The following is a 72,089-nucleotide window of genomic DNA, read 5'->3' on the forward strand; positions in this document are numbered from 1 at the left end:
TTTCAGTCAAATACAGCTTATGCTATTACACAATGCAAAAAGACGCTTGTCTCGCTCTGAAACGCTCAAAATTGACATAAGCCAGTTTGCACCTTTAATGAATGAAAGTGCAGGAAAAACCTTGTTTGCCATCAAGAAGATCCAAATTCAACCAGTTCAGGCTAGAAAACTTACTCGAAAAACCTTTTTTCAGTCCAATACAGCTTATGCTATTACACAATGCAAAAAGACGCTTGTCTCGCTCTGAAACGCTCAAAATTGACATAAGCCAGTTTTCACCTTTAATGAATGAAAGTGCAGGAAAAACCTTGTTTGCCATCAAGAAGATCCAAATTCAACCAGTTCAGGCTAGGAAACCTCAGTGAAAAACCTTTTTTCAGTCCAATACAGCTTATGCTATTACACAATGCAAAAAGACGCTTGTCTCGCTCTGAAACGCTCAAAATTGACATAAGCCAGTTTGCACCTTTAATGAATGAAAGTGCAGGAAAAACCTTGTTTGCCATCAAGAAGATCCAAATTCAACCAGTTCAGGCTAGAAAACTTACTCGAAAAACCTTTTTTCAGTCCAATACAGCTTATGCTATTACACAATGCAAAAAGACGCTTGTCTCGCTCTGAAACGCTCAAAATTGACATAAGCCAGTTTTCACCTTTAATGAATGAAAGTGCAGGAAAAACCTTGTTTGCCATCAAGAAGATCCAAATTCAACCAGTTCAGGCTAGGAAACCTCAGTGAAAAACCTTTTTTCAGTCCAATACAGCTTATGCTATTACACAATGCAAAAAGACGCTTGTCTCGCTCTGAAACGCTCAAAATTGACATAAGCCAGTTTGCACCTTTAATGAATGAAAGTGCAGGAAAAACCTTGTTTGCCATCAAGAAGATCCAAATTCAACCAGTTCAGGCTAGGAAACCTCAGTGAAAAACCTTTTTTCAGTCCAATACAGCTTATGCTATTACACAATGCAAAAAGACGCTTCTCTCGCTCTGAAACGCTCAAAATTGACATGAGCCAGTTTGCACCTTTAATGAAAGAAAGTGCAGGAAAAACCTTGTTTGCCATCAAGAAGATCCAAATTCAACCAGTTCAGGCTAGAAAACTTACTCGAAAAACCTTTTTTCAGTCCAATACAGCTTATGCTATTACACAATGCAAAAAGACGCTTGTCTTGCTCTGAAACGCTCAAAATTGACATAAGCCAGTTTGCACCTTTAATGAATGAAAGTGCAGGAAAAACCTTGTTTGCCATCAAGAAGACCCAAATTCAACCACTTCAGGCTAGAAAACCTCAGTGAAAAACCTTTTTTCAGTCCAATACAGCTTATGCTGTTACACAATGCAAAAAGACGCTTGTCTCGCTCTGAAACGCTCAAAATTGACATAAGCCAGTTTGCACCTTTAATGAATGAAAGTGCAGGAAAAACCTTGTTTGCCATCAAGAAGACCCAAATTCAACCACTTCAGGCTAGAAAACCTCAGTGAAAAACCTTTTTTCAGTCCAATACAGCTTATGCTGTTACACAATGCAAAAAGACGCTTGTCTCGCTCTGAAACGCTCAAAATTGACATAAGCCAGTTTGCACCTTTAATGAATGAAAGTGCAGGAAAAACCTTGTTTGCCATCAAGAAGACCCAAATTCAACCACTTCAGGCTAGAAAACCTCAGTGAAAAACCTTTTTTCAGTCCAATACAGCTTATGCTATTACACAATGCAAAAAGACGCTTGTCTCGCTCTGAAACGCTCAAAATTGACATAAGCCAGTTTGCACCTTTAGTGAATGAAAGTGCAGGAAAAACCTCTTTTGCCATCAAGAAGAATCAAATTCAACCAGTTCAGGCTAGAAAACTTACTCGAAAAACCTTTTTTCAGTCCAATACAGCTTATGCTATTACACAATGCAAAAAGACGCTTCTCTCGCTCTGAAACGCTCAAAATTGACATAAGCCAGTTTGCACCTTTAATGAATGAAAGTGCAGGAAAACCCTTGTTTGCCATCAAGAAGACCCAAATTCAACCAGTTCAGGCTAGGAAACCTCAGTGAAAAACCTTTTTTCAGTCCAATACAGCTTATGCTATTACACAATGCAAAAAGACGCTTGTCTCGCTCTGAAACGCTCAAAATTGACATAAGCCAGTTTGCACCTTTAATGAATGAAAGTGCAGGAAAAACCTTGTTTGCCATCAAGAAGATCCAAATTCAACCAGTTCAGGCTAGGAAACCTCAGTGAAAAACCTTTTTTCAGTCCAATACAGCTTATGCTATTACACAATGCAAAAAGACGCTTCTCTCGCTCTGAAACGCTCAAAATTGACATAAGCCAGTTTGCACCTTTAATGAAAGAAAGTGCAGGAAAAACCTTGTTTGCCATCAAGAAGACCCAAATTCAACCACTTCAGGCTAGAAAACCTCAGTGAAAAACCTTTTTTCAGTCCAATACAGCTTATGCTATTACACAATGCAAAAAGACGCTTGTCTCGCTCTGAAACGCTCAAAATTGACATAAGCCAGTTTGCACCTTTAATGAAAGAAAGTGCAGGAAAAACCTTTTTTGCCATCAAGAAGATCCAAATTCAACCAGTTCAGGCTAGAAAACTTACTCGAAAAACCTTTTTTCAGTCCAATACAGCTTATGCTATTACACAATGCAAAAAGACGCTTGTCTTGCTCTGAAACGCTCAAAATTGACATAAGCCAGTTTGCACCTTTAATGAATGAAAGTGCAGGAAAAACCTTGTTTGCCATCAAGAAGACCCAAATTCAACCACTTCAGGCTAGAAAACCTCAGTGAAAAACCTTTTTTCAGTCCAATACAGCTTATGCTATTACACAATGCAAAAAGACGCTTGTCTCGCTCTGAAACGCTCAAAATTGACATAAGCCAGTTTGCACCTTTAATGAATGAAAGTGCAGGAAAAACCTTGTTTGCCATCAAGAAGACCCAAATTCAACCACTTCAGGCTAGAAAACCTCAGTGAAAAACCTTTTTTCAGTCAAATACAGCTTATGCTATTACACAATGCAAAAAGACGCTTGTCTCGCTCTGAAACGCTCAAAATTGACATAAGCCAGTTTGCACCTTTAATGAATGAAAGTGCAGGAAAAACCTTGTTTGCCATCAAGAAGATCCAAATTCAACCAGTTCAGGCTAGAAAACTTACTCGAAAAACCTTTTTTCAGTCCAATACAGCTTATGCTATTACACAATGCAAAAAGACGCTTGTCTCGCTCTGAAACGCTCAAAATTGACATAAGCCAGTTTTCACCTTTAATGAATGAAAGTGCAGGAAAAACCTTGTTTGCCATCAAGAAGATCCAAATTCAACCAGTTCAGGCTAGGAAACCTCAGTGAAAAACCTTTTTTCAGTCCAATACAGCTTATGCTATTACACAATGCAAAAAGACGCTTGTCTCGCTCTGAAACGCTCAAAATTGACATAAGCCAGTTTGCACCTTTAGTGAATGAAAGTGCAGGAAAAACCTTGTTTGCCATCAAGAAGACCCAAATTCAACCAGTTCAGGCTAGAAAACTTACTCGAAAAACCTTTTTTCAGTCCAATACAGCTTATGCTATTACACAATGCAAAAAGACGCTTGTCTCGCTCTGAAACGCTCAAAATTGACATAAGCCAGTTTGCACCTTTAATGAATGAAAGTGCAGGAAAAACCTTGTTTGCCATCAAGAAGACCCAAATTCAACCACTTCAGGCTAGAAAACCTCAGTGAAAAACCTTTTTTCAGTCAAATACAGCTTATGCTATTACACAATGCAAAAAGACGCTTGTCTCGCTCTGAAACGCTCAAAATTGACATAAGCCAGTTTGCACCTTTAATGAATGAAAGTGCAGGAAAAACCTTGTTTGCCATCAAGAAGATCCAAATTCAACCAGTTCAGGCTAGAAAACTTACTCGAAAAACCTTTTTTCAGTCCAATACAGCTTATGCTATTACACAATGCAAAAAGACGCTTGTCTCGCTCTGAAACGCTCAAAATTGACATAAGCCAGTTTGCACCTTTAATGAATGAAAGTGCAGGAAAAACCTTGTTTGCCATCAAGAAGATCCAAATTCAACCAGTTCAGGCTAGGAAACCTCAGTGAAAAACCTTTTTTCAGTCCAATACAGCTTATGCTATTACACAATGCAAAAAGACGCTTCTCTCGCTCTGAAACGCTCAAAATTGACATGAGCCAGTTTGCACCTTTAATGAAAGAAAGTGCAGGAAAAACCTTGTTTGCCATCAAGAAGATCCAAATTCAACCAGTTCAGGCTAGAAAACTTACTCGAAAAACCTTTTTTCAGTCCAATACAGCTTATGCTATTACACAATGCAAAAAGACGCTTGTCTTGCTCTGAAACGCTCAAAATTGACATAAGCCAGTTTGCACCTTTAATGAATGAAAGTGCAGGAAAAACCTTGTTTGCCATCAAGAAGACCCAAATTCAACCACTTCAGGCTAGAAAACCTCAGTGAAAAACCTTTTTTCAGTCCAATACAGCTTATGCTGTTACACAATGCAAAAAGACGCTTGTCTCGCTCTGAAACGCTCAAAATTGACATAAGCCAGTTTGCACCTTTAATGAATGAAAGTGCAGGAAAAACCTTGTTTGCCATCAAGAAGACCCAAATTCAACCAGTTCAGGCTAGGAAACCTCAGTGAAAAACCTTTTTTCAGTCCAATACAGCTTATGCTATTACACAATGCAAAAAGACGCTTGTCTCGCTCTGAAACGCTCAAAATTGACATAAGCCAGTTTGCACCTTTAATGAATGAAAGTGCAGGAAAAACCTTGTTTGCCATCAAGAAGATCCAAATTCAACCAGTTCAGGCTAGGAAACCTCAGTGAAAAACCTTTTTTCAGTCCAATACAGCTTATGCTATTACACAATGCAAAAAGACGCTTCTCTCGCTCTGAAACGCTCAAAATTGACATAAGCCAGTTTGCACCTTTAATGAAAGAAAGTGCAGGAAAAACCTTGTTTGCCATCAAGAAGACCCAAATTCAACCACTTCAGGCTAGAAAACCTCAGTGAAAAACCTTTTTTCAGTCCAATACAGCTTATGCTATTACACAATGCAAAAAGACGCTTGTCTCGCTCTGAAACGCTCAAAATTGACATAAGCCAGTTTGCACCTTTAATGAAAGAAAGTGCAGGAAAAACCTTTTTTGCCATCAAGAAGATCCAAATTCAACCAGTTCAGGCTAGAAAACTTACTCGAAAAACCTTTTTTCAGTCCAATACAGCTTATGTTATTACACAATGCAAAAAGACGCTTGTCTCGCTCTGAAACGCTCAAAATTGACATAAGCCAGTTTGCACCTTTAATGAATGAAAGTGCAGGAAAAACCTTGTTTGCCATCAAGAAGATCCAAATTCAACCAGTTCAGGCTAGGAAACCTCAGTGAAAAACCTTTTTTCAGTCCAATACAGCTTATGCTATTACACAATGCAAAAAGACGCTTCTCTCGCTCTGAAACGCTCAAAATTGACATAAGCCAGTTTGCACCTTTAATGAAAGAAAGTGCAGGAAAAACCTTGTTTGCCATCAAGAAGATCCAAATTCAACCAGTTCAGGCTAGAAAACTTACTCGAAAAACCTTTTTTCAGTCCAATACAGCTTATGCTATTACACAATGCAAAAAGACGCTTGTCTCGCTCTGAAACGCTCAAAATTGACATAAGCCAGTTTGCACCTTTAATGAATGAAAGTGCAGGAAAAACCTTGTTTGCCATCAAGAAGATCCAAATTCAACCAGTTCAGGCTAGGAAACCTCAGTGAAAAACCTTTTTTCAGTCCAATACAGCTTATGCTATTACACAATGCAAAAAGACGCTTGTCTCGCTCTGAAACGCTCAAAATTGACATAAGCCAGTTTGCACCTTTAGTGAATGAAAGTGCAGGAAAACCCTTGTTTGCCATCAAGAAGACCCAAATTTAACCATTTCAGGCTAGAAAACTTACTGGAAAAACCTTTTTTCAGTCCAATACAGCTTATGCTATTACACAATGCAAAAAGACGCTTGTCTCGCTCTGAAACGCTCAAAATTGACATAAGCCAGTTTGCACCTTTAATGAATGAAAGTGCAGGAAAAACCTTGTTTGCCATCAAGAAGACCCAAATTCAACCAGTTCAGGCTAGGAAACCTCAGTGAAAAACCTTTTTTCAGTCCAATACAGCTTATGCTATTACACAATGCAAAAAGACGCTTGTCTCGCTCTGAAACGCTCAAAATTGACATAAGCCAGTTTGCACCTTTAGTGAATGAAAGTGCAGGAAAACCCTTGTTTGCCATCAAGAAGACCCAAATTCAACCAGTTCAGGCTAGAAAACTTACTCGAAAAACCTTTTTTCAGTCCAATACAGCTTATGCTATTACACAATGCAAAAAGACGCTTCTCTCGCTCTGAAACGCTCAAAATTGACATGAGCCAGTTTGCACCTTTAATGAAAGAAAGTGCAGGAAAAACCTTGTTTGCCATCAAGAAGACCCAAATTCAACCAGTTCAGGCTAGGAAACCTCAGTGAAAAACCTTTTTTCAGTCCAATACAGCTTATGCTATTACACAATGCAAAAAGACGCTTGTCTCGCTCTGAAACGCTCAAAATTGACATAAGCCAGTTTGCACCTTTAGTGAATGAAAGTGCAGGAAAACCCTTGTTTGCCATCAAGAAGACCCAAATTCAACCAGTTCAGGCTAGAAAACTTACTGGAAAAACCTTTTTTCAGTCCAATACAGCTTATGCTATTACACAATGCAAAAAGACGCTTGTCTCGCTCTGAAACGCTCAAAATTGACATAAGCCAGTTTGCACCTTTAATGAATGAAAGTGCAGGAAAAACCTTGTTTGCCATCAAGAAGACCCAAATTCAACCACTTCAGGCTAGAAAACCTCAGTGAAAAACCTTTTTTCAGTCAAATACAGCTTATGCTATTACACAATGCAAAAAGACGCTTGTCTCGCTCTGAAACGCTCAAAATTGACATAAGCCAGTTTGCACCTTTAATGAATGAAAGTGCAGGAAAAACCTTGTTTGCCATCAAGAAGACCCAAATTCAACCACTTCAGGCTAGAAAACCTCAGTGAAAAACCTTTTTTCAGTCCAATACAGCTTATGCTGTTACACAATGCAAAAAGACGCTTGTCTCGCTCTGAAACGCTCAAAATTGACATAAGCCAGTTTGCACCTTTAATGAATGAAAGTGCAGGAAAAACCTTGTTTGCCATCAAGAAGACCCAAATTCAACCAGTTCAGGCTAGGAAACCTCAGTGAAAAACCTTTTTTCAGTCCAATACAGCTTATGCTATTACACAATGCAAAAAGACGCTTGTCTCGCTCTGAAACGCTCAAAATTGACATAAGCCAGTTTGCACCTTTAGTGAATGAAAGTGCAGGAAAACCCTTGTTTGCCATCAAGAAGACCCAAATTTAACCATTTCAGGCTAGAAAACTTACTGGAAAAACCTTTTTTCAGTCCAATACAGCTTATGCTATTACACAATGCAAAAAGACGCTTCTCTCGCTCTGAAACGCTCAAAATTGACATAAGCCAGTTTGCACCTTTAATGAATGAAAGTGCAGGAAAAACCTTGTTTGCCATCAAGAAGACCCAAATTCAACCACTTCAGGCTAGAAAACCTCAGTGAAAAACCTTTTTTCAGTCCAATACAGCTTATGCTGTTACACAATGCAAAAAGACGCTTGTCTCGCTCTGAAACGCTCAAAATTGACATAAGCCAGTTTGCACCTTTAATGAATGAAAGTGCAGGAAAAACCTTGTTTGCCATCAAGAAGACCCAAATTCAACCACTTCAGGCTAGAAAACCTCAGTGAAAAACCTTTTTTCAGTCCAATACAGCTTATGCTATTACACAATGCAAAAAGACGCTTGTCTCGCTCTGAAACGCTCAAAATTGACATAAGCCAGTTTGCACCTTTAATGAATGAAAGTGCAGGAAAACCCTTGTTTGCCATCAAGAAGACCCAAATTCAACCACTTCAGGCTAGAAAACCTCAGTGAAAAACCTTTTTTCAGTCCAATACAGCTTATGCTGTTACACAATGCAAAAAGACGCTTGTCTCGCTCTGAAACGCTCAAAATTGACATAAGCCAGTTTGCACCTTTAATGAATGAAAGTGCAGGAAAAACCTTGTTTGCCATCAAGAAGACCCAAATTCAACCACTTCAGGCTAGAAAACCTCAGTGAAAAACCTTTTTTCAGTCCAATACAGCTTATGCTATTACACAATGCAAAAAGACGCTTGTCTCGCTCTGAAAAGCTCAAAATTGACATAAGCCAGTTTGCACCTTTAATGAATGAAAGTGCAGGAAAACCCTTGTTTGCCATCAAGAAGACCCAAATTCAACCAGTTCAGGCTAGGAAACCTCAGTGAAAAACCTTTTTTCAGTCCAATACAGCTTATGCTATTACACAATGCAAAAAGACGCTTCTCTCGCTCTGAAACGCTCAAAATTGACATAAGCCAGTTTGCACCTTTAATGAATGAAAGTGCAGGAAAAACCTTGTTTGCCATCAAGAAGATCCAAATTCAACCAGTTCAGGCTAGGAAACCTCAGTGAAAAACCTTTTTTCAGTCCAATACAGCTTATGCTATTACACAATGCAAAAAGACGCTTGTCTCGCTCTGAAACGCTCAAAATTGACATAAGCCAGTTTGCACCTTTAATGAATGAAAGTGCAGGAAAAACCTTGTTTGCCATCAAGAAGACCCAAATTCAACCACTTCAGGCTAGGAAACCTCAGTGAAAAACCTTTTTTCAGTCCAATACAGCTTATGCTATTACACAATGCAAAAAGACGCTTGTCTCGCTCTGAAACGCTCAAAATTGACATAAGCCAGTTTGCACCTTTAGTGAATGAAAGTGCAGGAAAACCCTTGTTTGCCATCAAGAAGACCCAAATTTAACCATTTCAGGCTAGAAAACTTACTGGAAAAACCTTTTTTCAGTCCAATACAGCTTATGCTATTACACAATGCAAAAAGACGCTTGTCTCGCTCTGAAACGCTCAAAATTGACATAAGCCAGTTTGCACCTTTAATGAAAGAAAGTGCAGGAAAAACCTTTTTTGCCATCAAGAAGATCCAAATTCAACCAGTTCAGGCTAGAAAACTTACTCGAAAAACCTTTTTTCAGTCCAATACAGCTTATGCTATTACACAATGCAAAAAGACGCTTGTCTTGCTCTGAAACGCTCAAAATTGACATAAGCCAGTTTGCACCTTTAATGAATGAAAGTGCAGGAAAAACCTTGTTTGCCATCAAGAAGACCCAAATTCAACCACTTCAGGCTAGAAAACCTCAGTGAAAAACCTTTTTTCAGTCCAATACAGCTTATGCTATTACACAATGCAAAAAGACGCTTGTCTCGCTCTGAAACGCTCAAAATTGACATAAGCCAGTTTGCACCTTTAGTGAATGAAAGTGCAGGAAAACCCTTGTTTGCCATCAAGAAGACCCAAATTTAACCATTTCAGGCTAGAAAACTTACTGGAAAAACCTTTTTTCAGTCCAATACAGCTTATGCTATTACACAATGCAAAAAGACGCTTGTCTCGCTCTGAAACGCTCAAAATTGACATAAGCCAGTTTGCACCTTTAATGAATGAAAGTGCAGGAAAAACCTTGTTTGCCATCAAGAAGATCCAAATTCAACCAGTTCAGGCTAGGAAACCTCAGTGAAAAACCTTTTTTCAGTCCAATACAGCTTATGCTATTACACAATGCAAAAAGACGCTTCTCTCGCTCTGAAACGCTCAAAATTGACATAAGCCAGTTTGCACCTTTAATGAAAGAAAGTGCAGGAAAAACCTTGTTTGCCATCAAGAAGACCCAAATTCAACCACTTCAGGCTAGAAAACCTCAGTGAAAAACCTTTTTTCAGTCCAATACAGCTTATGCTATTACACAATGCAAAAAGACGCTTGTCTCGCTCTGAAACGCTCAAAATTGACATAAGCCAGTTTGCACCTTTAATGAATGAAAGTGCAGGAAAAACCTTGTTTGCCATCAAGAAGACCCAAAGTCAACCACTTCAGGCTAGGAAACCTCAGTGAAAAACCTTTTTTCAGTCCAATACAGCTTATGCTATTACACAATGCAAAAAGACGCTTGTCTCGCTCTGAAACGCTCAAAATTGACATAAGCCAGTTTGCACCTTTAGTGAATGAAAGTGCAGGAAAACCCTTGTTTGCCATCAAGAAGACCCAAATTCAACCAGTTCAGGCTAGAAAACTTACTCGAAAAACCTTTTTTCAGTCCAATACAGCTTATGCTATTACACAATGCAAAAAGACGCTTGTCTCGCTCTGAAACGCTCAAAATTGACATAAGCCAGTTTGCACCTTTAATGAATGAAAGTGCAGGAAAAACCTTGTTTGCCATCAAGAAGATCCAAATTCAACCAGTTCAGGCTAGGAAACCTCAGTGAAAAACCTTTTTTCAGTCCAATACAGCTTATGCTATTACACAATGCAAAAAGACGCTTCTCTCGCTCTGAAACGCTCAAAATTGACATAAGCCAGTTTGCACCTTTAATGAAAGAAAGTGCAGGAAAAACCTTGTTTGCCATCAAGAAGATCCAAATTCAACCAGTTCAGGCTAGAAAACTTACTCGAAAAACCTTTTTTCAGTCCAATACAGCTTATGCTATTACACAATGCAAAAAGACGCTTGTCTCGCTCTGAAACGCTCAAAATTGACATAAGCCAGTTTGCACCTTTAATGAATGAAAGTGCAGGAAAAACCTTGTTTGCCATCAAGAAGATCCAAATTCAACCAGTTCAGGCTAGGAAACCTCAGTGAAAAACCTTTTTTCAGTCCAATACAGCTTATGCTATTACACAATGCAAAAAGACGCTTGTCTCGCTCTGAAACGCTCAAAATTGACATAAGCCAGTTTGCACCTTTAGTGAATGAAAGTGCAGGAAAACCCTTGTTTGCCATCAAGAAGACCCAAATTTAACCATTTCAGGCTAGAAAACTTACTGGAAAAACCTTTTTTCAGTCCAATACAGCTTATGCTATTACACAATGCAAAAAGACGCTTCTCTCGCTCTGAAACGCTCAAAATTGACATAAGCCAGTTTGCACCTTTAATGAAAGAAAGTGCAGGAAAAACCTTGTTTGCCATCAAGAAGACCCAAATTCAACCACTTCAGGCTAGAAAACCTCAGTGAAAAACCTTTTTTCAGTCCAATACAGCTTATGCTATTACACAATGCAAAAAGACGCTTGTCTCGCTCTGAAACGCTCAAAATTGACATAAGCCAGTTTGCACCTTTAATGAAAGAAAGTGCAGGAAAAACCTTTTTTGCCATCAAGAAGATCCAAATTCAACCAGTTCAGGCTAGAAAACTTACTCGAAAAACCTTTTTTCAGTCCAATACAGCTTATGCTATTACACAATGCAAAAAGACGCTTGTCTTGCTCTGAAACGCTCAAAATTGACATAAGCCAGTTTGCACCTTTAATGAATGAAAGTGCAGGAAAAACCTTGTTTGCCATCAAGAAGACCCAAATTCAACCACTTCAGGCTAGAAAACCTCAGTGAAAAACCTTTTTTCAGTCCAATACAGCTTATGCTATTACACAATGCAAAAAGACGCTTCTCTCGCTCTGAAACGCTCAAAATTGACATAAGCCAGTTTGCACCTTTAATGAATGAAAGTGCAGGAAAAACCTTGTTTGCCATCAAGAAGACCCAAATTCAACCAGTTCAGGCTAGGAAACCTCAGTGAAAAACCTTTTTTCAGTCCAATACAGCTTATGCTATTACACAATGCAAAAAGACGCTTGTCTCGCTCTGAAACGCTCAAAATTGACATAAGCCAGTTTGCACCTTTAGTGAATGAAAGTGCAGGAAAACCCTTGTTTGCCATCAAGAAGACCCAAATTCAACCAGTTCAGGCTAGAAAACTTACTCGAAAAACCTTTTTTCAGTCCAATACAGCTTATGTTATTACACAATGCAAAAAGACGCTTGTCTCGCTCTGAAACGCTCAAAATTGACATAAGCCAGTTTGCACCTTTAATGAATGAAAGTGCAGGAAAAACCTTGTTTGCCATCAAGAAGATCCAAATTCAACCAGTTCAGGCTAGGAAACCTCAGTGAAAAACCTTTTTTCAGTCCAATACAGCTTATGCTATTACACAATGCAAAAAGACGCTTGTCTCGCTCTGAAACGCTCAAAATTGACATAAGCCAGTTTGCACCTTTAGTGAATGAAAGTGCAGGAAAACCCTTGTTTGCCATCAAGAAGACCCAAATTTAACCATTTCAGGCTAGAAAACTTACTGGAAAAACCTTTTTTCAGTCCAATACAGCTTATGCTATTACACAATGCAAAAAGACGCTTGTCTCGCTCTGAAACGCTCAAAATTGACATAAGCCAGTTTGCACCTTTAATGAATGAAAGTGCAGGAAAAACCTTGTTTGCCATCAAGAAGACCCAAATTCAACCAGTTCAGGCTAGGAAACCTCAGTGAAAAACCTTTTTTCAGTCCAATACAGCTTATGCTATTACACAATGCAAAAAGACGCTTGTCTCGCTCTGAAACGCTCAAAATTGACATAAGCCAGTTTGCACCTTTAGTGAATGAAAGTGCAGGAAAACCCTTGTTTGCCATCAAGAAGACCCAAATTCAACCAGTTCAGGCTAGAAAACTTACTCGAAAAACCTTTTTTCAGTCCAATACAGCTTATGCTATTACACAATGCAAAAAGACGCTTCTCTCGCTCTGAAACGCTCAAAATTGACATGAGCCAGTTTGCACCTTTAATGAAAGAAAGTGCAGGAAAAACCTTGTTTGCCATCAAGAAGACCCAAATTCAACCAGTTCAGGCTAGGAAACCTCAGTGAAAAACCTTTTTTCAGTCCAATACAGCTTATGCTATTACACAATGCAAAAAGACGCTTGTCTCGCTCTGAAACGCTCAAAATTGACATAAGCCAGTTTGCACCTTTAGTGAATGAAAGTGCAGGAAAACCCTTGTTTGCCATCAAGAAGACCCAAATTCAACCAGTTCAGGCTAGAAAACTTACTGGAAAAACCTTTTTTCAGTCCAATACAGCTTATGCTATTACACAATGCAAAAAGACGCTTGTCTCGCTCTGAAACGCTCAAAATTGACATAAGCCAGTTTGCACCTTTAATGAATGAAAGTGCAGGAAAAACCTTGTTTGCCATCAAGAAGACCCAAATTCAACCACTTCAGGCTAGAAAACCTCAGTGAAAAACCTTTTTTCAGTCAAATACAGCTTATGCTATTACACAATGCAAAAAGACGCTTGTCTCGCTCTGAAACGCTCAAAATTGACATAAGCCAGTTTGCACCTTTAATGAATGAAAGTGCAGGAAAAACCTTGTTTGCCATCAAGAAGACCCAAATTCAACCACTTCAGGCTAGAAAACCTCAGTGAAAAACCTTTTTTCAGTCCAATACAGCTTATGCTGTTACACAATGCAAAAAGACGCTTGTCTCGCTCTGAAACGCTCAAAATTGACATAAGCCAGTTTGCACCTTTAATGAATGAAAGTGCAGGAAAAACCTTGTTTGCCATCAAGAAGACCCAAATTCAACCAGTTCAGGCTAGGAAACCTCAGTGAAAAACCTTTTTTCAGTCCAATACAGCTTATGCTATTACACAATGCAAAAAGACGCTTGTCTCGCTCTGAAACGCTCAAAATTGACATAAGCCAGTTTGCACCTTTAGTGAATGAAAGTGCAGGAAAACCCTTGTTTGCCATCAAGAAGACCCAAATTTAACCATTTCAGGCTAGAAAACTTACTGGAAAAACCTTTTTTCAGTCCAATACAGCTTATGCTATTACACAATGCAAAAAGACGCTTCTCTCGCTCTGAAACGCTCAAAATTGACATAAGCCAGTTTGCACCTTTAATGAAAGAAAGTGCAGGAAAAACCTTGTTTGCCATCAAGAAGACCCAAATTCAACCAGTTCAGGCTAGGAAACCTCAGTGAAAAACCTTTTTTCAGTCCAATACAGCTTATGCTATTACACAATGCAAAAAGACGCTTGTCTCGCTCTGAAACGCTCAAAATTGACATAAGCCAGTTTGCACATTTAGTGAATGAAAGTGCAGGAAAACCCTTGTTTGCCATCAAGAAGACCCAAATTTAACCATTTCAGGCTAGAAAACTTACTGGAAAAACCTTTTTTCAGTCCAATACAGCTTATGCTATTACACAATGCAAAAAGACGCTTGTCTTGCTCTGAAACGCTCAAAATTGACATAAGCCAGTTTGCACCTTTAATGAATGAAAGTGCAGGAAAAACCTTGTTTGCCATCAAGAAGACCCAAATTCAACCACTTCAGGCTAGAAAACCTCAGTGAAAAACCTTTTTTCAGTCCAATACAGCTTATGCTGTTACACAATGCAAAAAGACGCTTGTCTCGCTCTGAAACGCTCAAAATTGACATAAGCCAGTTTGCACCTTTAATGAATGAAAGTGCAGGAAAAACCTTGTTTGCCATCAAGAAGACCCAAATTCAACCACTTCAGGCTAGAAAACCTCAGTGAAAAACCTTTTTTCAGTCCAATACAGCTTATGCTATTACACAATGCAAAAAGACGCTTGTCTCGCTCTGAAACGCTCAAAATTGACATAAGCCAGTTTGCACCTTTAATGAATGAAAGTGCAGGAAAACCCTTGTTTGCCATCAAGAAGACCCAAATTCAACCACTTCAGGCTAGAAAACCTCAGTGAAAAACCTTTTTTCAGTCCAATACAGCTTATGCTGTTACACAATGCAAAAAGACGCTTGTCTCGCTCTGAAACGCTCAAAATTGACATAAGCCAGTTTGCACCTTTAATGAATGAAAGTGCAGGAAAAACCTTGTTTGCCATCAAGAAGACCCAAATTCAACCACTTCAGGCTAGAAAACCTCAGTGAAAAACCTTTTTTCAGTCCAATACAGCTTATGCTATTACACAATGCAAAAAGACGCTTGTCTCGCTCTGAAAAGCTCAAAATTGACATAAGCCAGTTTGCACCTTTAATGAATGAAAGTGCAGGAAAACCCTTGTTTGCCATCAAGAAGACCCAAATTCAACCAGTTCAGGCTAGGAAACCTCAGTGAAAAACCTTTTTTCAGTCCAATACAGCTTATGCTATTACACAATGCAAAAAGACGCTTCTCTCGCTCTGAAACGCTCAAAATTGACATAAGCCAGTTTGCACCTTTAATGAATGAAAGTGCAGGAAAAACCTTGTTTGCCATCAAGAAGATCCAAATTCAACCAGTTCAGGCTAGGAAACCTCAGTGAAAAACCTTTTTTCAGTCCAATACAGCTTATGCTATTACACAATGCAAAAAGACGCTTGTCTCGCTCTGAAACGCTCAAAATTGACATAAGCCAGTTTGCACCTTTAATGAATGAAAGTGCAGGAAAAACCTTGTTTGCCATCAAGAAGACCCAAATTCAACCACTTCAGGCTAGGAAACCTCAGTGAAAAACCTTTTTTCAGTCCAATACAGCTTATGCTATTACACAATGCAAAAAGACGCTTGTCTCGCTCTGAAACGCTCAAAATTGACATAAGCCAGTTTGCACCTTTAGTGAATGAAAGTGCAGGAAAACCCTTGTTTGCCATCAAGAAGACCCAAATTTAACCATTTCAGGCTAGAAAACTTACTGGAAAAACCTTTTTTCAGTCCAATACAGCTTATGCTATTACACAATGCAAAAAGACGCTTGTCTCGCTCTGAAACGCTCAAAATTGACATAAGCCAGTTTGCACCTTTAATGAAAGAAAGTGCAGGAAAAACCTTTTTTGCCATCAAGAAGATCCAAATTCAACCAGTTCAGGCTAGAAAACTTACTCGAAAAACCTTTTTTCAGTCCAATACAGCTTATGCTATTACACAATGCAAAAAGACGCTTGTCTTGCTCTGAAACGCTCAAAATTGACATAAGCCAGTTTGCACCTTTAATGAATGAAAGTGCAGGAAAAACCTTGTTTGCCATCAAGAAGACCCAAATTCAACCACTTCAGGCTAGAAAACCTCAGTGAAAAACCTTTTTTCAGTCCAATACAGCTTATGCTATTACACAATGCAAAAAGACGCTTGTCTCGCTCTGAAACGCTCAAAATTGACATAAGCCAGTTTGCACCTTTAGTGAATGAAAGTGCAGGAAAACCCTTGTTTGCCATCAAGAAGACCCAAATTTAACCATTTCAGGCTAGAAAACTTACTGGAAAAACCTTTTTTCAGTCCAATACAGCTTATGCTATTACACAATGCAAAAAGACGCTTGTCTCGCTCTGAAACGCTCAAAATTGACATAAGCCAGTTTGCACCTTTAATGAATGAAAGTGCAGGAAAAACCTTGTTTGCCATCAAGAAGATCCAAATTCAACCAGTTCAGGCTAGGAAACCTCAGTGAAAAACCTTTTTTCAGTCCAATACAGCTTATGCTATTACACAATGCAAAAAGACGCTTCTCTCGCTCTGAAACGCTCAAAATTGACATAAGCCAGTTTGCACCTTTAATGAAAGAAAGTGCAGGAAAAACCTTGTTTGCCATCAAGAAGACCCAAATTCAACCACTTCAGGCTAGAAAACCTCAGTGAAAAACCTTTTTTCAGTCCAATACAGCTTATGCTATTACACAATGCAAAAAGACGCTTGTCTCGCTCTGAAACGCTCAAAATTGACATAAGCCAGTTTGCACCTTTAATGAATGAAAGTGCAGGAAAAACCTTGTTTGCCATCAAGAAGACCCAAAGTCAACCACTTCAGGCTAGGAAACCTCAGTGAAAAACCTTTTTTCAGTCCAATACAGCTTATGCTATTACACAATGCAAAAAGACGCTTGTCTCGCTCTGAAACGCTCAAAATTGACATAAGCCAGTTTGCACCTTTAGTGAATGAAAGTGCAGGAAAACCCTTGTTTGCCATCAAGAAGACCCAAATTCAACCAGTTCAGGCTAGAAAACTTACTCGAAAAACCTTTTTTCAGTCCAATACAGCTTATGCTATTACACAATGCAAAAAGACGCTTGTCTCGCTCTGAAACGCTCAAAATTGACATAAGCCAGTTTGCACCTTTAATGAATGAAAGTGCAGGAAAAACCTTGTTTGCCATCAAGAAGATCCAAATTCAACCAGTTCAGGCTAGGAAACCTCAGTGAAAAACCTTTTTTCAGTCCAATACAGCTTATGCTATTACACAATGCAAAAAGACGCTTCTCTCGCTCTGAAACGCTCAAAATTGACATAAGCCAGTTTGCACCTTTAATGAAAGAAAGTGCAGGAAAAACCTTGTTTGCCATCAAGAAGATCCAAATTCAACCAGTTCAGGCTAGAAAACTTACTCGAAAAACCTTTTTTCAGTCCAATACAGCTTATGCTATTACACAATGCAAAAAGACGCTTGTCTCGCTCTGAAACGCTCAAAATTGACATAAGCCAGTTTGCACCTTTAATGAATGAAAGTGCAGGAAAAACCTTGTTTGCCATCAAGAAGATCCAAATTCAACCAGTTCAGGCTAGGAAACCTCAGTGAAAAACCTTTTTTCAGTCCAATACAGCTTATGCTATTACACAATGCAAAAAGACGCTTGTCTCGCTCTGAAACGCTCAAAATTGACATAAGCCAGTTTGCACCTTTAGTGAATGAAAGTGCAGGAAAACCCTTGTTTGCCATCAAGAAGACCCAAATTTAACCATTTCAGGCTAGAAAACTTACTGGAAAAACCTTTTTTCAGTCCAATACAGCTTATGCTATTACACAATGCAAAAAGACGCTTGTCTCGCTCTGAAACGCTCAAAATTGACATAAGCCAGTTTGCACCTTTAATGAATGAAAGTGCAGGAAAAACCTTGTTTGCCATCAAGAAGATCCAAATTCAACCAGTTCAGGCTAGGAAACCTCAGTGAAAAACCTTTTTTCAGTCCAATACAGCTTATGCTATTACACAATGCAAAAAGACGCTTGTCTCGCTCTGAAACGCTCAAAATTGACATAAGCCAGTTTGCACCTTTAGTGAATGAAAGTGCAGGAAAACCCTTGTTTGCCATCAAGAAGACCCAAATTTAACCATTTCAGGCTAGAAAACTTACTGGAAAAACCTTTTTTCAGTCCAATACAGCTTATGCTATTACACAATGCAAAAAGACGCTTGTCTCGCTCTGAAACGCTCAAAATTGACATAAGCCAGTTTGCACCTTTAATGAATGAAAGTGCAGGAAAAACCTTGTTTGCCATCAAGAAGATCCAAATTCAACCAGTTCAGGCTAGAAAACTTACTCGAAAAACCTTTTTTCAGTCCAATACAGCTTATTCTATTACACAATGCAAAAAGACGCTTGTCTTGCTCTGAAACGCTCAAAATTGACATAAGCCAGTTTGCACCTTTAATGAATGAAAGTGCAGGAAAAACCTTGTTTGCCATCAAGAAGACCCAAATTCAACCACTTCAGGCTAGAAAACCTCAGTGAAAAACCTTTTTTCAGTCCAATACAGCTTATGCTATTACACAATGCAAAAAGACGCTTCTCTCGCTCTGAAACGCTCAAAATTGACATAAGCCAGTTTGCACCTTTAATGAATGAAAGTGCAGGAAAAACCTTGTTTGCCATCAAGAAGACCCAAATTCAACCAGTTCAGGCTAGGAAACCTCAGTGAAAAACCTTTTTTCAGTCCAATACAGCTTATGCTATTACACAATGCAAAAAGACGCTTCTCTCGCTCTGAAACGCTCAAAATTGACATAAGCCAGTTTGCACCTTTAATGAAAGAAAGTGCAGGAAAAACCTTGTTTGCCATCAAGAAGATCCAAATTCAACCAGTTCAGGCTAGAAAACTTACTCGAAAAACCTTTTTTCAGTCCAATACAGCTTATGCTATTACACAATGCAAAAAGACGCTTGTCTCGCTCTGAAACGCTCAAAATTGACATAAGCCAGTTTGCACGTTTAGTGAATGAAAGTGCAGGAAAACCCTTGTTTGCCATCAAGAAGACCCAAATTTAACCATTTCAGGCTAGAAAACTTACTGGAAAAACCTTTTTTCAGTCCAATACAGCTTATGCTATTACACAATGCAAAAAGACGCTTGTCTCGCTCTGAAACGCTCAAAATTGACATAAGCCAGTTTGCACCTTTAATGAATGAAAGTGCAGGAAAAACCTTGTTTGCCATCAAGAAGATCCAAATTCAACCAGTTCAGGCTAGGAAACCTCAGTGAAAAACCTTTTTTCAGTCCAATACAGCTTATGCTATTACACAATGCAAAAAGACGCTTCTCTCGCTCTGAAACGCTCAAAATTGACATAAGCCAGTGTGCACCTTTAATGAAAGAAAGTGCAGGAAAAAACTTGTTTGCCATCAAGAAGATCCAAATTCAACCAGTTCAGGCTAGAAAACTTACTCGAAAAACCTTTTTTCAGTCCAATACAGCTTATGCTATTACACAATGCAAAAAGACGCTTGTCTTGCTCTGAAACGCTCAAAATTGACATAAGCCAGTTTGCACCTTTAATGAATGAAAGTGCAGGAAAAACCTTGTTTGCCATCAAGAAGACCCAAATTTAACCATTTCAGGCTAGAAAACTTACTGGAAAAACCTTTTTTCAGTCCAATACAGCTTATGCTATTACACAATGCAAAAAGACGCTTGTCTCGCTCTGAAACGCTCAAAATTGACATAAGCCAGTTTGCACCTTTAATGAATGAAAGTGCAGGAAAAACCTTGTTTGCCATCAAGAAGATCCAAATTCAACCAGTTCAGGCTAGGAAACCTTAGTGAAAAACCTTTTTTCAGTCCAATACAGCTTATGCTATTACACAATGCAAAAAGACGCTTGTCTTGCTCTGAAACGCTCAAAATTGACATAAGCCAGTTTGCACCTTTAATGAATGAAAGTGCAGGAAAAACCTTGTTTGCCATCAAGAAGACCCAAATTCAACCACTTCAGGCTAGAAAACCTCAGTGAAAATCCTTTTTTCAGTCCAATACAGCTTATGCTATTACACAATGCAAAAAGACGCTTGTCTCGCTCTGAAACGCTCAAAATTGACATAAGCCAGTTTGCACCTTTAATGAATGAAAGTGCAGGAAAAAGCTTGTTTGCCATCAAGAAGACCCAAATTCAAGCAGTTCAGGCTAGCAAACCTCAGTGAAAAACCTTTTTTCAGTCCAATACAGCTTATGCTATTACACAATGCAAAAACACGCTTCTCTCGCTCTGAAACGATCAAAATTGACATAAGCCAGTTTGCACCTTTAATGAATGAAAGTGCAGGAAAAACCTCTTTTGCCATCAAGAAGATCCAAATTCAACCAGTTCAGGCTAGAAAACTTACTCGAAAAACCTTTTTTCAGTCCAATACAGCTTATGCTATTACACAATGCAAAAACACGCTTCTCTCGCTCTGTAACGCTCAAAATTGACATAAGCCAGTGAGGTGTCTGCTGTTCGATGCAGCATATTTATACAAATGGTTTGTAGTAGGAGAATATAATGGACTGTTAATTGTTGTTAATTGTTGTTTGGGACTTCCTGATTTGGAGGTTATTTAATTAGGGGTACCGGATACTGACATAATTAGAGCAGCAGAGCCATGGAGGCTCTGGGTCAGAGGGGAAGGTCAGTGTGGTCTACTGTTCTTCTGTCCCCCTCTTAATATGATTAAAGATATAATTAAGTTTTTGACTATAACAAGCTCGGTATATAAGGAGCTGTCTGCATATTGTCGGCAGAGTTTCATTATTCGGCTGGAGACTCTCCAAGTAACGTGTTACTTGATTACGATACTGAACTTATTGTAATAAATTTGTTATACAACTAAGACAGTGTCGGCGGAGTTTTTCTTCAAACATCTTCGACTGCATCCCCACTGAAGATACGACACCAGTTTGCACCTTTAATGAATGAAAGTGCAGGAAAAACCTTGTTTGCCATCTAGAAGACCCAAATTCAACCAGTTCAGGCTAGGAAACCTCAGTGAAAAACCTTTTTTCAGTCCAATACAGCTTATGCTATTACACAATGCAAAAACACGCTTCTCTCGCTCTGAAACGCTCAAAATTGACATAAGCCAGTTTGCACCTTTAATGAATGAAAGTGCAGGAAAAACCTTGTTTGCCATCAAGAAGATCCAAATTCAACCTGTTCAGGCTAGGAAACCTCAGTGAAAAACCTTTTTTCAGTCAAATACAGCTTATGCTATTACACAATGCAAAAAGACGCTTGTCTCGCTCTGAAACGCTCAAAATTGACATAAGCCAGTTTGCACCTATAATGAATGAAAGTGCAGGAAAAACCTTGTTTGCCATCAAGAAGACCCAAATTCAACCAGTTCAGGCTAGCAAACCTCAGTGAAAAACCTTTTTTCAGTTCAATACAGCTTATGCTATTACACAATGCAAAAAGACGCTTGTCTCGCTCTGAAACGAAAAAAATTGACATAAGCCAGTTTGCACCTTTAATGAATGAAAGTGCAGGAAAACCCTTGTTTGCCATCAAGAAGACCCAAATTCAACCACTTCAGGCTAGGAAACCTCAGTGAAAAACCTTTTTTCAGTCAAATACAGCTTATGCTATTACACAATGCAAAAAGACGCTTCTCTCGCTCTGAAACGCTCAAAATTGACATAAGCCAGTTTGCACCTTTAATGAATGAAAGTGCAGGAAAAACCTTGTTTGCCATCAAGAAGACCCAAATTCAACCACTTCAGGCTAGAAAACCTCAGTGAAAAACCTTTTTTCAGTCCAATACAGCTTATGCTATTACACAATGCAAAAAGACGCTTCTCTCGCTCTGAAACGCTCAAAATTGACATAAGCCAGTTTGCACCTTTAATGAAAGAAAGTGCAGGAAAAACCTTGTTTGCCATCAAGAAGATCCAAATTCAACCAGTTCAGGCTAGAAAACTTACTCGAAAAACCTTTTTTCAGTGAAATACATAGCACACAGTACAAAAACACTGTAGTAACACACATCACACAATAGAAATACACTGCACACATTAGAAATACACAGTAGAAATACAGAGCACGAAGTAGAATTACACATAACACAGTATAAATACACAGAAAACAGTAGAAATATATTGTAGGAATACACAGCACACAGTAGGAATACCGAGTAGAAATAACCATCACACAGTCGAAATACACAGTAGAAATACACAGCACACAATCGAAATAGACAGTAGAAATACAGAGCAGACAATAGAAATACACAGTACAAATACAAATGACAATAGAGATACACAGTAGGAATACACAGTAGATATAAACATCACACAATCGAAAAACACAGTAGAACTACACAGCACAGAGTCGAATTACATAGCAGAAATACAGAAAAGACAATAGAAATACACAGTAGAAATACACATCACAATAGAAATGCACAGTAGAAATACATAGCACAGTCGAAATACACAGTAGAAATAAACATCACACAGTCGAAATAGACAGTAGAAATACAGAGCAGACAATAGAAATACACAGAAGAAATACAAAGCAGACAGTACAAATACACTAGAAATACATAGCACACAGTCGAAATACACAGGAGAAATATTAAGCGCACAATAAAAATACACAGTAGAAATACACATCACAGTAGAAATACACATCACAATAGAAATACACATCACAATAGAGATACACAGTAGAAATACACAGTAGAAATACACATCACAATAGAGATACACAGTAGAAATACACAGTAGAAAAAAACATCACACAGTCGAAATACACAGTAGAAATACACAGCACAGAGTCGAAATACACAGCAGAAATACAGAGAAGACAATAGAAATACACAGTAGAAATACACATCACAATAGAAATACACAGTAGAAAACAGCAGACAATAGAAATACACAGCACACAGTAAACATACACAAGAAATACATAGCACACAGTAGAAATACACAGCACAGAGTCGAAATACACAGCAGAAATACAGAGAAGACAATAGAAATACACAGTAGAAATACACATCACAGTAGAAATACACATCACAATAGAAATACACAGTAGAAAACAGCAGACAATAGAAATACACAGCACACAGTAAACATACACAAGAAATACATAGCACACAGTAGAAATACACAGTAGAAATACACAGCACAGAGTCGAAATACACAGCAGAAATACAGAGAAGACAATAGAAATACACAGTAGAAATACACAGCACAGAGTCGAAATGCACAGCAGAAATACAGAGAAGACAATAGAAATACACAGTAGAAAACAGCAGACAATAGAAATACACAGCACACAGTAAACATACACAAGAAATACATAGCACACAGTAGAAATACACAGCACAGAGTCGAAATACACAGCAGAAATACAGAGAAGACAATAGAAATACACAGTAGAAATACACGTAACAGTAGAAATACACATCACAATAGACATACACAGTAGAAATAAACACCACACAGTCGAAATACACAGTAGAAATACACATCACAATAGAGATACACAGTAAAAATACACAGTAGAAATAAACATCACACAGTCGAAATACACAGTAGAAATACACAGCACAGAGTCAAAATACACAGCAGAAATATAGAGAAGACAATAGAAATACACAGTAGAAATACACATCACAGTAGAAATACACATCACAATAGAAATACACAGTAGAAAACAGCAGACAATAGAAATAGACAGCACACAGAAAACATACACAAGAAATACATAACAAACAGTAGAAATACACAGTAGAAATACACAGCACAGAGTCGAAATACACAGCAGAAATACAGAGAAGACAATAGAAATACACAGTAGAAATACACATCACAGTAGAAATACACATCACAATAGAAATACAGAGTAGAAATAAACATCACACAGTAGAAATACACAGCACAGAGTCGAAATACACAGCAGAAATACAGAGAAGACAATAGAAATACACAGTAGAAATACACAGCACAGAGTCGAAATACACAGCAGAAATACAGAGAAGACAATAGAAATACACAGAAGAAATACACATCACAATAGAAATGCACAGTAGAAATACACAGCACACAGTACACATACACTAGAAATACATAGCACACAGTAGAAATACACAGTAGAAATACATAGCACACAGTCAAAATACACAGCAGAAATACAGAGAGGACAATAGAAATTCACAGTAGAAATACACAGCACAGAGTCGAAATACACAGCAGAAATACAGAGAAGACAATAGAAATACACAGTAGAAATACACATCACAGTAGAAATACACATCACAATAGAAATACACAGTAGAAAACAGCAGACAATAGAAATACACAGCACACAGTAAACATACACAAGAAATACATAACAAACAGTAGAAATACACAGTAGAAATACACATCACAGTAGAAATACACATCACAATAGAAATACACAGTAGAAATAAACATCACACAGTAGAAATACACAGCACAGAGTCGAAATACACAGCAGAAATACAGAGAAGACAATAGAAATACACAGTAGAAATACACAGCACAGAGTCGAAATACACAGCAGAAATACAGAGAAGACAATAGAAATACACAGTAGAAATACACATCACAATAGAAATGCACAGTAGAAATACACAGCACACAGTACACATACACTAGAAATACATAGCACACAGTAGAAATACACAGTAGAAATACACAGCACAGTCAAAATACACAGCAGAAATACAGAGAAGACAATAGAAATACACAGTAGAAATACACATCACAGTAGAAATACACATCACAATAGAAATACACAGTAGAAATGCACATCACAATAGAAATGCACAGTAGAAATACATAGCCACAGTACACATACACTAGAAATACATAGCACACAGTAGAAATACACAGCAGAAATACAGAGAAGACAATAGAAATACACAGTAGAAATACACATCACAGTAGAAATACACATCACAATAGAAATACACAGTAGAAAACAGCAAACAATAGAAATACACAGTAGAAATACACAGCACACAGTACACATACACAGTAGAAATTCACAGCACAGAGTCGAAATACAAAGCAGAAATACAGAGAAGACAATAGAAATACACAGTAGAAATACACATCACAGTAGAAATACACATCACAATAGAAATACACAGTAGAAAACAGCAGACAATAGAAATACACAGTAGAAATGCACATCACAATAGAAATATACAGTAGAAATACACAGCACACAGTACACATACACTAGAAATACATAGCACACAGTAGAAATACATTGTAGAAATACACATCACACAGTCCAAACACACTGTAGAAATACACAGTAGCAATACAGATCACATTATAAATACACAGTAGAAATACTGGACAGTGCCTAAAGAAGCTTGTATCCCTCTGAAACGCTCAAAATTGACATGAGTGAGTTTTCACCATGAATGAATTAAAGGACAGGTGAAACCATCTTTGCCATACAATAGATCCACATTCAGCCAGTCCAGGCTAGGAAACGCTCAAAATTGACATAAGTGAGTTTGTAGCGCAGCGTCTCGGCATGAGATGGAGACTAGACTTGCCTGTTATTCGCTGTCCACTCACTGTAAGGATCGGCAGGATCTCCAGTGTCTTCTCCACTTTCAGAGGACGAGTCAGAGGCATTCACAGAAGTGGTCCAGTGAGCATTCTGTGTCAGACTTCCCCTCGGGATTGTGTCTTCTTCAGATGAGTCCTGCAGCTTGCTGGCGGATAAAGGCTGCAGGTCTTTCTCCTTCTCTGCCCACTGATGAAATGACCCCTCAGCCAAGCTGCATGTTTATCTTTGGCTGTGAAAGCAGCCAGGTGCATAAACACAGTGACAGTTGTTTTTATTTTTGTTTTTGAGTACAGCAAAGGCAAGAGGCCATGTTTTTACTCAAGCGGCTCTTCAAAGACACATGAAAGACATCTTTCAAAAAATGCCATTTTTTGACCCTTAAAAGATCAATACGTGGTTAGAGATTCACACACAGTCTCTCTCTCTCACACACACACACGCACATGCACGCAAACACACACACACACACACACATGAAAACTCTTCGGGTCGGCTAATAGTCAGAGGGTGGCATAATATAACTGGCAAAAAGTACAAGTGAAACCATGTTTGACGTGAGCCAGTTTTCACAATATATGAATTGAAAGACAGGTGAAATGCTCTTTGCCTTGAACAAGATCCAAATTCAACCAGTTCAGGCTAGGAAACCTCAGTGAAAAACCTTTTTTCAGTCAAATACAGCTTATGCTATTACACAATGCAAAAAGACGCTTCTCTCGCTCTGAAACGCTCAAAATTGACATAAGCCAGTTTGCACCTTTAATGAATGAAAGTGCAGGAAAAACCTTGTTTGCCATCAAGAAGACCCAAATACAACCAGTTCAGGCTAGGAAACCTCAGTGAAAAACCTTTTTATAGTGAAATACAACTTTAGTTACTGCACAGTGCAAAAAGAGGCTTCTATCGCTCTGAAACGCTCAAAATTGACATGAGTGAGTGTTCACCATAAATGAATTAAAAGACAGGTGAGACCACGTTTGCCATGAAATAGATCCAAATTCAGCAAGTCCAGGCTAGGAAACTTGTTTGAAAATCCTTTTTTCAGTAAAATTCAGCTTTCTCTACTGCACAGTGCAAAAAGACGCTTCTATCGCTCTGAAACGCTCAACATTGACATAAGCCAGTTTGCACCTTTAATGAATGAAAGTGCAGGAAAAACCTTGTTTGCCATCAAGAAGATCCAAATTCAACCAGTTCAGGCTCGGAAACCTCAGTGAAAAACCTTTTTATAGTGAAATACAACTTTAGTTACTGCACAGTGCAAAAAGATGCTTCTATCGCTCTGAAACGCTCAAAATTGACATGAGTGAGTATTCAACATAAATGAATTAAAAGACAGGTGAGACCATGTTTGCCATGAAATAGATCCAAATTCAGCAAGCCCAGGCTAGGAAACTTGTTTGAAAATCCTTTTTTCAGTTAAATTCAGCTTTCTCTACTGCACAGTGCAAAAAGACGCTTCTATCGCTCTAAAAAGCTCAAAATTGACATAAGCCAGTTTGCACCTTTAATGAATGAAAGTGCAGGAAAAACCTTGTTTGCCATCAAGAAGATCCAAATTCAACCAGTTCAGGCTAGGAAACCTCAGTGAAAAACCTTGTTTCAGTCCAATACAGCTTATGCTATTACACAATGCAAAAAGAGGCTTCTATCGCTCTGAAACGCTCAAAATTGACATGAGTGAGTGTTCACCATAAATGAATTAAAGACAGGTGAGACAATGTTTGCCATGAAATAGATCCAAATTCAGCAAGTCCAGGCTAGGAAACTTGTTTGAAAATCCTTTTTTCAGTAAAATTCAGCTTTCTCTACGGCACAGTGCAAAAAGACGCTTCTATCGCTCTGAAACGCTCAAAATTGACATAAGCCAGTTTGCACCTTTAATGAATGAAAGTGCAGGAAAACCCTTGTTTGCCATCAAGAAGATCCAAATTCAACCAGTTCAGGCTAGGAAACCTCAGTGAAAAACCTTTTTATAGTGAAATACAACTTTAGTAACTGCACAGTGCAAAAAGACGCTTCTATCGCTCTAAAAAGCTCAAAATTGACATAAGCCAGTTTGCACCTTTAATGAATGAAAGTGCAGGAAAAACCTTGTTTGCCATCAAGAAGATCCAAATTCAACCAGTTCAGGCTAGGAAACTTGTTTGAAAATCCTTTTTTCAGTAAAATTCAGCTTTCTCTACTGCACAGTGCAAAAATACGCCTCTATCGCTCTGAAACGCTCAAAATTGACATAAGCCAGTTTGCACCTTTAATGAATGAAAGTGCAGGAAAAAACATGTTTGCCATGAAATAGATCCAAATTCAGTAAGTCCAGGCTAGGAAACTTGTTTGAAAATCCTTTTTTCAGTAAAATTCAGCTTTCTCTACTGCACAGTGCAAAAAGAGGCTTCTATCGCTCTGAAACGCTCAAAATTGACATAAGCCAGTTTGCACCTTTAATGAATGAAAGTGCAGGAAAAACCTTGTTTGCCATCAAGAAGATCCAAATTCAACCAGTTCAGGCTAGGAAACTTGCTTGAAAATCCCTTTTTCAGTGAAATACAGCTTACTCTACTGCAGAGTGCCAAAACTTGCTCCTATCGCTCTGGAACGCTCAAAATTGACATAAGCCAGTTTTCACCTCTAATGAATGAAAGTACAGGAAAAACCTTGTTTGCCATCAAGAAGATCCAAATTCAACCAGTTCAGGCTAGGAAACTTGCTTGAAAATCCCTTTTTCAGTGAAATACAGCTTACTCTACTGCAGAGTGCCAAAACTTGCTCCTATCGCTCTGAAACGCTCAAAATTGACATAAGCCAGTTTTCACCTCTAATGAATGAAAGTACAGGAAAAACCTTGTTTGCCATCAAGAAGATCCAAATTCAACCAGTTCAGGCTAGGAAACCTCAGTGAAAAACCTTTTTATAGTGAAATACAACTTTAGTTACTGCACAGTGCAAAAAGAGGCTTCTATCGCTCTGAAACGCTCAAAATTGACATGAGTGAGTGTTCACCATAAATGAATTAAAAGACAGGTGAGACCATGTTTGTCATGAAATAGATCCAAATTCAGCAAGTCCAGGCTAGGAAACTTGTTTGAAAATCCTTTTTTCAGTAAAATTCAGCTTTCTCTACTGCACAGTGCAAAAAGACGCTTCTATCGCTCTGAAACGCTCAAAATTGACATAAGCCAGTTTGCACCTTTAATGAATGAAAGTGCAGGAAAAAACATGTTTGCCATGAAATAGATGCAAATTCAGCAAGTCCAGGCTAGGAAACTTGTTTGAAAATCCTTTTTTCAGTAAAATTCAGCTTTCTCTACTGCACAGTGCAAAAAGACGCTTCTATCGCTCTGAAACGCTGAAAATTGACATAAGCCAGTTTGCACCTTTAATGAATGAAAGTGCAGGAAAAACCTTGTTTGCCATCAAGAAGATCCAAATTCAACCAGTTCAGGCTAGGAAACTTGCTTGAAAATCCCTTTTTCAGTGAAATACAGCTTACTCTACTGCAGAGTGCCAAAACTTGCTCCTATCGCTCTGAAACGCTCAAAATTGACATAAGCCAGTTTTCACCTCTAATGAATGAAAGTACAGGAAAAACCTTGTTTGCCATCAAGAAGATCCAAATTCAACCAGTTCAGGCTAGGAAACCTCAGTGAAAAACCTTTTTATAGTGAAATACAACTTTAGTTACTGCACAGTGCAAAAAGAGGCTTCTATCGCTCTGAAACGCTCAAAATTGACATGAGTGAGTGTTCACCATAAATGAATTAAAAGACAGGTGAGACCATGTTTGCCATGAAATAGATCCAAATTCAGCAAGTCCAGGCTAGGAAACTTGTTTGAAAATCCTTTTTTCAGTAAAATTCAGCTTTCTCTACTGCACAGTGCAAAAAGACGCTTCTATCGCTCTGAAACGCTGAAAATTGACATAAGCCAGTTTGCACCTTTAATGAATGAAAGTGCAGGAAAAACCTTGTTTGCCATCAAGAAGATCCAAATTCAACCAGTTCAGGCTAGGAAACTTGCTTGAAAATCCCTTTTTCAGTGAAATACAGCTTACTCTACTGCAGAGTGCCAAAACTTGCTCCTATCGCTCTGAAACGCTCAAAATTGACATAAGCCAGTTTTCACCTCTAATGAATGAAAGTACAGGAAAAACCTTGTTTGCCATCAAGAAGATCCAAATTCAACCAGTTCAGGCTAGGAAACCTCAGTGAAAAACCTTTTTATAGTGAAATACAACTTTAGTTACTGCACAGTGCAAAAAGAGGCTTCTATCGCTCTGAAACGCTCAAAATTGACATGAGTGAGTGTTCACCATAAATGAATTAAAAGACAGGTGAGACCATGTTTGCCATGAAATAGATCCAAATTCAGCAAGTCCAGGCTAGGAAACTTGTTTGAAAATCCTTTTTTCAGTAAAATTCAGCTTTCTCCACTGCACAGTGCAAAAAGACGCTTCTATCGCTCTGAAACGCTGAAAATTGACATAAGCCAGTTTGCACCTTTAATGAATGAAAGTGCAGGAAAAACCTTGTTTGCCATCAAGAAGATCCAAATTCAACCAGTTCAGGCTAGGAAACTTGCTTGAAAATCCCTTTTTCAGTGAAATACAGCTTACTCTACCGCAGAGTGCCAAAACTTGCTCCTATCGCTCTGAAACGCTCAAAATTGACATAAGCCAGTTTTCACCTCTAATGAATGAAAGTACAGGAAAAACCTTGTTTGCCATCAAGAAGATCCAAATTCAACCAGTTCAGGCTAGGAAACCTCAGTGAAAAACCTTTTTATAGTGAAATACAACTTTAGTTACTGCACAGTGCAAAAAGAGGCTTCTATCGCTCTGAAACGCTCAAAATTGACATGAGTGAGTGTTCACCATAAATGAATTAAAAGACAGGTGAGACCATGTTTGCCATGAAATAGATCCAAATTCAGCAAGTCCAGGCTAGGAAACTTGTTTGAAAATCCTTTTTTCAGTAAAATTCAGCTTTCTCCACTGCACAGTGCAAAAAGACGCTTCTATCGCTCTGAAACGCTCAAAATTGACATAAGCCAGTTTGCACCTTTAATGAATGAAAGTGCAGGAAAAACCTTGTTTGCCATCAAGAAGATCCAAATTCAACCAGTTCAGGCTAGGAAACTTGCTTGAAAATCCCTTTTTCAGTGAAATACAGCTTACTCTACTGCAGAGTGCAAAACTTGCTCCTATCGCTCTGAAACGCTCAAAATTGACATAAGCCAGTTTTCACCTCTAATGAATGAAAGTACAGGAAAAACCTTGTTTGCCATCAAGAAGATCCAAATTCAACCAGTTCAGGCTAGGAAACCTCAGTGAAAAACCTTTTTATAGTGAAATACAACTTTAGTTACTGCACAGTGCAAAAAGACGCTTCTATCGCTCTGAAACGCTCAAAATTGACATAAGCCAGTTTGCACCTTTAATGAATGAAAGTGCAGGAAAAACCTTGTTTGCCATCAAGAAGATCCAAATTCAACCAGTTCAGGCTAGGAAACTTGCTTGAAAATCCCTTTTTCAGTGAAATACAGCTTACTCTACTGCAGAGTGCAAAACTTGCTCCTATCGCTCTGAAACGCTCAAAATTGACATAAGCCAGTTTTCACCTCTAATGAATGAAAGTACAGGAAAAACCTTGTTTGCCATCAAGAAGATCCAAATTCAACCAGTTCAGGCTAGGAAACCTCAGTGAAAAACCTTTTTATAGTGAAATACAACTTTAGTTACTGCACAGTGCAAAAAGAGGCTTCTATCGCTCTGAAACGCTCAAAATTGACATGAGTGAGTGTTCACCATAAATGAATTAAAAGACAGGTGAGACCATGTTTGCCATGAAATAGATCCAAATTCAGCAAGTCCAGGCTAGGAAACTTGTTTGAAAATCCTTTTTTCAGTAAAATTCAGCTTTCTCTACTGCACAGTGCAAAAAGACGCTTCTATCGCTCTGAAACGCTCAAAATTGACATAAGCCAGTTTGCAACTTTAATGAATGAAAGTGCAGGAAAAACCTTGTTTGCCATCAAGAAGATCCAAATTCAACCAGTTCAGGCTAGGAAACCTCAGTGAAAAACCTTTTTATAGTGAAATACAACTTTATTTACTGCACAGTGCAAAAAGAGGCTTCTATCGCTCTGAAACGCTCAAAATTGACATAAGCCAGTTTGCACCTTTAATGAATGAAAGTGCAGGAAAAAACATGTTTGCCATGAAATAGATCCAAATTCAGCAAGTCCAGGCTAGGAAACTTGTTTGAAAATCCTTTTTTCAGTAAAATTCAGCTTTCTCTACTGCACAGTGCAAAAAGACGCTTCTATCGCTCTGAAACGCTCAAAATTGACATAAGCCAGTTTTCACCTCTAATGAATGAAAGTACAGGAAAAACCTTGTTTGCCATCAAGAAGATCCAAATTCAACCAGTTCAGGCTAGGAAACCTCAGTGAAAAACCATTTTATAGTGAAATACAACTTTAGTTACTGCACAGTGCAAAAAGAGGCTTCTATCGCTCTGAAACGCTCAAAATTGACATGAGTGAGTGTTCACCATAAATGAATTAAAAGACAGGTGAGACCATGTTTGCCATGAAATAGATCCAAATTCAGCAAGTCCAGGCTAGGAAACTTGTTTGAAAATCCTTTTTTCAGTAAAATTCAGCTTTCTCTACTGCACAGTGCAAAAAGACGCTTCTATCGCTCTGAAACGCTCAAAATTGACATAAGCCAGTTTGCACCTTTAATGAATGAAAGTGCAGGAAAAACCTTGTTTGCCATCAAGAAGATCCAAATTCAACCAGTTCAGGCTAGGAAACCTCAGTGAAAAACCTTGTTTCAGTCCAATACAGCTTATGCTATTACACAATGCAAAAAGAGGCTTCTATCGCTCTGAAACGCTCAAAATTGACATGAGTGAGTGTTCACCATAAATGAATTAAAGACAGGTGAGACAATGTTTGCCATGAAATAGATCCAAATTCAGCAAGTCCAGGCTAGGAAACTTGTTTGAAAATCCTTTTTTCAGTAAAATTCAGCTTTCTCTACTGCACAGTGCAAAAAGACGCTTCTATCGCTCTGAAACGCTCAAAATTGACATAAGCCAGTTTGCACCTTTAATGAATGAAAGTGCAGGAATACCCTTGTTTGCCATCAAGAAGATCCAAATTCAACCAGTTCAGGCTAGGAAACCTCAGTGAAAAACCTTTTTATAGTGAAATACAACTTTAGTAACTGCACAGTGCAAAAAGACGCTTCTATCGCTCTAAAAAGCTCAAAATTGACATAAGCCAGTTTGCACCTTTAATGAATGAAAGTGCAGGAAAAACCTTGTTTGCCATCAAGAAGATCCAAATTCAACCAGTTCAGGCTAGGAAACTTGTTTGAAAATCCTTTTTTCAGTAAAATTCAGCTTTCTCTACTGCACAGTGCAAAAATACGCCTCTATCGCTCTGAAACGCTCAAAATTGACATAAGCCAGTTTGCACCTTTAATGAATGAAAGTGCAGGAAAAAACATGTTTGCCATGAAATAGATCCAAATTCAGTAAGTCCAGGCTAGGAAACTTGTTTGAAAATCCTTTTTTCAGTAAAATTCAGCTTTCTCTACTGCACAGTGCAAAAAGAGGCTTCTATCGCTCTGAAACGCTCAAAATTGACATAAGCCAGTTTGCACCTTTAATGAATGAAAGTGCAGGAAAAACCTTGTTTGCCATCAAGAAGATCCAAATTCAACCAGTTCAGGCTAGGAAACTTGCTTGAAAATCCCTTTTTCAGTGAAATACAGCTTACTCTACTGCAGAGTGCCAAAACTTGCTCCTATCGCTCTGGAACGCTCAAAATTGACATAAGCCAGTTTTCACCTCTAATGAATGAAAGTACAGGAAAAACCTTGTTTGCCATCAAGAAGATCCAAATTCAACCAGTTCAGGCTAGGAAACTTGCTTGAAAATCCCTTTTTCAGTGAAATACAGCTTACTCTACTGCAGAGTGCCAAAACTTGCTCCTATCGCTCTGAAACGCTCAAAATTGACATAAGCCAGTTTTCACCTCTAATGAATGAAAGTACAGGAAAAACCTTGTTTGCCATCAAGAAGATCCAAATTCAACCAGTTCAGGCTAGGAAACCTCAGTGAAAAACCTTTTTATAGTGAAATACAACTTTAGTTACTGCACAGTGCAAAAAGAGGCTTCTATCGCTCTGAAACGCTCAAAATTGACATGAGTGAGTGTTCACCATAAATGAATTAAAAGACAGGTGAGACCATGTTTGTCATGAAATAGATCCAAATTCAGCAAGTCCAGGCTAGGAAACTTGTTTGAAAATCCTTTTTTCAGTAAAATTCAGATTTCTCTACTGCACAGTGCAAAAAGACGCTTCTATCGCTCTGAAACGCTCAAAATTGACATAAGCCAGTTTGCACCTTTAATGAATGAAAGTGCAGGAAAAAACATGTTTGCCATGAAATAGATGCAAATTCAGCAAGTCCAGGCTAGGAAACTTGTTTGAAAATCCTTTTTTCAGTAAAATTCAGCTTTCTCTACTGCACAGTGCAAAAAGACGCTTCTATCGCTCTGAAACGCTGAAAATTGACATAAGCCAGTTTGCACCTTTAATGAATGAAAGTGCAGGAAAAACCTTGTTTGCCATCAAGAAGATCCAAATTCAACCAGTTCAGGCTAGGAAACTTGCTTGAAAATCCCTTTTTCAGTGAAATACAGCTTACTCTACTGCAGAGTGCCAAAACTTGCTCCTATCGCTCTGAAACGCTCAAAATTGACATAAGCCAGTTTTCACCTCTAATGAATGAAAGTACAGGAAAAACCTTGTTTGCCATCAAGAAGATCCAAATTCAACCAGTTCAGGCTAGGAAACCTCAGTGAAAAACCTTTTTATAGTGAAATACAACTTTAGTTACTGCACAGTGCAAAAAGAGGCTTCTATCGCTCTGAAACGCTCAAAATTGACATGAGTGAGTGTTCACCATAAATGAATTAAAAGACAGGTGAGACCATGTTTGCCATGAAATAGATCCAAATTCAGCAAGTCCAGGCTAGGAAACTTGTTTGAAAATCCTTTTTTCAGTAAAATTCAGCTTTCTCTACTGCACAGTGCAAAAAGACGCTTCTATCGCTCTGAAACGCTGAAAATTGACATAAGCCAGTTTGCACCTTTAATGAATGAAAGTGCAGGAAAAACCTTGTTTGCCATCAAGAAGATCCAAATTCAACCAGTTCAGGCTAGGAAACTTGCTTGAAAATCCCTTTTTCAGTGAAATACAGCTTACTCTACTGCAGAGTGCCAAAACTTGCTCCTATCGCTCTGAAACGCTCAAAATTGACATAAGCCAGTTTTCACCTCTAATGAATGAAAGTACAGGAAAAACCTTGTTTGCCATCAAGAAGATCCAAATTCAACCAGTTCAGGCTAGGAAACCTCAGTGAAAAACCTTTTTATAGTGAAATACAACTTTAGTTACTGCACAGTGCAAAAAGAGGCTTCTATCGCTCTGAAACGCTCAAAATTGACATGAGTGAGTGTTCACCATAAATGAATTAAAAGACAGGTGAGACCATGTTTGCCATGAAATAGATCCAAATTCAGCAAGTCCAGGCTAGGAAACTTGTTTGAAAATCCTTTTTTCAGTAAAATTCAGCTTTCTCTACTGCACAGTGCAAAAAGACGCTTCTATCGCTCTGAAACGCTGAAAATTGACATAAGCCAGTTTGCACCTTTAATGAATGAAAGTGCAGGAAAAACCTTGTTTGCCATCAAGAAGATCCAAATTCAACCAGTTCAGGCTAGGAAACTTGCTTGAAAATCCCTTTTTCAGTGAAATACAGCTTACTCTACTGCAGAGTGCCAAAACTTGCTCCTATCGCTCTGAAACGCTCAAAATTGACATAAGCCAGTTTTCACCTCTAATGAATGAAAGTACAGGAAAAACCTTGTTTGCCATCAAGAAGATCCAAATTCAACCAGTTCAGGCTAGGAAACCTCAGTGAAAAACCTTTTTATAGTGAAATACAACTTTAGTTACTGCACAGTGCAAAAAGAGGCTTCTATCGCTCTGAAACGCTCAAAATTGACATGAGTGAGTGTTCACCATAAATGAATTAAAAGACAGGTGAGACCATGTTTGCCATGAAATAGATCCAAATTCAGCAAGTCCAGGCTAGGAAACTTGTTTGAAAATCCTTTTTTCAGTAAAATTCAGCTTTCTCTACTGCACAGTGCAAAAAGACGCTTCTATCGCTCTGAAACGCTGAAAATTGACATAAGCCAGTTTGCACCTTTAATGAATGAAAGTGCAGGAAAAACCTTGTTTGCCATCAAGAAGATCCAAATTCAACCAGTTCAGGCTAGGAAACTTGCTTGAAAATCCCTTTTTCAGTGAAATACAGCTTACTCTACTGCAGAGTGCCAAAACTTGCTCCTATCGCTCTGAAACGCTCAAAATTGACATAAGCCAGTTTTCACCTCTAATGAATGAAAGTACAGGAAAAACCTTGTTTGCCATCAAGAAGATCCAAATTCAACCAGTTCAGGCTAGGAAACCTCAGTGAAAAACCTTTTTATAGTGAAATACAACTTTAGTTACTGCACAGTGCAAAAAGAGGCTTCTATCGCTCTGAAACGCTCAAAATTGACATGAGTGAGTGTTCACCATAAATGAATTAAAAGACAGGTGAGACCATGTTTGCCATGAAATAGATCCAAATTCAGCAAGTCCAGGCTAGGAAACTTGTTTGAAAATCCTTTTTTCAGTAAAATTCAGCTTTCTCTACTGCACAGTGCAAAAAGACGCTTCTATCGCTCTGAAACGCTCAAAATTGACATAAGCCAGTTTGCACCTTTAATGAATGAAAGTGCAGGAAAAACCTTGTTTGCCATCAAGAAGATCCAAATTCAACCAGTTCAGGCTAGGAAACTTGCTTGAAAATCCCTTTTTCAGTGAAATACAGCTTACTCTACTGCAGAGTGCCAAAACTTGCTCCTATCGCTCTGAAACGCTCAAAATTGACATGAGTGAGTATTCAACATAAATGAATTAAAAGACAGGTGAGACCATGTTTGCCATGAAATAGATCCAAATTCAGCAAGCCCAGGCTAGGAAACTTGTTTGAAAATCCTTTTTTCAGTTAAATTCAGCTTTCTCTACTGCACAGTGCAAAAAGACGCTTCTATCGCTCTAAAAAGCTCAAAATTGACATAAGCCAGTTTGCACCTTTAATGAATGAAAGTGCAGGAAAAACCTTGTTTGCCATCAAGAAGATCCAAATTCAACCAGTTCAGGCTAGGAAACCTCAGTGAAAAACCTTGTTTCAGTCCAATACAGCTTATGCTATTACACAATGCAAAAAGAGGCTTCTATCGCTCTGAAACGCTCAAAATTGACATGAGTGAGTGTTCACCATAAATGAATTAAAGACAGGTGAGACAATGTTTGCCATGAAATAGATCCAAATTCAGCAAGTCCAGGCTAGGAAACTTGTTTGAAAATCCTTTTTTCAGTAAAATTCAGCTTTCTCTACTGCACAGTGCAAAAAGACGCTTCTATCGCTCTGAAACGCTCAAAATTGACATAAGCCAGTTTGCACCTTTAATGAATGAAAGTGCAGGAAAAAACATGTTTGCCATGAAATAGATCCAAATTCAGTAAGTCCAGGCTAGGAAACTTGTTTGAAAATCCTTTTTTCAGTAAAATTCAGCTTTCTCTACTGCACAGTGCAAAAAGAGGCTTCTATCGCTCTGAAACGCTCAAAATTGACATAAGCCAGTTTGCACCTTTAATGAATGAAAGTGCAGGAAAAACCTTGTTTGCCATCAAGAAGATCCAAATTCAACCAGTTCAGGCTAGGAAACTTGCTTGAAAATCCCTTTTTCAGTGAAATACAGCTTACTCTACTGCAGAGTGCCAAAACTTGCTCCTATCGCTCTGAAACGCTCAAAATTGACATAAGCCAGTTTTCACCTCTAATGAATGAAAGTACAGGAAAAACCTTGTTTGCCATCAAGAAGATCCAAATTCAACCAGTTCAGGCTAGGAAACCTCAGTGAAAAACCTTTTTATAGTGAAATACAACTTTAGTTACTGCACAGTGCAAAAAGAGGCTTCTATCGCTCTGAAACGCTCAAAATTGACATGAGTGAGTGTTCACCATAAATGAATTAAAAGACAGGTGAGACCATGTTTGTCATGAAATAGATCCAAATTCAGCAAGTCCAGGCTAGGAAACTTGTTTGAAAATCCTTTTTTCAGTAAAATTCAGCTTTCTCTACTGCACAGTGCAAAAAGACGCTTCTATCGCTCTGAAACGCTCAAAATTGACATAAGCCAGTTTGCACCTTTAATGAATGAAAGTGCTGGAAAAAACATGTTTGCCATGAAATAGATGCAAATTCAGCAAGTCCAGGCTAGGAAACTTGTTTGAAAATCCTTTTTTCAGTAAAATTCAGCTTTCTCTACTGCACAGTGCAAAAAGACGCTTCTATCGCTCTGAAACGCTGAAAATTGACATAAGCCAGTTTGCACCTTTAATGAATGAAAGTGCAGGAAAAACCTTGTTTGCCATCAAGAAGATCCAAATTCAACCAGTTCAGGCTAGGAAACTTGCTTGAAAATCCCTTTTTCAGTGAAATACAGCTTACTCTACTGCAGAGTGCCAAAACTTGCTCCTATCGCTCTGAAACGCTCAAAATTGACATAAGCCAGTTTTCACCTCTAATGAATGAAAGTACAGGAAAAACCTTGTTTGCCATCAAGAAGATCCAAATTCAACCAGTTCAGGCTAGGAAACCTCAGTGAAAAACCTTTTTATAGTGAAATACAACTTTAGTTACTGCACAGTGCAAAAAGAGGCTTCTATCGCTCTGAAACGCTCAAAATTGACATGAGTGAGTGTTCACCATAAATGAATTAAAAGACAGGTGAGACCATGTTTGCCATGAAATAGATCCAAATTCAGCAAGTCCAGGCTAGGAAACTTGTTTGAAAATCCTTTTTTCAGTAAAATTCAGCTTTCTCCACTGCACAGTGCAAAAAGACGCTTCTATCGCTCTGAAACGCTGAAAATTGACATAAGCCAGTTTGCACCTTTAATGAATGAAAGTGCAGGAAAAACCTTGTTTGCCATCAAGAAGATCCAAATTCAACCAGTTCAGGCTAGGAAACTTGCTTGAAAATCCCTTTTTCAGTGAAATACAGCTTACTCTACCGCAGAGTGCCAAAACTTGCTCCTATCGCTCTGAAACGCTCAAAATTGACATAAGCCAGTTTTCACCTCTAATGAATGAAAGTACAGGAAAAACCTTGTTTGCCATCAAGAAGATCCAAATTCAACCAGTTCAGGCTAGGAAACCTCAGTGAAAAACCTTTTTATAGTGAAATACAACTTTAGTTACTGCACAGTGCAAAAAGAGGCTTCTATCGCTCTGAAACGCTCAAAATTGACATGAGTGAGTGTTCACCATAAATGAATTAAAAGACAGGTGAGACCATGTTTGCCATGAAATAGATCCAAATTCAGCAAGTCCAGGCTAGGAAACTTGTTTGAAAATCCTTTTTTCAGTAAAATTCAGCTTTCTCCACTGCACAGTGCAAAAAGACGCTTCTATCGCTCTGAAACGCTCAAAATTGACATAAGCCAGTTTGCACCTTTAATGAATGAAAGTGCAGGAAAAACCTTGTTTGCCATCAAGAAGATCCAAATTCAACCAGTTCAGGCTAGGAAACTTGCTTGAAAATCCCTTTTTCAGTGAAATACAGCTTACTCTACTGCAGAGTGCCAAAACTTGCTCCTATCGCTCTGAAACGCTCAAAATTGACATAAGCCAGTTTTCACCTCTAATGAATGAAAGTACAGGAAAAACCTTGTTTGCCATCAAGAAGATCCAAATTCAACCAGTTCAGGCTAGGAAACCTCAGTGAAAAACCTTTTTATAGTGAAATACAACTTTAGTTACTGCACAGTGCAAAAAGAGGCTTCTATCGCTCTGAAACGCTCAAAATTGACATGAGTGAGTGTTCACCATAAATGAATTAAAAGACAGGTGAGACCATGTTTGCCATGAAATAGATCCAAATTCAGCAAGTCCAGGCTAGGAAACTTGTTTGAAAATCCTTTTTTCAGTAAAATTCAGCTTTCTCTACTGCACAGTGCAAAAAGACGCTTCTATCGCTCTGAAACGCTCAAAATTGACATAAGCCAGTTTGCACCTTTAATGAATGAAAGTGCAGGAAAAACCTTGTTTGCCATCAAGAAGATCCAAATTCAACCAGTTCAGGCTAGGAAACTTGCTTGAAAATCCCTTTTTCAGTGAAATACAGCTTACTCTACTGCAGAGTGCCAAAACTTGCTCCTATCGCTCTGAAACGCTCAAAATTGACATAAGCCAGTTTTCACCTCTAATGAATGAAAGTACAGGAAAAACCTTGTTTGCCATCAAGAAGATCCAAATTCAACCAGTTCAGGCTAGGAAACCTCAGTGAAAAACCTTTTTATAGTGAAATACAACTTTAGTTACTGCACAGTGCAAAAAGAGGCTTCTATCGCTCTGAAACGCTCAAAATTGACATGAGTGAGTGTTCACCATAAATGAATTAAAAGACAGGTGAGACCATGTTTGCCATGAAATAGATCCAAATTCAGCAAGTCCAGGCTAGGAAACTTGTTTGAAAATCCTTTTTTCAGTAAAATTCAGCTTTCTCTACTGCACAGTGCAAAAAGACGCTTCTATCGCTCTGAAACGCTCAAAATTGACATAAGCCAGTTTGCAACTTTAATGAATGAAAGTGCAGGAAAAACCTTGTTTGCCATCAAGAAGATCCAAATTCAACCAGTTCAGGCTAGGAAACTTGCTTGAAAATCCCTTTTTCAGTGAAATACAGCTTACTCTACTGCAGAGTGCCAAAACTTGCTCCTATCGCTCTGAAACGCTCAAAATTGACATAAGCCAGTTTTCACCTCTAATGAATGAAAGTACAGGAAAAACCTTGTTTGCCATCAAGAAGATCCAAATTCAACCACTTCAGGCTAGGAAACCTCAGTGAAAAACCTTTTTATAGTGAAATACAACTTTAGTTACTGCACAGTGCAAAAAGAGGCTTCTATCGCTCTGAAACGCTCAAAATTGACATGAGTGAGTGTTCACCATAAATGAATTAAAAGACAGGTGAGACCATGTTTGCCATGAAATAGATCCAAATTCAGCAAGTCCAGGCTAGGAAACTTGTTTGAAAATCCTTTTTTCAGTAAAATTCAGCTTTCTCCACTGCACAGTGCAAAAAGACGCTTCTATCGCTCTGAAACGCTCAAAATTGACATAAGCCAGTTTGCACCTTTAATGAATGAAAGTGCAGGAAAAACCTTGTTTGCCATCAAGAAGATCCAAATTCAACCAGTTCAGGCTAGGAAACTTGTTTGAAAATCCTTTTTTCAGGAAAATTCAGCTTTCTCTACTGCACAGTGCAAAAAGACGCTTCTATCGCTCTGAAACGCTCAAAATTGACATAAGCCAGTTTGCACCTTTAATGAATGAAAGTGCAGGAAAAAACATGTTTGCCATGAAATAGATCCAAATTCAGCAAGTCCAGGCTAGGAAACTTGTTTGAAAATCCTTTTTTCAGTAAAATTCAGCTTTCTCTACTGCACAGTGCAAAAAGACGCTTCTATCGCTCTGAAACGCTCAAAATTGACATAAGCCAGTTTGCACCTTTAATGAATGAAAGTGCAGGAAAAACCTTGTTTGCCATCAAGAAGATCCAAATTCAACCAGTTCAGGCTAGGAAACTTGCTTGAAAATCCCTTTTTCAGTGAAATACAGCTTACTCTACTGCAGAGTGCCAAAACTTGCTCCTATCGCTCTGAAACGCTCAAAATTGACATGAGTGAGTATTCAACATAAATGAATTAAAAGACAGGTGAGACCATGTTTGCCATGAAATAGATCCAAATTCAGCAAGCCCAGGCTAGGAAACTTGTTTGAAAATCCTTTTTTCAGTTAAATTCAGCTTTCTCTACTGCACAGTGCAAAAAGACGCTTCTATCGCTCTAAAAAGCTCAAAATTGACATAAGCCAGTTTGCACCTTTAATGAATGAAAGTGCAGGAAAAACCTTGTTTGCCATCAAGAAGATCCAAATTCAACCAGTTCAGGCTAGGAAACCTCAGTGAAAAACCTTGTTTCAGTCCAATACAGCTTATGCTATTACACAATGCAAAAAGAGGCTTCTATCGCTCTGAAACGCTCAAAATTGACATGAGTGAGTGTTCACCATAAATGAATTAAAGACAGGTGAGACAATGTTTGCCATGAAATAGATCCAAATTCAGCAAGTCCAGGCTAGGAAACTTGTTTGAAAATCCTTTTTTCAGTAAAATTCAGCTTTCTCTACTGCACAGTGCAAAAAGACGCTTCTATCGCTCTGAAACGCTCAAAATTGACATAAGCCAGTTTGCACCTTTAATGAATGAAAGTGCAGGAAAAAACATGTTTGCCATGAAATAGATCCAAATTCAGTAAGTCCAGGCTAGGAAACTTGTTTGAAAATCCTTTTTTCAGTAAAATTCAGCTTTCTCTACTGCACAGTGCAAAAAGAGGCTTCTATCGCTCTGAAACGCTCAAAATTGACATAAGCCAGTTTGCACCTTTAATGAATGAAAGTGCAGGAAAAACCTTGTTTGCCATCAAGAAGATCCAAATTCAACCAGTTCAGGCTAGGAAACTTGCTTGAAAATCCCTTTTTCAGTGAAATACAGCTTACTCTACTGCAGAGTGCCAAAACTTGCTCCTATCGCTCTGAAACGCTCAAAATTGACATAAGCCAGTTTTCACCTCTAATGAATGAAAGTACAGGAAAAACCTTGTTTGCCATCAAGAAGATCCAAATTCAACCAGTTCAGGCTAGGAAACCTCAGTGAAAAACCTTTTTATAGTGAAATACAACTTTAGTTACTGCACAGTGCAAAAAGAGGCTTCTATCGCTCTGAAACGCTCAAAATTGACATGAGTGAGTGTTCACCATAAATGAATTAAAAGACAGGTGAGACCATGTTTGTCATGAAATAGATCCAAATTCAGCAAGTCCAGGCTAGGAAACTTGTTTGAAAATCCTTTTTTCAGTAAAATTCAGCTTTCTCTACTGCACAGTGCAAAAAGACGCTTCTATCGCTCTGAAACGCTCAAAATTGACATAAGCCAGTTTGCACCTTTAATGAATGAAAGTGCTGGAAAAAACATGTTTGCCATGAAATAGATGCAAATTCAGCAAGTCCAGGCTAGGAAACTTGTTTGAAAATCCTTTTTTCAGTAAAATTCAGCTTTCTCTACTGCACAGTGCAAAAAGACGCTTCTATCGCTCTGAAACGCTGAAAATTGACATAAGCCAGTTTGCACCTTTAATGAATGAAAGTGCAGGAAAAACCTTGTTTGCCATCAAGAAGATCCAAATTCAACCAGTTCAGGCTAGGAAACTTGCTTGAAAATCCCTTTTTCAGTGAAATACAGCTTACTCTACTGCAGAGTGCCAAAACTTGCTCCTATCGCTCTGAAACGCTCAAAATTGACATAAGCCAGTTTTCACCTCTAATGAATGAAAGTACAGGAAAAACCTTGTTTGCCATCAAGAAGATCCAAATTCAACCAGTTCAGGCTAGGAAACCTCAGTGAAAAACCTTTTTATAGTGAAATACAACTTTAGTTACTGCACAGTGCAAAAAGAGGCTTCTATCGCTCTGAAACGCTCAAAATTGACATGAGTGAGTGTTCACCATAAATGAATTAAAAGACAGGTGAGACCATGTTTGCCATGAAATAGATCCAAATTCAGCAAGTCCAGGCTAGGAAACTTGTTTGAAAATCCTTTTTTCAGTAAAATTCAGCTTTCTCCACTGCACAGTGCAAAAAGACGCTTCTATCGCTCTGAAACGCTCAAAATTGACATAAGCCAGTTTGCACCTTTAATGAATGAAAGTGCAGGAAAAACCTTGTTTGCCATCAAGAAGATCCAAATTCAACCAGTTCAGGCTAGGAAACTTGCTTGAAAATCCCTTTTTCAGTGAAATACAGCTTACTCTACTGCAGAGTGCCAAAACTTGCTCCTATCGCTCTGAAACGCTCAAAATTGACATAAGCCAGTTTTCACCTCTAATGAATGAAAGTACAGGAAAAACCTTGTTTGCCATCAAGAAGATCCAAATTCAACCAGTTCAGGCTAGGAAACCTCAGTGAAAAACCTTTTTATAGTGAAATACAACTTTAGTTACTGCACAGTGCAAAAAGAGGCTTCTATCGCTCTGAAACGCTCAAAATTGACATGAGTGAGTGTTCACCATAAATGAATTAAAAGACAGGTGAGACCATGTTTGCCATGAAATAGATCCAAATTCAGCAAGTCCAGGCTAGGAAACTTGTTTGAAAATCCTTTTTTCAGTAAAATTCAGCTTTCTCTACTGCACAGTGCAAAAAGACGCTTCTATCGCTCTGAAACGCTCAAAATTGACATAAGCCAGTTTGCACCTTTAATGAATGAAAGTGCAGGAAAAACCTTGTTTGCCATCAAGAAGATCCAAATTCAACCAGTTCAGGCTAGGAAACTTGCTTGAAAATCCCTTTTTCAGTGAAATACAGCTTACTCTACTGCAGAGTGCCAAAACTTGCTCCTATCGCTCTGAAACGCTCAAAATTGACATAAGCCAGTTTTCACCTCTAATGAATGAAAGTACAGGAAAAACCTTGTTTGCCATCAAGAAGATCCAAATTCAACCACTTCAGGCTAGGAAACCTCAGTGAAAAACCTTTTTATAGTGAAATACAACTTTAGTTACTGCACAGTGCAAAAAGAGGCTTCTATCGCTCTGAAACGCTCAAAATTGACATGAGTGAGTGTTCACCATAAATGAATTAAAAGACAGGTGAGACCATGTTTGCCATGAAATAGATCCAAATTCAGCAAGTCCAGGCTAGGAAACTTGTTTGAAAATCCTTTTTTCAGTAAAATTCAGCTTTCTCCACTGCACAGTGCAAAAAGACGCTTCTATCGCTCTGAAACGCTCAAAATTGACATAAGCCAGTTTGCACCTTTAATGAATGAAAGTGCAGGAAAAACCTTGTTTGCCATCAAGAAGATCCAAATTCAACCAGTTCAGGCTAGGAAACTTGTTTGAAAATCCTTTTTTCAGGAAAATTCAGCTTTCTCTACTGCACAGTGCAAAAAGACGCTTCTATCGCTCTGAAACGCTCAAAATTGACATAAGCCAGTTTGCACCTTTAATGAATGAAAGTGCAGGAAAAAACATGTTTGCCATGAAATAGATCCAAATTCAGCAAGTCCAGGCTAGGAAACTTGTTTGAAAATCCTTTTTTCAGTAAAATTCAGCTTTCTCTACTGCACAGTGCAAAAAGACGCTTCTATCGCTCTGAAACGCTCAAAATTGACATAAGCCAGTTTTCACCTCTAATGAATGAAAGTACAGGAAAAACCTTGTTTGCCATCAAGAAGATCCAAATTCAACCAGTTCAGGCTAGGAAACCTCAGTGAAAAACCTTTTTATAGTGAAATACAACTTTAGTTACTGCACAGTGCAAAAAGAGGCTTCTATCGCTCTGAAACGCTCAAAATTGACATGAGTGAGTGTTCACCATAAATGAATTAAAAGACAGGTGAGACCATGTTTGCCATGAAATAGATCCAAATTCAGCAAGTCCAGGCTAGGAAACTTGTTTGAAAATCCTTTTTTCAGTAAAATTCAGCTTTCTCCACTGCACAGTGCAAAAAGACGCTTCTATCGCTCTGAAACGCTCAAAATTGACATAAGCCAGTTTGCACCTTTAATGAATGAAAGTGCAGGAAAAACCTTGTTTGCCATCAAGAAGATCCAAATTCAACCAGTTCAGGCTAGGAAACTTGCTTGAAAATCCCTTTTTCAGTGAAATACAGCTTACTCTACTGCAGAGTGCCAAAACTTGCTCCTATCGCTCTGAAACGCTCAAAATTGACATAAGCCAGTTTTCACCTCTAATGAATGAAAGTACAGGAAAAACCTTGTTTGCCATCAAGAAGATCCAAATTCAACCAGTTCAGGCTAGGAAACCTCAGTGAAAAACCTTTTTATAGTGAAATACAACTTTAGTTACTGCACAGTGCAAAAAGAGGCTTCTATCGCTCTGAAACGCTCAAAATTGACATGAGTGAGTGTTCACCATAAATGAATTAAAAGACAGGTGAGACCATGTTTGCCATGAAATAGATCCAAATTCAGCAAGTCCAGGCTAGGAAACTTGTTTGAAAATCCTTTTTTCAGTAAAATTCAGCTTTCTCTACTGCACAGTGCAAAAAGACGCTTCTATCGCTCTGAAACGCTCAAAATTGACATAAGCCAGTTTGCACCTTTAATGAATGAAAGTGCAGGAAAAACCTTGTTTGCCATCAAGAAGATCCAAATTCAACCAGTTCAGGCTAGGAAACTTGTTTGAAAATCCTTTTTTCAGTAAAATTCAGCTTTCTCTACTGCACAGTGCAAAACGACGCTTCTATCGCTCTGAAACGCTCAAAATTGACATAAGCCAGTTTGCACCTCTAATGAATGAAAGTGCAGGAAAAACCTTGTTTGCCATCAAGAAGATCCAAATTCAACCAGTTCAGGCTAGGAAACTTGCTTGAAAATCCCTTTTTCAGTGAAATACAGCTTACTCTACTGCAGAGTGCCAAAACTTGCTCCTATCGCTCTGAAACGCTCAAAATTGACATAAGCCAGTTTTCACCTCTAATGAATGAAAGAACAGGAAAAACCTTGTTTGCCATCAAGAAGATCCAAATTCAACCAGTTCAGGCTAGGAAACCTCAGTGAAAAACCTTTTTATAGTGAAATACAACTTTAGTTACTGCACAGTGCAAAAAGAGGCTTCTATCGCTCTGAAACGCTCAAAATTGACATGAGTGAGTGTTCACCATAAATGAATTAAAAGACAGGTGAGACCATGTTTGCCATGAAATAGATCCAAATTCAGCAAGTCCAGGCTAGGAAACTTGTTTGAAAATCCTTTTTTCAGTAAAATTCAGCTTTCTCCACTGCACAGTGCAAAAAGACGCTTCTATCGCTCTGAAACGCTCAAAATTGACATAAGCCAGTTTGCACCTTTAATGAATTAAAGTGCAGGAAAAACCTTGTTTGCCATCAAGAAGATCCAAATTCAACCAGTTCAGGCTAGGAAACTTGTTTGAAAATCCTTTTTTCAGGAAAATTCAGCTTTCTCTACTGCACAGTGCAAAACGACGCTTCTATCGCTCTGAAACGCTCAAAATTGACATAAGCCAGTTTGCACCTCTAATGAATGAAAGTGCAGGAAAAACCTTGTTTGCCATGAAATAGATCCAAATTCAGCAAGTCCAGGCTAGGAAACTTGTTTGAAAATCCTTTTTTCAGTAAAATTCAGCTTTCTCCACTGCACAGTGCAAAAAGACGCTTCTATCGCTCTGAAACGCTGAAAATTGACATAAGCCAGTTTGCACCTTTAATGAATGAAAGTGCAGGAAAAACCTTGTTTGCCATCAAGAAGATCCAAATTCAACCAGTTCAGGCTAGGAAACCTCAGTGAAAAACCTTTTTATAGTGAAATACAACTTTAGTTACTGCACAGTGCAAAAAGAGGCTTCTATCGCTCTGAAACGCTCAAAATTGACATAAGCCAGTTTGCACCTTTAATGAATGAAAGTGCAGGAAAAACCTTGTTTGCCATCAAGAAGATCCAAATTCAACCAGTTCAGGCTAGGAAACTTGCTTGAAAATCCCTTTTTCAGTGAAATACAGCTTACTCTACCGCAGAGTGCCAAAACTTGCTCCTATCGCTCTGAAACGCTCAAAATTGACATAAGCCAGTTTTCACCTCTAATGAATGAAAGTACAGGAAAAACCTTGTTTGCCATCAAGAAGATCCAAATTCAACCAGTTCAGGCTAGGAAACCTCAGTGAAAAACCTTTTTATAGTGAAATACAACTTTAGTTACTGCACATTGCAAAAAGAGGCTTCTATCGCTCTGAAACGCTCAAAATTGACATGAGTGAGTGTTCACCATAAATGAATTAAAAGACAGGTGAGACCATGTTTGCCATGAAATAGATCCAAATTCAGCAAGTCCAGGCTAGGAAACTTGTTTGAAAATCCTTTTTTCAGTAAAATTCAGCTTTCTCTACTGCACAGTGCAAAAAGACGCTTCTATCGCTCTGAAACGCTCAAAATTGACATAAGCCAGTTTGCACCTTTAATGAATGAAAGTGCAGGAAAAACCTTGTTTGCCATGAAATAGATCCAAATTCAGCAAGTCCAGGCTAGGAAACTTGTTTGAAAATCCTTTTTTCAGTAAAATTCAGCTTTCTCCACTGCACAGTGCAAAAAGACGCTTCTATCGCTCTGAAACGCTGAAAATTGACATAAGCCAGTTTGCACCTTTAATGAATGAAAGTGCAGGAAAAACCTTGTTTGCCATCAAGAAGATCCAAATTCAACCAGTTCAGGCTAGGAAACTTGCTTGAAAATCCCTTTTTCAGTGAAATACAGCTTACTCTACCGCAGAGTGCCAAAACTTGCTCCTATCGCTCTGAAACGCTCAAAATTGACATAAGCCAGTTTTCACCTCTAATGAATGAAAGTACAGGAAAAACCTTGTTTGCCATCAAGAAGATCCAAATTCAACCAGTTCAGGCTAGGAAACCTCAGTGAAAAACCTTTTTATAGTGAAATACAACTTTAGTTACTGCACAGTGCAAAAAGAGGCTTCTATCGCTCTGAAACGCTCAAAATTGACATGAGTGAGTGTTCACCATAAATGAATTAAAAGACAGGTGAGACCATGTTTGCCATGAAATAGATCCAAATTCAGCAAGTCCAGGCTAGGAAACTTGTTTGAAAATCCTTTTTTCAGTAAAATTCAGCTTTCTCTACTGCACAGTGCAAAAAGACGCTTCTATCGCTCTGAAACGCTCAAAATTGACATAAGCCAGTTTGCAACTTTAATGAATGAAAGTGCAGGAAAAACCTTGTTTGCCATCAAGAAGATCCAAATTCAACCAGTTCAGGCTAGGAAACTTGCTTGAAAATCCCTTTTTCAGTGAAATACAGCTTACTCTACCGCAGAGTGCCAAAACTTGCTCCTATCGCTCTGAAACGCTCAAAATTGACATAAGCCAGTTTTCACCTTTAATGAATGAAAGTGCAGGAAAAACCTTGTTTGCCATGAAATAGATCCAAATTCAGCAAGTCCAGGCTAGGAAACTTGTTTGAAAATCCTTTTTTCAGTAAAATTCAGCTTTCTCCACTGCACAGTGCAAAAAGACGCTTCTATCGCTCTGAAACGCTGAAAATTGACATAAGCCAGTTTGCACCTTTAATGAATGAAAGTGCAGGAAAAACCTTGTTTGCCATCAAGAAGATCCAAATTCAACCAGTTCAGGCTAGGAAACTTGCTTGAAAATCCCTTTTTCAGTGAAATACAGCTTACTCTACTGCAGAGTGCCAAAACTTGCTCCTATCGCTCTGAAACGCTCAAAATTGACATAAGCCAGTTTTCACCTCTAATGAATGAAAGTACAGGAAAAACCTTGTTTGCCATCAAGAAGATCCAAATTCAACCAGTTCAGGCTAGGAAACCTCAGTGAAAAACCTTTTTATAGTGAAATACAACTTTAGTTACTGCACATTGCAAAAAGAGGCTTCTATCGCTCTGAAACGCTCAAAATTGACATGAGTGAGTGTTCACCATAAATGAATTAAAAGACAGGTGAGACCATGTTTGCCATGAAATAGATCCAAATTCAGCAAGTCCAGGCTAGGAAACTTGTTTGAAAATCCTTTTTTCAGTAAAATTCAGCTTTCTCTACTGCACAGTGCAAAAAGACGCTTCTATCGCTCTGAAACGCTCAAAATTGACATAAGCCAGTTTGCACCTTTAATGAATGAAAGTGCAGGAAAAACCTTGTTTGCCATCAAGAAGATCCAAATTCAACCAGTTCAGGCTAGGAAACTTGCTTGAAAATCCCTTTTTCAGTGAAATACAGCTTACTCTACCGCAGAGTGCCAAAACTTGCTCCTATCGCTCTGAAACGCTCAAAATTGACATAAGCCAGTTTTCACCTCTAATGAATGAAAGTACAGGAAAAACCTTGTTTGCCATCAAGAAGATCCAAATTCAACCAGTTCAGGCTAGGAAACCTCAGTGAAAAACCTTTTTATAGTGAAATACAACTTTAGTTACTGCACAGTGCAAAAAGAGGCTTCTATCGCTCTGAAACGCTCAAAATTGACATGAGTGAGTGTTCACCATAAATGAATTAAAAGACAGGTGAGACCATGTTTGCCATGAAATAGATCCAAATTCAGCAAGTCCAGGCTAGGAAACTTGTTTGAAAATCCTTTTTTCAGTAAAATTCAGCTTTCTCTACTGCACAGTGCAAAAACACGCTTCTATCGCTCTGAAACGCTCAAAATTGACATAAGCCAGTTTGCACCTTTAATGAATGAAAGTGCAGGAAAAAACATGTTTGCCATGAAATAGATCCAAATTCAGCAAGTCCAGGCTAGGAAACTTGTTTGAAAATCCTTTTTTCAGTAAAATTCAGCTTTCTCCACTGTACAGTGCAAAAAGACGCTTCTATCGCTCTGAAACGCTCAAAATTGACATAAGCCAGTTTGCACCTTTAATGAATGAAAGTGCAGGAAAAAACATGTTTGCCATGAAATAGATCCAAATTCAGCAAGTCCAGGCTAGGAAACTTGTTTGAAAATCCTTTTTTCAGTAAAATTCAGCTTTCTCCACTGCACAGTGCAAAAAGACGCTTCTATCGCTCTGAAACGCTGAAAATTGACATAAGCCAGTTTGCACCTTTAATGAATGAAAGTGCAGGAAAAACCTTGTTTGCCATCAAGAAGATCCAAATTCAACCAGTTCAGGCTAGGAAACTTGCTTGAAAATCCCTTTTTCAGTGAAATACAGCTTACTCTACCGCAGAGTGCCAAAACTTGCTCCTATCGCTCTGAAACGCTCAAAATTGACATAAGCCAGTTTTCACCTTTAATGAATGAAAGTGCAGGAAAAACCTTGTTTGCCATGAAATAGATCCAAATTCAGCAAGTCCAGGCTAGGAAACTTGTTTGAAAATCCTTTTTTCAGTAAAATTCAGCTTTCTCCACTGCACAGTGCAAAAAGAGCTTCTATCGCTCTGAAACGCTGAAAATTGACATAAGCCAGTTTGCACCTTTAATGAATGAAAGTGCAGGAAAAACCTTGTTTGCCATCAAGAAGATCCAAATTCAACCAGTTCAGGCTAGGAAACTTGCTTGAAAATCCCTTTTTCAGTGAAATACAGCTTACTCTACCGCAGAGTGCCAAAACTTGCTCCTATCGCTCTGAAACGCTCAAAATTGACATAAGCCAGTTTTCACCTCTAATGAATGAAAGTACAGGAAAAACCTTGTTTGCCATCAAGAAGATCCAAATTCAACCAGTTCAGGCTAGGAAACTTGCTTGAAAATCCCTTTTTCAGTGAAATACAGCTTACTCTACCGCAGAGTGCCAAAACTTGCTCCTATCGCTCTGAAACGCTCAAAATTGACATAAGCCAGTTTTCACCTTTAATGATTGAAAGTGCAGGAAAAACCTTGTTTGCCATGAAATAGATCCAAATTCAGCAAGTCCAGGCTAGGAAACTTGTTTGAAAATCCTTTTTTCAGTAAAATTCAGCTTTCTCCACTGCACAGTGCAAAAAGACGCTTCTATCGCTCTGAAACGCTGAAAATTGACATAAGCCAGTTTGCACCTTTAATGAATGAAAGTGCAGGAAAAACCTTGTTTGCCATCAAGAAGATCCAAATTCAACCAGTTCAGGCTAGGAAACTTGCTTGAAAATCCCTTTTTCAGTGAAATACAGCTTACTCTACTGCAGAGTGCCAAAACTTGCTCCTATCGCTCTGAAACGCTCAAAATTGACATAAGCCAGTTTTCACCTCTAATGAATGAAAGTACAGGAAAAACCTTGTTTGCCATCAAGAAGATCCAAATTCAACCAGTTCAGGCTAGGAAACCTCAGTGAAAAACCTTTTTATAGTGAAATACAACTTTAGTTACTGCACATTGCAAAAAGAGGCTTCTATCGCTCTGAAACGCTCAAAATTGACATGAGTGAGTGTTCACCATAAATGAATTAAAAGACAGGTGAGACCATGTTTGCCATGAAATAGATCCAAATTCAGCAAGTCCAGGCTAGGAAACTTGTTTGAAAATCCTTTTTTCAGTAAAATTCAGCTTTCTCCACTGCACAGTGCAAAAAGACGCTTCTATCGCTCTGAAACGCTCAAAATTGACATAAGCCAGTTTGCACCTTTAATGAATGAAAGTGCAGGAAAAACCTTGTTTGCCATCAAGAAGACCCAAATTCAACCAGTTCAGGCTAGGAAACCTCAGTGAAAAACCTTTTTATAGTGAAATACAACTTTAGTTACTGCACAGTGCAAAAAGAGGCTTCTATCGCTCTGAAACGCTCAAAATTGACATAAGCCAGTTTGCACCTTTAATGAATGAAAGTGCAGGAAAAACCTTGTTTGCCATCAAGAAGATCCAAATTCAACCAGTTCAGGCTAGGAAACCTCAGTGGAAAAACCTTTTTATAGTGAAATACAACTTTAGTTACTGCACAGTGCAAAAAGAGGCTTCTATCGCTCTGAAACGCTCAAAATTGACATGAGTGAGTATTCACCATAAATGAATTAAAAGACAGGTGAGACCATGTTTGCCATGAAATAGATCCAAATTCAGCAAGTCCAGGCTAGGAAACTTGTTTGAAAATCCTTTTTTCAGTAAAATTCAGCTTTCTCTACTGCACAGTGCAAAAAGACGCTTCTATCGCTCTGAAACGCTCAAAATTGACATAAGCCAGTTTGCAACTTTAATGAATGAAAGTGCAGGAAAAACCTTGTTTGCCATCAAGAAGATCCAAATTCAACCAGTTCAGGCTAGGAAACTTGCTTGAAAATCCCTTTTTCAGTGAAATACAGCTTACTCTACCGCAGAGTGCCAAAACTTGCTCCTATCGCTCTGAAACGCTCAAAATTGACATAAGCCAGTTTTCACCTCTAATGAATGAAAGTACAGGAAAAACCTTGTTTGCCATCAAGAAGATCCAAATTCAACCAGTTCAGGCTAGGAAACTTGCTTGAAAATCCCTTTTTCAGTGAAATACAGCTTACTCTACCGCAGAGTGCCAAAACTTGCTCCTATCGCTCTGAAACGCTCAAAATTGACATAAGCCAGTTTTCACCTTTAATGATTGAAAGTGCAGGAAAAACCTTGTTTGCCATGAAATAGATCCAAATTCAGCAAGTCCAGGCTAGGAAACTTGTTTGAAAATCCTTTTTTCAGTAAAATTCAGCTTTCTCCACTGCACAGTGCAAAAAGACGCTTCTATCGCTCTGAAACGCTGAAAATTGACATAAGCCAGTTTGCACCTTTAATGAATGAAAGTGCAGGAAAAACCTTGTTTGCCATCAAGAAGATCCAAATTCAACCAGTTCAGGCTAGGAAACTTGCTTGAAAATCCCTTTTTCAGTGAAATACAGCTTACTCTACTGCAGAGTGCCAAAACTTGCTCCTATCGCTCTGAAACGCTCAAAATTGACATAAGCCAGTTTTCACCTCTAATGAATGAAAGTACAGGAAAAACCTTGTTTGCCATCAAGAAGATCCAAATTCAACCAGTTCAGGCTAGGAAACCTCAGTGAAAAACCTTTTTATAGTGAAATACAACTTTAGTTACTGCACATTGCAAAAAGAGGCTTCTATCGCTCTGAAACGCTCAAAATTGACATGAGTGAGTGTTCACCATAAATGAATTAAAAGACAGGTGAGACCATGTTTGCCATGAAATAGATCCAAATTCAGCAAGTCCAGGCTAGGAAACTTGTTTGAAAATCCTTTTTTCAGTAAAATTCAGCTTTCTCCACTGCACAGTGCAAAAAGACGCTTCTATCGCTCTGAAACGCTCAAAATTGACATAAGCCAGTTTGCACCTTTAATGAATGAAAGTGCAGGAAAAACCTTGTTTGCCATCAAGAAGACCCAAATTCAACCAGTTCAGGCTAGGAAACCTCAGTGAAAAACCTTTTTATAGTGAAATACAACTTTAGTTACTGCACAGTGCAAAAAGAGGCTTCTATCGCTCTGAAACGCTCAAAATTGACATAAGCCAGTTTGCACCTTTAATGAATGAAAGTGCAGGAAAAACCTTGTTTGCCATCAAGAAGATCCAAATTCAACCAGTTCAGGCTAGGAAACCTCAGTGGAAAAACCTTTTTATAGTGAAATACAACTTTAGTTACTGCACAGTGCAAAAAGAGGCTTCTATCGCTCTGAAACGCTCAAAATTGACATGAGTGAGTATTCACCATAAATGAATTAAAAGACAGGTGAGACCATGTTTGCCATGAAATAGATCCAAATTCAGCAAGTCCAGGCTAGGAAACTTGTTTGAAAATCCTTTTTTCAGTAAAATTCAGCTTTCTCTACTGCACAGTGCAAAAAGACGCTTCTATCGCTCTGAAACGCTCAAAATTGACATAAGCCAGTTTGCAACTTTAATGAATGAAAGTGCAGGAAAAACCTTGTTTGCCATCAAGAAGATCCAAATTCAACCAGTTCAGGCTAGGAAACTTGCTTGAAAATCCCTTTTTCAGTGAAATACAGCTTACTCTACCGCAGAGTGCCAAAACTTGCTCCTATCGCTCTGAAACGCTCAAAATTGACATAAGCCAGTTTTCACCTCTAATGAATGAAAGTACAGGAAAAACCTTGTTTGCCATCAAGAAGATCCAAATTCAACCAGTTCAGGCTAGGAAACTTGCTTGAAAATCCCTTTTTCAGTGAAATACAGCTTACTCTACCGCAGAGTGCCAAAACTTGCTCCTATCGCTCTGAAACGCTCAAAATTGACATAAGCCAGTTTTCACCTTTAATGATTGAAAGTGCAGGAAAAACCTTGTTTGCCATGAAATAGATCCAAATTCAGCAAGTCCAGGCTAGGAAACTTGTTTGAAAATCCTTTTTTCAGTAAAATTCAGCTTTCTCCACTGCACAGTGCAAAAAGACGCTTCTATCGCTCTGAAACGCTGAAAATTGACATAAGCCAGTTTGCACCTTTAATGAATGAAAGTGCAGGAAAAACCTTGTTTGCCATCAAGAAGATCCAAATTCAACCAGTTCAGGCTAGGAAACTTGCTTGAAAATCCCTTTTTCAGTGAAATACAGCTTACTCTACTGCAGAGTGCCAAAACTTGCTCCTATCGCTCTGAAACGCTCAAAATTGACATAAGCCAGTTTTCACCTCTAATGAATGAAAGTACAGGAAAAACCTTGTTTGCCATCAAGAAGATCCAAATTCAACCAGTTCAGGCTAGGAAACTTGCTTGAAAATCCCTTTTTCAGTGAAATACAGCTTACTCTACTGCAGAGTGCCAAAACTTGCTCCTATCGCTCTGAAACGCTCAAAATTGACATAAGCCAGTTTTCACCTCTAATGAATGAAAGTACAGGAAAAACCTTGTTTGCCATCAAGAAGATCCAAATTCAACCAGTTCAGGCTAGGAAACCTCAGTGAAAAACCTTTTTATAGTGAAATACAACTTTAGTTACTGCACAGTGCAAAAAGAGGCTTCTATCGCTCTGAAACGCTCAAAATTGACATGAGTGAGTGTTCACCATAAATGAATTAAAAGACAGGTGAGACCATGTTTGTCATGAAATAGATCCAAATTCAGCAAGTCCAGGCTAGGAAACTTGTTTGAAAATCCTTTTTTCAGTAAAATTCAGCTTTCTCTACTGCACAGTGCAAAAAGACGCTTCTATCGCTCTGAAACGCTGAAAATTGACATAAGCCAGTTTGCACCTTTAATGAATGAAAGTGCAGGAAAAACCTTGTTTGCCATCAAGAAGATCCAAATTCAACCAGTTCAGGGTAGGAAACTTGTTTGAAAATCATTGTTTCAGTGAAATACAGCTTACTCTACTGCAGAGTGCCAAAACGTGCTCCTATCGCTCTGAAACGCTCAAAATTGACATAAGCCAGTTTGCACCTTTAATGAATGAAAGTGCAGGAAAAACCTTGTTTGCCATCAAGAAGATCCAAATTCAACCAGTTAAGGCTAGGAAACCTCAGTGGAAAAACCTTTTTATAGTGAAATACAACTTTAGTTACTGCACAGTGCAAGAGGCTTCTATCGCTCTGAAACGCTCAAAATTGACATGAGTGAGTGTTCACCATAAATGAATTAAAAGACAGGTGAGACCATGTTTGCCGTGAAATAGATCCAAATTCAGCAAGTCCAGGCTAGGAAACTTGTTTGAAAATACTTTTTTCAGTAAAATTCAGCTTTCTCTACTGCACAGTGCAAAAAGACGCTTCTATCGCTCTGAAACGCTCAAAATTGACATAAGCCAGTTTGCACCTTTAATGAATGAAAGTGCAGGAAAAACCTTGTTTGCCATCAAGAAGATCCAAATTCAACCAGTTCAGGCTAGGAAACTTGTTTGAAAATCATTGTTACAGTGAAATACAGCTTACTCTACTGCAGAGTGCCAAAACGTGCTCCTATCGCTCTGAAACGCTCAAAATTGACATAAGCCAGTTTGCACCTTTAATGAATGAAAGTGCAGGAAAAACCTTGTTTGCCATCAAGAAGATCCAAATTCAACCAGTTCAGGCTAGGAAACTTGTTTGAAAATCATTGTTTCAGTGAAATACAGCTTACTCTACTGCAGAGTGCCAAAACGTGCTCCTATCGCTCTGAAACGCTCAAAATTGACATAAGGCAGTTTGCACCTTTAATGAATGAAAGTGCAGGAAAAACCTTGTTTGCCATCAAGAAGATCCAAATTCAACCAGTTCAGGCTAGGAAACCTCAGTGAAAAACCTTTTTATAGTGAAATACAACTTTAGTTACTGCACAGTGCAAAAAGAGGCTTCTATCGCTCTGAAACGCTCAAAATTGACATGAGTGAGTGTTCACCATAAATGAATTAAAAGACAGGTGAGACCATGTTTGCCATGAAATAGATCCAAATTCAGCAAGTCCAGGCTAGGAAACTTGTTTGAAAATCCTTTTTTCAGTAAAATTCAGCTTTCTCTACTGCACAGTGCAAAAAGACGCTTCTATCGCTCTGAAACGCTCAAAATTGACATAAGCCAGTTTGCACCTTTAATGAATGAAAGTGCAGGAAAAACCTTGTTTGCCATCAAGAAGATCCAAATTCAACCAGTTCAGGCTAGGAAACTTGCTTGAAAATCCCTTTTTCAGTGAAATACAGCTTACTCTACTGCAGAGTGCCAAAACGTGGTCCTATCGCTCTGAAACGCTCAAAATTGACATAAGCCAGTTTGCACCTTTAATGAATGAAAGTGCAGGAAAAACCTTGTTTGCCATCAAGAAGATCCAAATTCAACCAGTTCAGGCAAGGAAACCTCAGTGGAAAAACCTTTTTATAGTGAAATACAACTTTAGTTAGGCTACTGCACAGTGCAAGAGGCTTCTATCGCTCTGAAACGCTCAAAATTGACATGAGTGAGTATTCACCATAAATGAATTAAAAGACAGGTGGGACCATGTTTGCCGTGAAAAAGATCCAAATTCAGCAAGTCCAGGCTAGGAAACTTGTTTGAAAATCCTTTTTTCAGTAAAATTCAGCTTTCTCTACTGCACAGTGCAAAAAGACGCTTCTATCGCTCTGAAACGCTCAAAATTGACATAAGCCAGTTTGCACCTTTAATGAATGAAAGTGCAGGAAAAACCTTGTTTGCCATCAAGAAGATCCAAATTCAACCAGTTAAGGCTAGTAAACCTCAGTGAAAAACCTTTTTATAGTGAAATACAACTTTAGTTACTGCACAGTGCAAAAAGAGGCTTCTATCGCTCTGAAACGCTCAAAATTGACATGAGTGAGTGTTCACCATAAATGAATTAAAAGACAGGTGAGACCATGTTTGCCGTGAAATAGATCCAAATTCAGCAAGTCCAGGATAGGAAACTTACTTGAAAATCCTTTTTTCAGTAAAATTCAGCTTTCTCTACTGCACAGTGCAAAAAGACGCTTCTATCGCTCTGAAACGCTCAAAATTGACATAAGCCAGTTTGCACCTTTAATGAATGAAAGTGCAGGAAAAACCTTGTTTGCCATCAAGAAGATCCAAATTCAACCAGTTCAGGCTAGGAAACCTCAGTGAAAAACCTTTTTATAGTGAAATACAACTTTAGTTACTGCACAGTGCAAAAAGAGGCTTCTATCGCTCTGAAACGCTCAAAATTGACATGAGTGAGTGTTCACCATAAATGAATTAAAAGACAGGTGAGACCATGTTTGCCGTGAAATAGATCCAAATTCAGCAAGTCCAGGATAGGAAACTTGCTTGAAAATCCTTTTTTCAGTAAAATTCAGCTTTCTCTACTGCACAGTGCAAAAAGACGCTTCTATCGCTCTGAAACGCTCAAAATTGACATAAGCCAGTTTGCACCTTTAATGAATGAAAGTGCAGGAAAAACCTTGTTTGCCATCAAGAAGATCCAAATTCAACCAGTTCAGGCTAGGAAACTTGTTTGAAAATCATTGTTTCAGTGAAATACAGCTTACTCTACTGCAGAGTGCCAAAACGTGCTCCTATCGCTCTGAAACGCTCAAAATTGACATAAGGCAGTTTGCACCTTTAATGAATGAAAGTGCAGGAAAAACCTTGTTTGCCATCAAGAAGATCCAAATTCAACCAGTTCAGGCTAGGAAACCTCAGTGAAAAACCTTTTTATAGTGAAATACAACTTTAGTTACTGCACAGTGCAAAAAGAGGCTTCTATCGCTCTGAAACGCTCAAAATTGACATGAGTGAGTGTTCACCATAAATGAATTAAAAGACAGGTGAGACCATGTTTGCCGTGAAATAGATCCAAATTCAGCAAGTCCAGGCTAGGAAACTTGTTTGAAAATCCTTTTTTCAGTAAAATTCAGCTTTCTCCACTGCACAGTGCAAAAAGACGCTTCTATCGCTCTGAAACGCTCAAAATTGACATAAGCCAGTTTGCACCTTTAATGAATGAAAGTGCAGGAAAAACCTTGTTTGCCATCAAGAAGATCCAAATTCAACCAGTTCAGGCTAGGAAACCTCAGTGAAAAACCTTTTTATAGTGAAATACAACTTTAGTTACTGCACAGTGCAAAAAGAGGCTTCTATCGCTCTGAAACGCTCAAAATTGACATGAGTGAGTGTTCACCATAAATGAATTAAAAGACAGGTGAGACCATGTTTGCCGTGAAATAGATCCAAATTCAGCAAGTCCAGGCTAGGAAACTTGTTTGAAAATCCTTTTTTCAGTAAAATTCAGCTTTCTCCACTGCACAGTGCAAAAAGACGCTTCTATCGCTCTGAAACGCTCAAAATTGACATAAGCCAGTTTGCACCTTTAATGAATGAAAGTGCAGGAAAAACCTTGTTTGCCATCAAGAAGATCCAAATTCAACCAGTTCAGGCTAGGAAACTTGCTTGAAAATCCCTTTTTCAGTGAAATACAGCTTACTCTACTGCAGAGTGCCAAAACTTGCTCCTATCGCTCTGAAACGCTCAAAATTGACATAAGCCAGTTTTCACCTCTAATGAATGAAAGTACAGGAAAAACCTTGTTTGCCATCAAGAAGATCCAAATTCAACCAGTTCAGGCTAGGAAACCTCAGTGAAAAACCTTTTTATAGTGAAATACAACTTTAGTTACTGCACATTGCAAAAAGAGGCTTCTATCGCTCTGAAACGCTCAAAATTGACATGAGTGAGTGTTCACCATAAATGAATTAAAAGACAGGTGAGACCATGTTTGCCATGAAATAGATCCAAATTCAGCAAGTCCAGGCTAGGAAACTTGTTTGAAAATCCTTTTTTCAGTAAAATTCAGCTTTCTCTACTGCACAGTGCAAAAAGACGCTTCTATCGCTCTGAAACGCTCAAAATTGACATAAGCCAGTTTGCACCTTTAATGAATGAAAGTGCAGGAAAAAACATGTTTGCCATGAAATAGATCCAAATTCAGCAAGTCCAGGCTAGGAAACTTGTTTGAAAATCCTTTTTTCAGTAAAATTCAGCTTTCTCCACTGCACAGTGCAAAAAGACGCTTCTATCGCTCTGAAACGCTGAAAATTGACATAAGCCAGTTTGCACCTTTAATGAATGAAAGTGCAGGAAAAACCTTGTTTGCCATCAAGAAGATCCAAATTCAACCAGTTCAGGCTAGGAAACTTGTTTGAAAATCCTTTTTTCAGGACAATTCAGCTTTCTCTACTGCACAGTGCAAAAAGACGCTTCTATCGCTCTGAAACGCTCAAAATTGACATAAGCCAGTTTGCACCTTTAATGAATGAAAGTGCAGGAAAAAACATGTTTGCCATGAAATAGATCCAAATTCAGCAAGTCCAGGCTAGGAAACTTGTTTGAAAATCCTTTTTTCAGTAAAATTCAGCTTTCTCCACTGCACAGTGCAAAAAGACGCTTCTATCGCTCTGAAACGCTGAAAATTGACATAAGCCAGTTTGCACCTTTAATGAATGAAAGTGCAGGAAAAACCTTGTTTGCCATCAAGAAGACCCAAATTCAACCAGTTCAGGCTAGGAAACCTCAGTGAAAAACCTTTTTATAGTGAAATACAACTTTAGTTACTGCACAGTGCAAAAAGAGGCTTCTATCGCTCTGAAACGCTCAAAATTGACATAAGCCAGTTTGCACCTTTAATGAATGAAAGTGCAGGAAAAACCTTGTTTGCCATCAAGAAGATCCAAATTCAACCAGTTCAGGCTAGGAAACTTGTTTGAAAATCATTGTTACAGTGAAATACAGCTTACTCTACTGCAGAGTGCCAAAACGTGCTCCTATCGCTCTGAAACGCTCAAAATTGACATAAGCCAGTTTGCACCTTTAATGAATGAAAGTGCAGGAAAAACCTTGTTTGCCATCAAGAAGATCCAAATTCAACCAGTTCAGGCTAGGAAACTTGTTTGAAAATCATTGTTTCAGTGAAATACAGCTTACTCTACTGCAGAGTGCCAAAACGTGCTCCTATCGCTCTGAAACGCTCAAAATTGACATAAGGCAGTTTGCACCTTTAATGAATGAAAGTGCAGGAAAAACCTTGTTTGCCATCAAGAAGATCCAAATTCAACCAGTTCAGGCTAGGAAACCTCAGTGAAAAACCTTTTTATAGTGAAATACAACTTTAGTTACTGCACAGTGCAAAAAGAGGCTTCTATCGCTCTGAAACGCTCAAAATTGACATGAGTGAGTGTTCACCATAAATGAATTAAAAGACAGGTGAGACCATGTTTGCCATGAAATAGATCCAAATTCAGCAAGTCCAGGCTAGGAAACTTGTTTGAAAATCCTTTTTTCAGTAAAATTCAGCTTTCTCTACTGCACAGTGCAAAAAGACGCTTCTATCGCTCTGAAACGCTCAAAATTGACATAAGCCAGTTTGCACCTTTAATGAATGAAAGTGCAGGAAAAACCTTGTTTGCCATCAAGAAGATCCAAATTCAACCAGTTCAGGCTAGGAAACTTGCTTGAAAATCCCTTTTTCAGTGAAATACAGCTTACTCTACTGCAGAGTGCCAAAACGTGGTCCTATCGCTCTGAAACGCTCAAAATTGACATAAGCCAGTTTGCACCTTTAATGAATGAAAGTGCAGGAAAAACCTTGTTTGCCATCAAGAAGATCCAAATTCAACCAGTTCAGGCAAGGAAACCTCAGTGGAAAAACCTTTTTATAGTGAAATACAACTTTAGTTAGGCTACTGCACAGTGCAAGAGGCTTCTATCGCTCTGAAACGCTCAAAATTGACATGAGTGAGTATTCACCATAAATGAATTAAAAGACAGGTGGGACCATGTTTGCCGTGAAAAAGATCCAAATTCAGCAAGTCCAGGCTAGGAAACTTGTTTGAAAATCCTTTTTTCAGTAAAATTCAGCTTTCTCTACTGCACAGTGCAAAAAGACGCTTCTATCGCTCTGAAACGCTCAAAATTGACATAAGCCAGTTTGCACCTTTAATGAATGAAAGTGCAGGAAAAACCTTGTTTGCCATCAAGAAGATCCAAATTCAACCAGTTAAGGCTAGTAAACCTCAGTGAAAAACCTTTTTATAGTGAAATACAACTTTAGTTACTGCACAGTGCAAAAAGAGGCTTCTATCGCTCTGAAACGCTCAAAATTGACATGAGTGAGTGTTCACCATAAATGAATTAAAAGACAGGTGAGACCATGTTTGCCGTGAAATAGATCCAAATTCAGCAAGTCCAGGATAGGAAACTTACTTGAAAATCCTTTTTTCAGTAAAATTCAGCTTTCTCTACTGCACAGTGCAAAAAGACGCTTCTATCGCTCTGAAACGCTCAAAATTGACATAAGCCAGTTTTCACCTTTAATGAATGAAAGTGCAGGAAAAACCTTGTTTGCCATCAAGAAGATCCAAATTCAACCAGTTCAGGCTAGGAAACCTCAGTGAAAAACCTTTTTATAGTGAAATACAACTTTAGTTACTGCACAGTGCAAAAAGAGGCTTCTATCGCTCTGAAACGCTCAAAATTGACATGAGTGAGTGTTCACCATAAGTGAATTAAAAGACAGGTGAGACCATGTTTGCCATGAAATAGATCCAAATTCAGCAAGTCCAGGCTAGGAAACTTGTTTGAAAATCCTTTTTTCAGTAAAATTCAGCTTTCTCTACTGCACAGTGCAAAAAGACGCTTCTATCGCTCTGAAACGCTCAAAATTGACATAAGCCAGTTTGCACCTTTAATGAATGAAAGTGCAGGAAAAACCTTGTTTGCCATCAAGAAGATCCAAATTCAACCAGTTCAGGCTAGGAAACCTCAGTGAAAAACCTTTTTATAGTGAAATACAACTTTAGTTACTGCACAGTGCAAAAAGAGGCTTCTATCGCTCTGAAACGCTCAAAATTGACATGAGTGAGTGTTCACCATAAATGAATTAAAAGACAGGTGAGACCATGTTTGCCGTGAAATAGATCCAAATTCAGCAAGTCCAGGATAGGAAACTTGCTTGAAAATCCTTTTTTCAGTAAAATTCAGCTTTCTCTACTGCACAGTGCAAAAAGACGCTTCTATCGCTCTGAAACGCTCAAAATTGACATAAGCCAGTTTGCACCTTTAATGAATGAAAGTGCAGGAAAAACCTTGTTTGCCATCAAGAAGATCCAAATTCAACCAGTTCAGGCTAGGAAACTTGTTTGAAAATCATTGTTTCAGTGAAATACAGCTTACTCTACTGCAGAGTGCCAAAACGTGCTCCTATCGCTCTGAAACGCTCAAAATTGACATAAGCCAGTTTGCACCTTTAATGAATGAAAGTGCAGGAAAAACCTTGTTTGCCATCAAGAAGATCCAAATTCAACCAGTTCAGGCTAGGAAACCTCAGTGAAAAACCTTTTTATAGTGAAATACAACTTTAGTTACTGCACAGTGCAAAAAGAGGCTTCTATCGCTCTGAAACGCTCAAAATTGACATGAGTGAGTGTTCACCATAAATGAATTAAAAGACAGGTGAGACCATGTTTGCCGTGAAATAGATCCAAATTCAGCAAGTCCAGGCTAGGAAACTTGTTTGAAAATCCCTTTTTCAGTAAAATTCAGCTTTCTCTACTGCACAGTGCAAAAAGACGCTTCTATCGCTCTGAAACGCTCAAAATTGACATAAGCCAGTATGCACCTTTAATGAATTAAAGTACAGGAAAAACCTTGTTTGCCATCAAGAAGATCCAAATTCAACCAGTTCAGGCTAGGAAACTTGCTTGAAAATCCTTTTTTCAGTGAAATACAGCTTACTCTACTGCAGAGTGCCAAAACGTGCTCCTATCGCTCTGAAACGCTCAAAATTGACATAAGCCAGTTTTCACCTTTAATGAATTAAAGTACAGGAAAAACCTTGTTTGCCATCAAGAAGATCCAAATTCAACCAGTTCAGGCTAGGAAACCTCAGTGAAAAACCTTTTTATAGTGAAATACAACTTTAGTTATTGCACAGTGCAAAAAGAGGCTTCTATCGCTCTGAAACGCTCAAAATTGACATAAGCCAGTTTTCACCATAAATGAATTAAAGGACAGGTGAGACCAGGTTTGCAATGAAAAATATCCAAATTCAGCAAGTCCAGGCTAGGAAACTTGCTTGCAAAATCGTTTTTTTAGTGAAACACAGCTTAAGTTACTGCACAGTGCAGAGAGGCGCTTCTATCGCTCTGAAACGCTCAAAATTGACATAAGCCAGTTTTCACCCTTAATGAATTAAAGGACAGGAAAAACCTTGTTTGCCATCAAATAGATCCAAATTCAACCAGTGCAGGGCAGGAAACTTCCTTGAAAAACCTTTTTTCAGTGAAATACAGAGCACACAGTACAAATACACAGTAGTAACACACATCACACAATAGAAATACACTGCACACATTATAAATACACAGTAGAAATACAGAGCACAAAGTAGAAATACACATAAAACAGTAGAAATACACAGTAGAAATACACATCACAGTAAAATACACAATAGACATACACAGTACATAGTAGAAATACACAGGAAAAAATACACATCACACAGTAGTTATACACTGTAGAAATACACATGCGTGATGCATTAGAAATAAAGAGGTTGAATCCACATCACACAGTAGAAACAGACTGTAGAAATACAGAGCACAAATTGGAAATACACATCACACATTTGAAATACACTGTAGGGTTAGGGCTAGACATATACTGTAGACATACACAGCACATAGTAGGAATACAGATCAGAAACAAACATCACATAGTCAAAATACACAGTAGAAATACACAGCACACAGTCAAAATACACAGTAGAAATACAGAGCAGACAATAGGATTTCACAGTAGAAATAGACATCACAGTAGAAGTACACATCACAATAGAAAAACACAGTAGACATAGCGGACAGTACAAATACAATCGCAATACATATCACAGTCGAAATACACAGGAGAAATGCAGAGCAGACAATTGAAATACATAGAAATACACATCACAGTGGAAATACACATCAACATAGAGATACACAGTAGAAATACACAGTAGAAATAAACATTGCACAGTAGAAATACATATCACAGTAGAAATACACATAACAATAGAGATACACAGTTGAAATAAACATCACACAGTCAAAATACACAGTAGAAATACACAGCACAGAGTCGAAATATACAGCAGAAATACAAAGAAGACAATAGAAATACAGAGTAGAAATACACATCACCGTAGAAATACACATCACAATAAAGATACACAATGGAAATACACAGTAGAAATAAACATCACACAGTCAAAATACACAGTAGAAATACACAGCAGAAATACAGAGAAGACAATAGAAATACACAGTAGTAATACAGAGCAGACAATAGAAATACACAGTAGAAATACACATCACAATAGAAATACACAGTAGAAATACACAGCACACAGTATAAATACACTAGAAATACATAGCACAGTCGAAATACACAGTAGAAATACTAAGCATACAATAGAAATACACTGTAGAAATACACATCACAGTAGTAATACACATCACAATAGAAATACACAGTAGAAATACACAGCACACAGTATAAATACACTAGAAATACATAGCACACAGTCGAAATACACAGTAGAAATACAGAGCAGACAATAGAAATACACAGCACAAATACACATCACAGTAGAAATACACATCACAATAGAGATACACAGCAGAAATACACAGTAGAAATAAACATCGCACAGTAGAAATACACATCACAGTAGAAATACACATCACAATAGAGATACACAGTAGAAATACACAGTAGAAATAAACATCACACAGTCGAAATACACAGTAGAAATGCACAGTAGAAATAAACATCACACAGTCGAAATACACAGTAGAAATTCACAGCACACAGTCGAAATAGACAGTAGAAATACAGAGCAGACAATAGAAATACACAGTAGAAATACACAGCACACAGTACAAATACACTAGAAATACATAGCACACAGTCGAAATACACCGTAGAAATACTAAGCATACAATAGAAATACACAGTAGAAATACTAAGCATACCATAGAAATACACTGTAGAAATAGACAGTACATAGTAGACATATACTGTAGACATACACAGCACATAGTAGGAATACAGATCAGAAACAAACATCACATAGTCAAAATACACAGTAGAAATACACAGCACACAGTCAAAATACACAGTAGAAATACAGAGCAGACAATAGGATTTCACAGTAGAAATAGACATCACAGTAGAAATACAAATCACAATAGAAAAACACAATAGACATAGCGGACAGTACAAATACAATCGCAATACATATCAAAGTCGAAATACACAGGAGAAATGCAGAGCAGACAATTGAAATACATAGAAATACATATCACAGTGGAAATACACATCAACATAGACATACACAGTAGAAATACACAGTAGAAATAAACATCGCACAGTAGAAATAAACATCGCACAGTAGAAATACATATCACAGTAGAAATACACATCACAATAGAGATACACAGTTGAAATAAACATCACACAGTCAAAATACACAGTAGAAATACACAGCACAGAGTCGAAATATACAGCAGAAATACAGAGAAGACAATAGAAATACACAGTAGAAATACACATCACCGTAGAAATACGCATCACAATAGAGATACACAGTGGAAATACACAGTAGAAATAAACATCACACAGTCAAAATACACAGTAGAAATACACAGCAGAAATACAGAGAAGACAATAGAAATACACAGTAGTAATACAGAGCAGACAATAGAAATACACAGTAGAAATACACATCACAATAGAAATACACAGTAGAAATACACAGCACACAGTATAAATACACTAGAAATACATAGCACAGTCGAAATACACAGTAGAAATACTAAGCATACAATAGAAATACACTGTAGAAATACACATCACAGTAGTAATACACATCACAATAGAAATACACAGCACACAGTATAAATACACTAGAAATACATAGCACACAGTCGAAATACACAGTAGAAATACAGAGCAGACAATAGAAATACACAGTAAAAATACACATCACAGTAGAAATACACATCACAATAGAGATACACAGTAGAAATACACAGTAGAAATAAACATCGCACAGTAGAAATACACTTCACAGTAGAAATACACATCACAATAGAGATACACAGTAGAAATACACAGTAGAAATAAACATCACACAGTCGAAATACACAGTAGAAATACACAGTAGAAATAAACATCACACAGTCGAAATACACAGTAGAAATTCACAGCACACAGTCGAAATAGACAGTAGAAATACACAGTAGAAATACACAGCACACAGTACAAATACACTAGAAATACATAGCACACAATCGAAATACACAGTAGAAATAAACATCACACAGTCGAAATACACAGTAGAAATTCACAGCACACAGTCGAAATAGACAGTAGAAATACAGAGCAGACAATAGAAATACACAGTAGAAATACACAGCACACAGTACAAATACACTAGAAATACATAGCACACAGTCGAAATACACCGTAGAAATACTAAGCATACAATAGAAATACACAGTAGAAATACTAAGCATACAATAGAAATACAGTGTAGAAATACACATCACAGTAGAAATACACATCACAATAGAAATACACAGTAGAAATACAAAGCACACAGTACAAATACACTAGAAATACATAGCACACAGTCGAAATACACAATACAAATACAGAGCAGACAATAGAAATACACAGTAGAAATACACATCACAGTAGAAATACACATCACAATAGAGATACACAGTAGAAATTCACAGTAGAAATAAACATCGCAGAGTAGAAAACACATCACAATAGAAATACACAGTAGAAATACACAGCACACAGTACAAATACACTAGAAATACATAGCACAGTCGAAATACACAGTAGAAATACTAAGCATACAATAGAAATACACTGTAGATATACACATCACAGTAGAAATACACATCACAATAGAAATACACAGTAGAAATACACAGCACACAGTAGAAATACAGTAGAAATACATAGCACACAGTCGAAATACACAGTACAAATACAGAGCAGACAATAGAAATACACAGTAGAAATACTAAGCATACAATAGAAACACGCTGTAGAAATACACATCACAGTAGAAATACACATCACAATAGAAATACACAGTAGAAATACAAAGCACACAGTACAAATACACTAGAAATACATAGCACACAGTCGAAATACACAGTACAAATACAGAGCAGACAATAGAAATACACAGTACACATCACAGTAGAAATACACATCACAATAGAGATACACAGTAGAAATACACAGTAGAAATAAACATCACACAGTCGAAATACACAGTAGAAATACACAGTAGAAATAAACATCACACAGTCGAAATACACAGTAGAAATTCACAGTAGAAATAAACATCGCAGAGTAGAAAACACATCACAATAGAAATACACAGTAGAAATACACAGCACACAGTACAAATACACTAGAAATACATAGCACAGTCGAAATACACAGTAGAAATACTAAGCATACAATAGAAATACACTGTAGATATACACATCACAGTAGAAATACACATCACAATAGAAATACACAGTAGAAATACACAGCACACAGTAGAAATACAGTAGAAATACATAGCACACAGTCGAAATACACAGTACAAATACAAAGCAGACAATAGAAATACACAGTAGAAATACTAAGCATACAATAGAAACACGCTGTAGAAATACACATCACAGTAGAAATACACATCACAATAGAAATACACAGTAGAAATACAAAGCACACAGTACAAATACACTAGAAATACATAGCACACAGTCGAAATACACAGTACAAATACAGAGCAGACAATAGAAATACACAGTACACATCACAGTAGAAATACACATCACAATAGAGATACACAGTAGAAATACACAGTAGAAATAAACATCACACAGTCGAAATACACAGTAGAAATACACAGTAGAAATAAACATCACACAGTCGAAATACACAGTAGAAATTCACAGCACACAGTCGAAATAAACAGTAGAAATACAGAGCAGACAATAGAAATACACAGTAGAAATACACAGCACACAGTACAAATACACTAGAAATACATAGCACACAGTCGAAATACACCGTAGAAATACTAAGCATACAATAGAAATACACAGTAGAAATTGTAAGCATACAATAGAAACACACTGTAGAAATACACATCACAGTAGAAATACACATCACAATAGAGATACACAGTAGAAATTCACAGTAGAAATAAACATTGCACAGTAGAAAACACATCACAATAGAAATACACAGTAGAAATACACAGCACACTACAAATACACTAGAAATACATAGCACAGTCGAAATACACAGTAGAAATACTAAGCATACAATAGAAATACACTGTAGAAATACACATCACAGTAGAAATACACATCACAATAGAAATACACAGTAGAAATACACAGCACACAGTATAAATACACTAGAAATACATAGCACACAGTCGAAATACACAGTAGAAATACAGAGCAGACAATAGAAATACACAGTAGAAATACTAAGCATACAATAGAAATACACTGTAGAAATACACATCACAGTAGAAATTCACATCACAATAGAGATACACAGTAGAAATTCACAGTAGAAATAAACATCGCACAGTAGGAAACACATCACAATAGAAATACACAGTAGAAATACACAGCACACAGTACAAATACACTAGAAATACATAGCACAGTTGAAATACACAGTACAAATACTAAGCATACAATAGAAATACACTGTAGAAATACACATCACAATAGAAATACACAGTAGAAATACACAGCACACAGTAGAAATACACTAGAAATACATAGCACACAGTCGAAATACACAGTACAAATAAAGAGCAGACAATAGAAATACACAGTACAAATACACATCACAGTAGAAATACACATCACAATAGAGATACACAGTAGAAATACACAGTAGAAATAAACATCGCACAGTAGAAATACACATCACAGTAGAAATACACATCACAATAGAGATACACAGTAGAAATACACAGTAGAAATAAACATCACACAGTCGAAATACACAGTAGAAATTCACAGCACAATAGAAATACACAGTAGAAATACACAGCACACAGTATAAATACACCAGAAATACATAGCACACAGTCGAAATACACATCACAATAGAGATACACAGTAGAAATAAACATCGCACAGTAGAAATACACATCACAGTAGAAATACACATCACAATAGAGATACACAGTAGAAATACACAGTAGAAATAAACATCACACAGTCAAAATACACAGTAGAAATACACAGTAGAAATAAACATCACACAGTCGAAATACACAGTAGAAATTCACAGCACACAGTCGAAATAAACAGTAGAAATACAGAGCAGACAATAGAAATACACAGTAGAAATACACAGCACACAGTACAAATACACTAGAAATACATAGCACACAGTCGAAATACACCGTAGAAATACTAAGCATACAATAGAAATACACAGTAGAAATAGTAAGCATACAATAGAAACACACTGTAGAAATACACATCACAGTAGAAATACACATCACAATAGAGATACACAGTAGAAATTCACAGTAGAAATAAACATCGCACAGTAGAAAACACATCACAATAGAAATACACAGTAGAAATACACAGCACACTACAAATACACTAGAAATACATAGCACAGTCGAAATACACAGTAGAAATACTAAGCATACAATAGAAATACACTGTAGAAATACACATCACAGTAGAAATACACATCACAATAGAAATACACAGTAGAAATACACAGCACACAGTATAAATACACTAGAAATACATAGCACACAGTCGAAACACACAGTAGAAATACAGAGCAGACAATAGAAATACACAGTACAAATACACATCACAGTAGAAATACACATCACAATAGAGATACACAGTGGAAATACACATTAGAAATAAACATTGCACAGTAGAAATACACATCACAGTAGAAATACACATCACAATAGAGAGACACAGTAGAAATACACAGTAGAAATAAACATCACACAGTAGAAATACACAGTAGAAATAAACATCACACAGTCGAAATACACAGTAGAAATACACAGCACAGAGTCGAAATGTCACAGTAGAAATACACATCACAATAGAAATACACAGTAGAAATACAGAGAAGACAATAGAAATACACAGTAGAAATACACATCACAGTATAAATACACATCACAATAGAAATACACAGTAGAAATACAGAGCAGACAATAGAAATACACAGTAGAAATACACATCAAAGTAGAAATACACATCACAATAGAAATACACAGTAGAAATACACAGCACACAGTAGAAATACACCAGAAATACATAGCACACAGTCGAAATACACATCACAATAGAGATACACAGTAGAAATAAACATCGCACAGTAGAAATACACATCACAATAGAGATACACAGTAGAAATACACAGTAGAAATAAACATCACACAGTCGAAATACACAGTAGAAATACACAGTAGAAATAAACATCACACAGTCGAAGAAACACACAGTAGAAATACAGAGCAGACAATAGAAATACACAGTACAAATACACATCACAGTAGAAATACACATCACAATAGAGATACACAGTGGAAATACACATTAGAAATAAACATTGCACAGTAGAAATACACATCACAGTAGAAATACACATCACAATAGAGAGACACAGTAGAAATACACAGTAGAAATAAACATCACACAGTAGAAATACACAGTAGAAATAAACATCACACAGTCGAAATACACAGTAGAAATACACAGCACAGAGTCGAAATGTCACAGTAGAAATACACATCACAATAGAAATACACAGTAGAAATACAGAGAAGACAATAGAAATACACAGTAGAAATACACATCACAGTATAAATACACATCACAATAGAAATACACAGTAGAAATACAGAGTAGACAATAGAAATACACAGTAGAAATACACATCAAAGTAGAAATACACATCACAATAGAAATACACAGTAGAAATACACAGCACACAGTAGAAATACACCAGAAATACATAGCACACAGTCGAAATACACATCACAATAGAGATACACAGTAGAAATAAACATCGCACAGTAGAAATACACATCACAATAGAGATACACAGTAGAAATACACAGTAGAAATAAACATCACACAGTCGAAATACACAGTAGAAATACACAGTAGAAATAAACATCACACAGTCGAAATACACAGTAGAAATTCACAGCACACAGTCGAAATAAACAGTAGAAATACAGAGCAGACAATAG

This window comes from Pagrus major, chromosome 23 (genome assembly GCF_040436345.1).
Source record: "Pagrus major chromosome 23, Pma_NU_1.0".
Taxonomy (NCBI): Eukaryota; Metazoa; Chordata; class Actinopteri; order Spariformes; family Sparidae; genus Pagrus; species Pagrus major.